Genomic DNA, 72,089 nt, shown 5'->3' with positions numbered 1-72,089 from the left:
ATCAGCAGCAATACAATGACAACAGGGGACTTTAATACCCCACTTAGATCAATCGATAGATCATCCAGACAGAAAATCAGTAAGGAAACATTGGCCTTCAGACACATTAGACCAGATGGATTTAATAGATATATACAGAACATTCCAACCAAAAGCAGAATAATACACAGTCTTCTCAAGTACAAGTGGAACATTCTCCAGGATAGATAATGTGAGGCCACAAAAAAGTTTCAATAGATTTAATAATATTGAAATTATATCAAGCATCTTTTCAGACTACAATGGTATGAAACTGGAAAGCAATCACAGAAAAAAAAAACCCACAGGAAAAATTACAAACATGTGGAGATTAAACAACATGCTACTGAGAAACCAATGGGTCAACCAAGAAATCAAAGAAGAACTCCTGAAATGAATTAAAAGGCAAAAACAACACACCAAATCTATAGGATGCAGCAAAATCAGTTCTAAGAGAGAAGTTTATAGTGATACAGGCTTATCTTCCAAACTGGAAGAATTAATATTGTTTAAATTATCCCAAGCAATCCGTAGATTTAATGCAATCTCTTTCAAAATTCAAAAGGCATTTTCAAGGCACCTGGGTGGCTCAGTCAGTTAAGCATCCCATCTTAGCTCAGGTCATGATCTCGTAGTTTGTGAGTTCGAGCCCCGCGACCAGCTCTGTGCTGATAGCTCAGAGCCTGGAGCCTGCTTCAGATTCTGTGTCTGCCTCTCTCTCTCAGCCCCTCCCACGTTTATGCTCAGTCTCTCTCAAAAATAAAAAAATAAAAAAACAAAACCATTAAAAATTCAAATGACATTTTTCACAGAAATAGGACAACTTTAAAATTTATATGGAACCACAAAATATCCTAAACAGCCAAAACAATCTTGAGAAAGAACAAGACTAGCGACATCATGCTTCTGGACCTTCAAACTATATTACAAAGCTATAGTAATCAAAATAGTATTGTACTGGTATAAAAACAGCCATATAGCTCAATGGAACAAAATAGCCCAGAAATCAACCCATGTGTATATTACCAATTAATTTAAAACAAAGGAGGCTAGACTATACAAGGTGGAAACGACAGTCTCTTCAATAAATGGTGTTGGGAAAACTGGACAGCTTCATGCAAAAGAATGAAATTGGACTAATATCTTACATAACACACAAAAATTAACTCAAAATGGATTAGAGATGAAAATATAAGACCAGAAACCATAAAACTCCTAGAAGAAAATAGCAGCTGTAACCACCTCCATATAAGTTTTAGCAATAAATTTTGGATTTGATTCTAAAAGCAATGACAAGAAAAGCAAAAATAAACATATGGAACCATATAAACTAAAAAGCTTCTGCACAAGCGAAGGAAATAATCAGCAAAATAGAAAGGCAAGCTACTGAATGAGATGAGATATTTGCAAATCATAGAATTAATAAGGGGTTAATATCCAAAATGTATAATGAACTCATACAATAATAAAAAAAAAACCCTAAACAATCTAATCAAAAATGGGCAGAGGCTCTGAGCAGACATTTTTTCAAGAAAAGCATACAGATGACCAACAAGTACATGAAAAAAATGTCAGCATCACTGATCATCAGGGAAATGCAAATCAAAACCACACTGTGACATCATTTCGTATCTATCATAATGACTATTATCAAAAAGACAAGAAATAACAAGTATCAGTGAGGATGTGGAAAAAATGAAACCGTCATGTACTTTACATGGTGGGAATGTAAACTGGTACAGCCACTATGAAAAACATTAAGTAGTTTCCCCAGAAAACTAAAAATAGAACTATCATTTGAGCCAATAATTCTACTGCTAGGTATTTATCTCTAGAAATGAAAACAGTAATTTGAAAAGATATATGCACCCCTATGTTTATTGCTGTTTTATTCACAGTAGCCAAGATATGGAAAGAACCAAAGTGTTCATCAATGAATGAATTGTGTTAGAAGATGGAATAGGGTCATAAAAGTATCCACCAAACTGAAGAGATACTTTCAGATTGAAAAACAAAGCCATGCCACACCATTTGCAGAGTTTAATGGTGCCAGTAACTCACTGGCAGAAGGTGTGAGTAGATGGACAATCTAGGTGCTATTCTCTACACAGTCTGGACCCAAATCCACAGTTTTTATAGGGTGAAGGGGCATAGTAATCAAAATAGTATTGTACTGGTATAAAAACAGCCACATAACTTAATGGAACGAAATAGCCCAGAAATCAACCCATGTGTATATGACCAATTAATTTACAACAAAGGAGGCTAGACGACACAATGTGGAAAGGACAGTCTCTTCAATAATGAGATCAAAGAATACTTATCTAAAGTGAACACCATCTTGGTGCCAGAGGATCTCTACTAGTTATTGAAAGTCACACCCTCTGTATGCCAGTCATCTCTACTAGTTTCTAAAGTGGCACCTTCTGTGTGTGAATCATCTCTACAAGTTATAAAGTGGTGCCACTCTAGGGAAGATCAGAACAAGCCTTCTCACAATCTGGTCAGGGCGTACATTAACTTCCAATGTCAGGGCCTGGAACATGGAGGGCCAAGGATGAAGTCAGTGCTGCCAGCACTCCTACAAATGAATAAAGAAAATGTGGTATATTGAATAAAGAAATGAGTAAAGAAAATGGAATATTGGTCAGCCATGAAAAGAAGAAAATATTGCCTTTTGCAATGACATAAATGGGTTTTGAGTATATTATGTTAAGGGAAATGAATCACAGGGAAAGACACCATACGATTTCACTTACATGTCGAATTTAAAAAACAAGACAAAACAAAAACAACTCATAGATGCAGACTGGTGGATGCCAGAGAGGAGGGGGGTTGAGGGTAAATGAAATGTGAGATGGCCAAAAAGTACAAACTTCCAGTCATAAAATAAATAAAAAAGCATCTAGATACAATGTACACATTAGTGACTATAGTCAGTAATATGGTATTACCTATTATGCAACTTTATATGGGGAAACTAGACTTCTCATAGTGATCATTTCACAGCATATACAAATAGTGAATCATTATATTTTATACCTGAAACTAATATAATATTATATGTCAATTATACCTCAATTAAAAAATAAAAAAACTTAAAGGGATACTTTTGACATCCAGGTATAAAAATAAATCATCTAAAAGAGAGAAAAATTCAATCTAGACTAATTTCAGATATTACCCAAGCAACAATCAATGCCAGAAGAAATGGAATAACTTCTAAAAATTTCTAGGAAAGACACTTTGATTCGGTAACCTACCAAAAAAAAAAAATTCTCCTTCTAGCTAGATAGAAATAGGTAAACACTGAAAACATACACTAATTCAGGGAAGACAGTAAGCACTAAAACAACCTAAATGATAGAAATTTATCTAGATTTATCAAGAAATAAATAATTATCATGTTCTTATATAACATGAATAAAACTGGGTGGTACGGTTTGGAATGATATTGGAAATCTTATTTTCTCCTGCTTTATATTATTTGAGTTTAAAATAAACTCAAATAAATTTGAACTTAAAATAAACATAGATCATATTAATAAAAAGCATTAAGTCTGCATTTTTCATGTACAAATAATGTGATTTCATCTAGGTAAAATTTTAAAACAGTCAAAATTGATTTATAATTATAGAAATAAGTCAACATTTGACTGGGTCTGAGAGTGAGAGTTACTTGCACAGGGGAAATTTTCGGTGATAGAAATATCTACTCCTTGATTGTGGGCATCTTTGACTGGGTCTACGAGTGAGAGTTACTTGCACAGGGGAACTTTTTGGTGATAGAAATATCTACTCCTTGACCGTGGTCATCTTACACAGGTGCATAAATTTACCAAAACTCACATGCGATTATATTGAAAACAGGTGCATCTTACCATAATTAAATTATATTTCAATAAAATTGACTGATATTGCAATGTGAGAAACTCATGAAAAATAATCTGGGGGCATGGTGGTTGTGGGCATAACCTAGTGGCTATGATTATTTTCCTAATAAATGTATCAAATGAACAACAGAATTTTGACACTACAATTTCGGTAAAACGTTAACCCAAAGCTCCAAAATTTAAACGACTGGTACTTGGTGAGATACACCAAGATCCCCGTGAGAAATCTTTCCTTAAAGTCATTAGAAAGCTTTCCTTAAAGTCCTTTTCCATTTCCAGTCATTTGTATGCATGTCTTGATCTCTCCACGATGATCTCTCCAAAATTTTTAAGTTTTTAATTTCAACTCAAGTATAGTTAACACACAATGTCATATCAGTTTCAGGTGTAAAACATAGCGATTCAGCAATTCTATACATCATTACTCAGTGCTCATCATAAGTGTATTCTTAATCCCCTTCACCTATTTCACCCATCCCCCCACTTCCTTCCCTCTGATATACTTCACTGTAAATGAGCACACTCAGTTATCTTTTTTTTCAGTAAATACATTTTTTACTCGAAGAATACTGCAGGATATGGTTTTTTTTTGAATTTTTAAAATTTATTTTCTAGTCATCTCTGTACTTAACATGGGGCTCAAACCCATGACCCCAAGATCAAGAGTCACATGCTCTTCTCACTGAGCCAGCCATGTGCCCCCAGAATACATGGTTCTAAAAGATATATATAAAACATTTTACCCAAGAAAATAGAATACACATTTTCCTCAAGTACACACAGAAGAATCCACTGGTTGAATAACATAAAAAGAGACCTAGCAAATATTATAAATTTAAAAAGACTGAAATCATACCAAGCATCTTATCCAACCACAAGGGTACAAAACTAAAGATCAACAATAAAACAAAACTGGAAAATATACAATGCAAATATTAAATATTTAATATGTAAATATTAAACAACACACTACTGCACAAGCAATGGACGACATAAGAAATCAAATGGCTAATCAAAATATGCCTTGAAATAAAGAAAAAGAAAACACAACATTCAAAAACCTATGGGATGTAGCAAAAGCAGATGTTAAGAGTGAAATCTATGCTATAAAATGCCTGTATTATGAAAAAAAGTTAAAATAAACAACTTAACATTAAAATTACACCATAACGACCAATAAAAAGAAGAAACTTAGCTGAAATTTAGTAGAGGGAGAAAATAATGAAGAAAAATCAGAAATACATAAAACAGAGACCAGAATAAACAATAACATAACATTGAAAGTAATGACCAGCTTTAAAAAAACAAAATTGGCAATGCTTTAACCACATTAACCAAGAAAAAAAAAGAGAAAATTCAAAAACAAAAATGAAAAATGGAAAAGAAAACAAAACACCAGATAACCACACAAATACATAGTGTGATAACAGATTACTATAAGTGATTATATACTAACAAATCAGATAACTTAGAAAAAACCCCAGATAATTCCTAAAAATGCACAAGTCACCACAGTTGAATCATGGATCGTGAATCCAATAAAAAGGAAATGTTCTTAGAATAATAACAAGAATGAAAGTTGAACTAGGAATGAAGGAAATTAGTAAAACATTTTGTGGATATTTGTTTCTGCACATTGTGATTTTATAATTTGCAGAAACAAATATCCAAAATCATTTACTAATTTCCTTATTAGACTCTGCCTCAGTATGTTGTGATAGAGCAGAACTTGGTAGCTACAATTCAGTCTACAATTCAACTTTATTTTTTCAATTTTGAAATACAATTTCAATGAAATATAAATTTGTCATTATTATATTTAAGAGTTTATTATATATTATATATTTAATACCTGCTCAGAACTCTAATCCTAAATCTAAACTATTTTAATACTCCATAAGTTTTTATGATCCATATGACTTTTACATTCATAAATATTTGTTTTACTTCATAATCAGTGTTTATAGCTACTGTTTAGATAAATAAGAGAGAGATTAGGTAGACTTTATTTTTTTCCTTGAGTTCTCCAAAATTCATATCCTTTCTAATTCTGGGAGACCGTTGTCAGAGTAGGATTGAATGTGAAACTAATGAAGCTCTGGCCTTAGGCACCCTAACATTTGGGAGCTTCTATGAGTGCAAGAAGTTGCCATCGGGTCACACCAAGTTTTCCCCTTTGAGATATTCCAGGCAGCAGTATATTGGTGGAGTCCTGGTAGAGTCTGGTGTACTTTCTGAGTTGAGGAGACAGAGCTGAGAGTGCTAGGAAACCAAAGGGGCAAGAGCTCACAGGGCAGGGTAGGTATCAAAGAAGGAAAAGCTACACACACACACACACACACACACACACAATCTCAGGAGATCTTCGCAGAGTCCACCTTCAATATTCAGCAGAGTACTGATCAGCACATGTCTGTAAGGAAACTATACAGCTGGTAAAAGAGCCATCCTAAACTATTAGGGGGGGAATCAATAATGCTTAAAGAAGGCCAGGAATAATTCCTTTCCCCAACAGTGAGACCTGAAAACCTTATTACCATGGAGCATTAGAAATGTTTCATCAGAAGTGTTTTGTCCGAGTAGTGGAGAATAATTAGCCCTAGACTAAATATTTCTCTGCTCTAGCCCAACAAATCATAAAAGGATCAAACTGTTTCCAAGAACCATGACTGTATCCCAGAACAAAGTTCAAGATGATTTATAAAAATATAAATATATCTAGAATGCAACAAGTTAAAATTCATAATGCTTGGCATCCAATCAAAGATTATGAGGCATGCAAAAAGGCAGAAAAACATGACTCATAATGAGGGAAAAATCAATTAATAAATGGACCCAGAAGTAACACAGATGTAAGGATTAGTAGAAAAAGACATTAGAACAGTTATTATAACTGTAATCCATATGTTCAAAAATTTAAGTAGAAACATGCAAAATACTTGAAAAAATGCCTTCAAACTTCTGCTGATAAAATCTACCATGGCTGAGATGGAAACTACTACAATGAATGAGATTAACATCAGATAGACTTTGCGGAATGTTAGTAGATTTGAACATACTGTAATAGAAAGTTCCCATAATGAAACATAGAGAAAAGGAATATTAAAACATGAAAAGAGAATGAATTAATTAGCTGTGGAACAAGTTCAAGTAGCCTTGTATGCTTATAATCAAAGTGTCTGAAAGAGAGGAGGTATAATGCTGAAAAAAAATTGAGATAATGACTGGAGGTTTTCCAAACTTCGTTAAATTGTAGACCCACTGACACAAGAAGCTCAACAAACCCCAAGCACAACAAACATGAAGAAAACTGCCATGAGTCATAATACAATAAAATGTTCAAAACCAGTGACAAGGAGAAATCTTAAGCACAGGTAGAGAACAAAGACACATTATGTATAGATGAACAAAAATAAGGATGACCAAAGATGTTTAACTGGAAACAATGCAGGATAGAAGAAAGAGAAACAATACCTAAAAGCACCAATTAAAAAAAACAGTCAATTGCTAGTCTCTTCAACAGATGGTGTTGGGAAAACTAGACAGCAACATGCAGTAGAATGAGCTTGGACCACTATTTTACACCACACACAAAAATAAATTCAAAATGGATGAAAGACCTAAATGTGAGACAGGGAACCATCAAAATCCTAGAGAACACAGGCAGCAATCTCTTTGACCTTGGCCATAGCAACTTATTATTAGACATGTTGCCGAAGGCAAGGGAAACAGAAGCAAAAATAAACTACTGGGACTTCAACAAAATAAAAAGCTCCTGCACAGCAAAGGAAACAATCAACAAAACTAAAGGCAACCTATGGAATCAGAGAAGAAACTTGCCAACGATATATCTGATAAAGGGTTAATATCCAAAATATATAAAGAACTTACCAAACTCGACACCCAAAAAACAAATAACCAAATTTTAAAAATGGGCAGAACACATAAAAAGACATTTTTTTCCCAAAGAGTACAGGCAGGTAGCTAACAAGCACATGAAAAGATGCTCAACATCACTCATCATCAGGGAAATGCAAATCAAACTACAATGATATATCAACTCACAACTGTCAGAATGGCTAAAATTAACCACATCAGAAACAACAGGTGTCAGCGAAGATGTGGAGAAAGGAGAACCCTCCTGCACTGTTTGTGCAAATGCAAACTGGTGCAGCCACTCTGGATAACATTATGAAGGTTCCTCAGAAAGTGTGGTGTATACACACACACACACACACACACACACACACACACACACAGCGACAGACACACACACTGGAATATTACTCAGCCATGACAAAGAATACAACTGGGGCACCTGAATGGCTCAACTGGTGAAGTATCCAACTCGATTTTGGCTCAGGTCATGATCTCACAGGTTCATGAGATCCAGCCCTGCATTGGGCTCTGTGCTGATAGCCTGGAGCCTGCCTTCGGATTCTCAGCCTCCCTCTAACTCTCTGACCGTCCCCCAATCATGCGTGCACTCTCTCTCTCCCTCCCTCTCTCTCTCTCTGTCTCTCTCTCTCAAAATAAACTAATAAACATTAAAAAAAACAGTGAAATCTAGTCATTTACAATGATATGGATAGAGCTAGAGAGTATTATGCTAAGTGAAATAAGTCAGTAAAAGAAAGACAAATACCATATGATTTCACTCATATGTGTGATTTAAGAAACAAAACAAACAAGCCAAGGGGGAAAAAAGGGAGAAAAGCAAACTAAGAAACATACTCTTAACTATAGACAACCAAATGATGGTTATCAGAGGGGAGGTGAGTGGGGGGATGGGTCAAATAGGTTATGGAGACTAAGGAGTGCACTGTGATCAGCACTGGGTATCGTTATGTAGGTGCTGCATCACTGAATTGTACACCTGAAACTATTATTTCACTGTATGTTAGTTAACTGGAATTAATATAATTGTTAATAAAAGCTCTTTAAAAATTAAAAAAATAAAAATAAAAAAGTCAATCTAAAATGTCTTATCAAATTGAACTCATTAAATTATTATTGTTTATCAAATAAATGGTATATCTCCTCTTAATTAAGTAAAATGAACTAAACCTTAGATATGCAGAACATTTTGCATTAAGATGTAGAACATTTTGCATACTTGCCACTTATACTTTTCTGTGGGGCTTGCGAAAAGGAATTTTAGTACAGACAATTTATAGATTCAGGCAGGCATTGGGACATATCCTTATGTGGTGGAATCCCTAGCTACAGGGTTGAATTTAAGAAGCAAAATTTCTTGGGGCACCTGGGTGATGCAGTTGGTTAAACATCCAACTCTTGACTTCAGTTCAGTTCATGATCTCACAGTTCATGAGTTCAAGTCCCACGTCCGGCTCTGCGCTAATTAATGGTCTGAGTCTGCTTAAGATTCTCTCCTTCTTTCTGCTCCTCCCCCTACCTGTGCTTGCTCTCTCTAAATAAATAACTACAACTTTAAAAAACAAAAAAGCAGAATTTCTTTTGGGAACACTCTCAATCACAAGGCAGGGCTTCAAAAACATCAAGGTGTTTGGCAGATTATTTAAAAACCAAAAGCTGAGCAAAGAAGACAAAACAGACCTTTCCCCATTTTAAAAATTCATATAAAAGTTTTGGCTCAAAGTAAGGTAAATGTGATATACAATAAGTAAAGCAAAAAGGCACCGATAAAGTAGTAAATGACAATCACAGATTTGGGCTCATTTGGACACAGTATCCGGCACTGTGCTTAACATATAATAAAAGTCCAATAAATGTTTGTTGAATGAATAAATGAGTGACTGAACAAACCATGGAAAACAAATTTGTCTGAATATTCTCTCCCAGTAATAGCATTTCTTTATCTTGTTTTTTTTTCAGCTAAAATCCTTGTCATGTTATGTCTTGCATATCTTTTAAAATGTCAATCTCCCATCCAGATGTATATTGAACATAACATTAATACATATTAAATGAACAAATGAAGGAAGGTAGGAAGAAATGAAGGAATAAAAGATGACAAAACATTTGATATGCGAGTGTTTACAACAAATTATCTATTCAACATTACTGATAAAGACTAACTTTTTATCATTTCAACAGCATTTTCTTCTAATTGGAGATGCGTTCTAGGATTTAGACAAGACTGAATTTGTGCATTTTGGACTCAATATAATAGAGCTTTACAGTAAGTCTTCATAATCTAGAGAAAAATGTAATTTTTTATGGTTTCCAAACTTTTCCTGCATATCATTTTTAAACTAAACCATTTTACAAGTAAACAACTTAGTTGCCGATAAAAAGAAGCAGTTTTTCTGGAGTCATTTGGATTTAAATAATTTGTCAAAAAAAACTGCCAATCTCTTAATTTAAATTGTTTTTTTTTTTTAAAGTTTGGCAGTTGTTACTTTTGCTCCAGGATTAAAGTACAAGTCTGACCCCAAAGGTCCTGTTCTTTCCTGCCACAATCTTACATGTGGGCCCATCCATGTGGGGATGGAAGGGCCTTCCATCCACATATGCCACTGGGCATTAAAACAGCAATTCAACTCATGCCCCAAGAACAACTTTTAGCTTGAGCTTTACAGTAAAGTTTTTTCAAGAGAAGACTAGTCACTCGAAAATAGTTTTATCTATTCCCATTGGATATGCCTTACAAATCTTGTGAAGGGTTCTGCTAAGTCCTAAGTGAGAGAAAAGAGTAATAGAAAAAAGAAACATAACATCGCATGGTGACAGATGGTTGCGGTAGGTACACTTCTGGTGAGCACAGAATAACATATAGAGATGCTGAATCACTAGGTTGTGCATCTGAAATTAGTGTAACGTCGTGTGTCAACTATAGTCGGATTAAAAAAAATTAAAATGGATTTTAAAAAAGGAAAAAAGCAACAGTGGATATAAACACAATGGATACGTTTTGTTTTTAATCTTTGTCCCTGTCTCTGTTTGAATTGAACTTATCTCTGTTTTAAATTGGACAGTTTCCGGTGCCTGGGTGGCTCAGTTGATTAAGCGCCCAACTCTTGGTTTTGGCTCAGGTCATGATCTGACCGTTCCTGAGAGTGAGCCCCACATCCAGCTCTGCGCTGGTAGTGCAGGACCAACTTGAGATTCTTTCTTTCCTTCTCTCTCTGACCCTCCTGTGCACACTCTCTCTCTCAAAATAAATAAATAAGCTTTTTTTTAAAAAAAAAGAATTTAAATTGGACAGTTTAATGTCTTTAAAAATCAAATTTTATTTCCCTAAATCCCAACATGATATTCGCTTGCTTTCTAAGTTTTTTTCTTTAAAACTGTGGGACATTAATTGATGTAAAATGTATGATTTAAATATTTTGACTTCTGTATTCAAATAGCATTTACTCCGTATTTTGAGAGCTTTTACTAAAGTCCGTTTTTTTTCTGTTAACTCTAAGTGGTCATAGAATTTTACAACGGTAGGTTTGATAAGACAATTTCACTTTCTATGTTTTTTTAAGATTTAAAAAGAATGTTCACTTATTGATTTTGAGAGAGAGCAAGCAAGAAGGGGAAGAGCAGAGAGACAGAGAGAGGGAGAGAGAGAATCCCAAGCAGGCTCTGCACTGGCAGGACAGAGCCCGATGCGGGGCTGATCTCACCAAGTGTGAGACCATGACCTGAATGGAAATCAAGAGTCAAGAATGCTTAACTAACTAAGCTGGCCAGGTGCCTCTCACTTCCTCTACTTAAAAAAAAACCCAAAAAACAAAAATCGCCAATACACATTGGTGCCATGAGAGAGAACAATGAACAATGCATTTTTATTTTAACTATTCATAAATATTGCTTTTAAGGAAAATAATGCATTTTAAAATATTACATAAGAGTTAACTTCTATTACTATTCCATTTCTTTACTCACTGCTTAAAGCCTGTTTCAAAGTACTAAAATCTTAGTGAAATTTTTAAACATTCTTATTACTTAATTTTACTAGTCAATTACTGAATGTATTGCTTTTTTAAAGAATAATCCAACATAAGATTTTCTAAGTTTCCAATTTGAAAACCAAAAAAAAAATTCTAAATTCATATGTGTAGTAGACCTTTCACACAGTGTAAAAATAGATTTTGCTCTTTAATCTTGACGTTTCATAATTGTCTTGTGGCTTCTAATGTGGAGGCATAACATAGAGAAATAAAACCTATGTGTCAAACGTATGAAGAATTGCTAGAAGTTATTTTGTTAAAGGCCAGTATAAATTTCTAGGACCTGTTAATAAAATAGGTACAGCTGTTATGTGAAATCACACATTGCTTTAAGTTTTATATTACTCAGAAATTCTTTAGCTACATTATTACCATTTCAAATGAATTCTCATTTAAAAGAGGTACAGGCAAAGCTTTACTTTTTCTGTACATTAAAGATGGTCTTGATTCTATCTTGAGGTATATTTATGATAAAAATTTGAATGACTTTTCTCATTTCATCTATGTTTCAAAAAAAAAAAAAGCTTAATGAATCTCCTCAGACATTTCAGAGAAACTTATCAGCATCTATTTCCTAGATAGGGTCTAGTACCAATCTTGGTCATCTTCATAACTGTTACTATCCACCTTGTTCAAATCACTTGTGCACAGATTCACACTATTAGGTTTAGAAGGACCAAAGCAAATGAACACATTTTAGGTCACGTAGTTAACTTGTATCTGTGTATCTCCAGGCTTCTGAGCGCTCAGCTCTTTTGGGGTCATTATTACTTTGTATGGAGGCGTATTTCTTGGCCAGAAGTTACTAAACCACATATTGTCATCTTTAATGAACCTGTTGTTAGTCATTCACCACCCCTTTTTCACTTGCCATTTATGTTACCAGAACAAGTATGCTTTGTAAGACTCATCCAAATTTTATTTTTGGAAGTGTTTTAAAAAGGAAAATTCTTGGCTGAAGAGTCACTGGAGTAAGGATATATTTTAATCTTTATATGTGGGGAACATCTATATTGGACTCTGTAAGCTTTTTAGATGATATCACTGAAATTTCAATATTAACACATTTTGCAACTAATCTAGCATTCTGAATGTATATATGGCTTAAAATAGATGTTTGCAAGAAAAATAGAGGTGAGATACATAAATGTTGGCTAGCTAAAATACAGATAGGAAAGTTTTCATAAGGAAACAGCTTGCATGAAAATCTTAAGGTTTGATTATTCACTGTCTTATCTCATCTTTCATTGTTGTAAATGTTAGTATTTTCTATCTGTAGTATTTTTCACCAACACTGGGTTTCACATAAGAAGATTATTTTCGAAGACTCTCATATTGCTAATTGGGTTATAGCCAACTCTAATGAATATCAATTCCAAGTTATGAGCACCGTGTGGTGGTGAAGAAGGCTGTGGTGTCCAAATACTTGGTTTTTCTTGGGCCCAATCACATGCTAACTTTATGATGTAGAGCAACTTGCTTAGTTTCTCTGTACCTCCATGGCTTCATCTCCATTTTTTTCAAGTTTTTATTTAAATTCCAGTTAGTTAACATGCAGTACAATATTAGTTTCAGGTGTAGAATTTAATGATTCATCACTTACATATTACAACAAGTGCTCATTTCAACAGATGCCCTCCTTAATACCTAGCACCCATTTAGCTCATCCCCCTGCCCACCTTGCGGCCAGCAACACTGTTGGTTCTCCATTGTTAAGAGTTTGTTTTATGGTTTGCCTCATCCCCTCCCCTCTGGCTCTTTTTCTTCCCCCTATATCCATCTGTCCTGTTTCTCAAATTCCACATATAAGTGACATCATATGGTAGGTCTTTCTCTGACTTATTTCACTTGGCACAATTCCCTCTAGCTCCATCCATGTTGCTGCAAATGGCAAGATTTCATTCTTTTTGATGGCTGATATATATATATATATATATATATATATATATATATATATACACATACATATATCCATCCGTTCATCAATCGATGGACATTTGTATTCTTTCCATTTTCCATAATTTGGCTATTGTGGATAATGCTGCTATACACATTGGGGTGCATGTATCCCTTTGAATCAGTCTTTTGTATCCTTGGGTAAATACCTAGCAACTGGTGGATCATTGGGTAGTTCTATTTTTAACTTCTTGAGGAAACTCCATACTGTTCTCCAGAGTGGCTGCACCACCAACCAACAATGCAATTCCCACCAACAATGTAAGAGGGTTCCCCATTCTCTGCACCCTCATGAACATCTATTGTTTCTTGTGTGGTTAATTTTAGCCATTATGAGAGGTGTGAGGTGATATCTCATTGTAGTTTTGGTTTGCATTTCCCTGATGACACGTGATGTTGAGCATTTTTCATGTATCTGTTAGCCATCTGCATGTCTTTAGAAAAATGTCTATTCATGTCTTCTGTCCATTTTTAACTGGATTATTTGCTTTTGGGGTGTTGAGTTTGATAAGTTCCTTATATATTTTTGATACTAACCCTTTATTACATATTTCATTTTCAAATATCTTCTTCCATTCCAAAGGTTTAGTCTTGTTGATTGTTTCCTTTGCTGTGCAGAAGCTTTTTATCTTGATGAGGTCCCAATAGTTCATTTTTTGTTTTTGTTTTTCTTGCCTCAGTAGATGTATCTAGTAAGAAGTTGCTATGGCCGATGTCAAAGAGGTTACTGTCTGTGCACGGCTTCATTTCCAAACTGTAATAATAGCACCCTAAAACATAGGCCATTTTGAGGTTAAATGAGACAATGCTCTGATTTGCAAGAGTAAACATCCATATATCACTATTATTACTGACAGTCTTGCAAATAATTTCAGTAGTCTCTGCTTCTACTCTTCTCTACCTGCAATCTATTCTTCCCACAGCATATGTTTAAAAATTAAAACAAATAATGTCACCACTGTTCATGAACTCTTCAGGAGCTTCCTGTACATTTGGAATAAATTCCGACCCCCTTACCAAGACTTAAAAGGTCATGGTGATCTGTCTCCAAACTGTTTTTCTGGCCCCGTCTCTTAATGCTTAGTGTTCTGGCCACATCCTTCTTGCTACTCTAGCACACCAAAGCTTTCTTGACACAGCACTGTGCATCAGCCCTTCTCTTTTCTTAAAGCACAGCATGTGTGCATGGCTATTTTCCTTTAGGCCTCAGCTCTGATGTTAGCAAAATCTTCCTTAACCATCGTATTGCTGTGGGGTCTTTTCTCCACAGAATTCAACAATAGCTAAAATTACCTTATTTATCCATTTACCATTTGTTCTCTTTTTCTCTCAGTATACTAAAAGGCACATAGGTATAGGGACGTTTCCCATCTTATTTTCTATTATGTCCAATGCCACAACTGTCTTGATAAATATTTGCTTAATGACTATATAATTATAGCTTGGTTCAAAGGTGATCCAAATTATTATAATTTGGCCAAAACTCCCATCAGGATAAAAATCTGTATGGCAAGAGGAGATGGTTTCTAGGCTAGAGTGTTTTATTTTATTTAAATTTTATACTTCCTATCTATCAGGGCTATGCAAACCATGGGAGGTTTGTGACCGTTTTTTTAAACCACATTTGATCATGTTAAGTCTCAAGAACCAAGTTTCAAGTTGAGAATTATGTGAATATATGTAAAGGCTACAAGATGACAGAATTTTTATGAAGAATAGCCTAGATACCATCCAAAAGAAAAAAAAAAAACCTGACTTCTGACAAGTTCCCCTAAACAAAACTTTCCACCCTTCTATATTCCTCTCATCCAGAACCCATACTCTGACTCATTGTACTCAAGAGACTTAGCAGACTTGTGGCTCCTTGCTCTGTTTTTTTTTTTTTTTTTCTGATCTTGAACAGCACCTTTATCAGTTGTGATATTAACATGAAACAGATGACACATTCGAAATCGGAAAATGCGAGGAAAGATTAGTAGGGGAATTAATTTCCTGAAGAGATGGGGCAGGAGGACTGGTACAACTATTTGGAGACTTCCCAACCCCTAGATCTTACAGTGACCAAAATTCAGAGTTACGTGTCTGAGGACGGTCAGACCACAGCTGGCTTTTGGGAAATTTGGCCAACTGGTTGCACACTAGCAAGCGGGGAGCCACACAGTAACCAGCCCTTCTCACTTCTCCCAACCTGCACACATCTGCTGGTGCCTCCCAACGGCCCACAGAGGCCATTCATACATGTTATCTCTCCCCGCCCTCCTCCAACAGGGAGGATGCAGACAAGGGAGAGTATGTTTGAAGTTACAAAAAGAAGACAGGCAGCACCTCTCTCCTTCTGTCCTATTGTTTGTGACCCACCTGTAACAAATCTGAAAGGATTAAACCCAAATCTGCCACTTTGCTATGGAAGTCCTTTCTGAGAACTCCGTGTGCTCTGAATATCCACATTCTACTCCTCAGACTGTCAGTGTTTCCTCCTCACAGTTTTGTCCTTTCTACTGGAACATACGCTAACCTCAACCTGGAGAGAATGGAGTGGCAAAAAGTGCAGTACACCTTAAAGGGCTTCCACATTTTCTCTTCCAAACTCTTCAGGGAAGTGACCTACTTCTCTCGCTCCTCTTCTGTTATCATCTCCTCTCCACGTTGCCATACCAACATCTTCCCACTAAATCTTCAAATATCCACTACAATCATTTTAAGTTCAGCCTACTTCTAAACAAATCACCTTATCTTTCGCAATTTTCCATCCTTTTTTCTCTGCCTCCTAAGGCATTGTAATCTGTAGAGTTCGCCCCTTGGCAATCTTTCTACGTGCTGTTTTAATTTTGTCCTAATTCTGGATAGTATTAGGTCTTCTTATTATTCCTCTCTATTCAATCCCTAATTTATTTAATGCCATGGCTTGAGATATTTTTATTTATTATTTTTCACACTGGCAATGCCTCTGATTCCATTTTTATCCAACTAAATATGTATTTCCTCCCACTTGATCCACATTCAAGCCTGTTACTTATCTTGGTTTATACTTTATCCTTCTAATATTGTGGGAGAAAAAAACAATCTCACTGTTTATTCTACCAAATCAATTGGTAGCCAAGTCCTTTTACATTGCCTTCTGTACTATCTCTACTATCAATTTACATCACCACCACCCTACAAGATTTAAGCCTTAATAAGTTTTGGCTAGAGTGTTGAAGCCCTCTCATGTGTTTCCATCCCTTCAGATCCTTCCTCAACCAAACTACCCTTCTCACCACTGGCCAAAACCATCTTATAAAATCACAGAACTTATAAGGTAATTTCCCTGAGGAGAAATTTTCAGTGGAGCTTCCATTGCATTCTGAATAACTAACTCCTACACTAATGCATGTAAGAAACTTCCCAGAGAGCCTATAATAACCTAGTTAATGTTTTATTTTTTTATTTGGCATTAAATATTCCAAAAAATAAAACTTAATATGTCAGTTAAAATGCAAATATTATAAAAATTTTACTAAGTCACTGAGAAAAAAAAATTTCTTTTGAAATTATTTAGCATGATATTTTAGTTGTTTTCATGATTCATTTTCTGATTTTTCATTAGATGTGGACAAGGGATGAAAGTACTGAAATTTGCACGACTTTATGACATTTTCCAATTAAAATATTTTCACTATCATTGATAATTAGTTTTGTCTTATTCTTTTATTCCACATCTATTGAATTTCATGGCAAGATGCAGCCTTCCTTCCACTAAACTAAGGATTTTAACTGTAGAATTAGGTCTTACTTTTTTTGTACTATGGATGATATTCTTTAAAAGTGTAATAGGGAATGACTATAATTTTGATATTAATTATATATAATAAAAGTATCTTTATAAGAGCTCTACAGAAAAGAATCTAGGTACTTAATGCAAAATTAATTGTACTTTTAGAAAAAAATTTTTAAATTTTTCAAAATGAAACATTAGAAACATTATATTAGAAACATATAGCAACAATAAAATGTAGTGGGAGATTATATGAAAAGACATTTGAAACAATGCATGTTAAGGGGAAGGGACTAGACATTGCATCCAGGGTAGCCCAGGGAGTCACTAGTCAGAAGCAGGCACAACAGTTTCTGAAAGGAACTCTAGGAGATTGGCCCCCACAGGGTCAGGAAGCCAAGGAGAAGCAAACACATATTCTGTAGATGTTGGCAGTGAAAACACCACCCCCTTCTATGGGTGACTTTACCCCCCTACAGCATCTGGGGCATACAAATTTATTGGCTCTCTTCATTCTTACAGTCTCTCCTCCAAGTACACTCAGAGCCTGCCAACTGAAAGACAAGGAGACTGGCTTCAGCAGCACTAGCCTGGCTGTTGCAGGACTATCCTGGGGTACAAGAAGAGCTTTTCCCAGAACACCTGAGGTTGCTGCTCAAAGCAATGTCTCAGAAACCATCCAAGAGCCCCTCTACCCCTCTGACAGATGTCACGCTGAAACCATTCATGGTAACTGTGCAGACTGAACACAGCAATGGCCAGCCCCATGTCGACCACCAAGATCACCCTGTTAGTGTTGGGGCCTGCCAACTCATCAACTTGCTGTATGCATTCTTCCTGCTTCTCTCAGCAGAACAAGAGCCAGGCAAGCTGCCTGAAGAAGCAGGTGGAGAACTATGAGCTGAAGACCCTGTGACAGAGGGTCAGCCAGTCCAACAGCTAGGTGCACAAGCTTCAGGAGAAGCTGCAGTTTCTTAAGCGAGTACCCTACCTAGGCAGCCTACTGCTGCCAGCTGGGAGCCCCCCAAGATCAACCTAGTGGTGGAGCCACTGTCCTGGGTGCTGGGTATCTGGCTGTCAGATCCACCAGGACTTACCTGATGCTACAACCCTTCTAGTAACTAGAATAGGTGAACATCTTGCATATGGGCAAGCCCATGTAGAACTTCTGGTTTAATATTTTCCACCCTGACACATAAACCATGCATAAAGAATGTGGCTTCATCCACCAGAAGCCCAAAACCAACAAGGTGTCCTTAGCACCCAGAAGTCAGGTATTGTGGAGGTGGAGGGCAATGTGAACCAGTGGGAACTGTGCATGATGTCCCATTCCAGCACCAGTCCATCCTTGCCAACGACCCCCCCCCCCCCGCCATGGGGCAGATTACCTGAAAATTCAGGTTGTACTCTGAAGGTAAATTGAATAGGCAACCACTACCCAGCCCATGACTCAGCATCTTCATATTACCAACAAGAAGGTTCCCTCCTTATGCAAAGTAAGACTTTGACCTGGGTGGGGCCTGGCCACCTATGTGTCATGACACTTCAGCTTCTCAGTAGATGCTCCACAGCAGGTGTGGGTGTGGGTTCAATAGTGTTGCCACTTGTACCTTTAATGCCATAGAAAAAAACAAAGGCCTAAAAAAAATTAAAAAAGAAAAAAGGAAGAAGGGACTCCACACAGATAAACGATTTAAATGATTTTTATTAGCAAAATGAAATTTACAATGGATAAAACTAATTACTTACATGCTTATTGCTACAAATATTATTTGAGGTTTCTATGATTTAATACTGCTATACAGGTGAAGCAAGAATTGAAGCAAGAATTTGGCTAATAGCCATGTTCATTAGTATTTCTGAGTAATACAATCCTTGAAAAATTAAACCTTTTCACTTTCACATAATTGTTCTTAGAATTATTTTATGAATCAAAATATACACTAATTCAATACAGGATCATGATATTAAATTATATTTTATAGCAACTGTAAGAGCAGAATAACACTAACATACCTTGAACTAGTTACACTGTCATCAAGACATAATGTAAATCATCTTCAAAAATAAAGAGTCTGTTTAATGTCAAGATAACATAAAAATGAGGTGATTATTAATCTAAAATAGGCATTCAGACATGAATGTCTAAAAGTATCTGGTGAGGACTAAAATATCTGATGGAATGATTGCTAGGAAACATATTTTGACCTTCTTATTATTATGTTATCTGATCATTTCAGCCTACCTGCTAGAGCATGCTCCATTAGCTAATTAGACTAGCTGAAATAAAAGACTAACTATGATCTTGATTAAAACGTTCAAAAAGGTTTTTAATATAAAAAATACAAAATTAAAAATTTAGCCATGTTCAGCCAGCTGAAAATAACTGAGTGTCAACTGGCCAAAACCTATTGCCAAGTATACATTTTTGCAGTTTTTAGAGTATTAATAGTAGGTTTTAGTGTGTTATTAACTTCCAAGCTCAACAATAAGCACTCATCAGTATTCTCCTAACCTTTTCGGAATGAACTGCGTAGGACTTACTGTGAACTTCAGTGTTAATGTGACCATCTAGTAACAGTGGCCAAATTTTAACAACATGGTCTCTCCCTTATACAGTATATCATTGACAATAATGCTTTAAGTTTTTAGAACATTTTTAGATCCTTTATTTTCTTTTTCCAATAAATGAATTTGTGAGATAGGGAGATCAGATATTTTTATCCTAAGTAAAGGAAGAAAATAATTTATAAGAAAGTTAACGGACTTACTAAAATGTATACAAATATACAGAACAAAAAAACAGAACCTAGGCTCCTGGACATCCTATGTTTTTTGCAATGATCAACAAAACCTGAATGTCTCCAAAACATTTTATCATCATTGTTATTTCCAGAAACTGACCCACTGATAGGCTCAAGACAACCCACACTTCTATTTCTGTTACCATGGCAATTTCCTAATTAATACTAGGTAGCTCATCTTTCCATTCTTTCTTTTTTTCAACAGAAACCACTCAGACTGTATCATCTCCCTCTTACTTCCCCAAAGGAGGAAAAGAATGATCATCAATGGCAAGAGGCAATTGTGGAAGCAAGTTGAAGCCAGCTTCATGCTCAGGAGAGATCACCATGCCTCCTCATCATAGTCCTTTCTTTCAAAAAGGTATCTTGCAAAGATATCCAAACAGCATAGCCCTGACCTCTTTCTCTAACAGTCCATCCATAATATTTCAGCAATATCACTTTTCCCACAAGGGATGCTAGCTAGATCCTTCTGTTACTCTGGAATGGAGGTCACAGCAACTCTTATATATTCATCTAGAGCCTAGGAAATCCTAGATTGCTCAGAAAAGGTTGTATTATCCCACATAAGTAAGATGATGGCTGAAAATATTGATTAGAGATTTAGGGCCAAATAATGTTTGATTGCCTCCTTACTTTCTCTGTTAATATGTCTTAAAGAATATCACTATGGCAAATGTTAAAAAACAGGTTGTTCATAGGCCCAACCAAAAAGGATACGTGACACAGGCCTACCCCAAGAAGTAGGAAAAAGCTCAAATAAACAATTTGATCTTATACCTAAGGAACTACAAAAAGAAGAACAAACAAAACCTAAGGTGAGTAGAAGGAAGGAAATAATAAATATCAGAGCGGAAATACATGACATGGAGCTTTAAAAAAAAATAGAAAAAAACAATGAAACCAAAGCTTGTTCTTTTTCTTTTTCTAATTTTAGAGAGAAAGTAAGCATGAGCAGGAGAAAGGGGCAGAGGGAGAGGGAGGGAGGGTGGGAGGGAGAGAAGGAGAGAGAGAGAGAGAGAGAGAGAGAGAGAATATCTCAAGCAGGCTCCATGCTCAGCATGAAGCTTGACACAGGGCTGAATCCCATAATCCTAGGATCGTGACTTGAGCTGAAATCAAGAGTTGGATGCTCGACCAACTGAGCCACCCAGGTGCCCCAAGAGCTTGTTCTTTGAAAATATAAAATTGATAAATCCTTAGCGAGACCATCAAGGAAAAAGAAAGAAAGAAAGAGAGAAAGAAAGAAAGAAAGAAAGAAAGAAAGAAAGAAAGAAAGAACTAAAATAAATAAAATCAGAAATGAAAGAGAAGTAACAACTGGCACCACAGAAATACAAAGAATTATGAGAATACTACAAAAAAAGTTATATGTCAACAAATTAGACAATATAGAAAAAATAGATAAATTCCTAAAAACAGATAACTCCTAAAACTAAACTAGGAAGAAATAGAAAATCTGAACAGACTGATTACTAAGAATGAAACTAAATCAGTAATCAAAACTACCAAAAATAAAAGTCCAGGATCTGACAAATTTACAGGTGAATTCTATCAAACATGTAAAGATAAACTAATACCTATTCTACTCAAAGTATTCAAAAAAAAAAAAAAAAAACAAGAGAAAGGAAAACTGCCAAATACATTCTTTAAGGCCAGCCTTACCCCAATACCCAAACCAGACAAAGACACCACAGAAAAAAAGAAAATTACTGGTCAATATCCTTGATGAATACAGATATAAAAATACTAAACAAAATATTAGCAACTCACATTCAATAATACATTAAGGGGATCATTTATCATGATCAAGTAAGATTTATTCTAGGGATGCAAAGATGGTTCAACATTTGCAAATCATCAATATGATACATCACAACAACAAAACAAAGGATAAAAATCATATGATCATCTCAATGAATGCAGAAAAAGCATTTAAGAAGATTCAACATCCATTCACATAAAAACTCTCAACAAAGTGGATTTAGAGGGAACATACCTCAACATAATAAAGGCCACTTCTGGGGGAGCTGGGTGGCTCAGTAGGTTGAGCGTCTGACTTCGGCTCAGGTCATGATCTCACAGCTTGTGAGTTCGAGCCCCACGTCGGGCTCTGTGCTGACAGCTCAGAGCCTGGAGCCTGCTTCTGCATCTGTGTCTCCCTCTCTCTCTGCCCCTAACCCACTCACATTCTGTCTCTGTCTCTCTCAAAAATAAATAAACATTAAAAAAAATTTTATAAATAAATAAAGGCCACTTCTGAAACATCCAAAGCTGACATCATATTCAATGTTGAAAAACTGAAAACTTTCCCTCCTAGATCAGGAACAAGACAAGAATGTCCATTCTTGGGAAAAGATATTTGCAAATGACATATCAGACAAAGGGCTAGTATCCAAAATTTATAAAGAGCTCACCAAACTCCATACCCGAAAAACAAATAACCCAGTGAAGAAATGGGCAGAAAACATGAATAGACATTTCTCTAAAGAAGACATCCGGATGGCCAACAGGCACATGAAAAGATGCTCAACATCGCTCCTCACCAGGGAAATACAAATCATAACCACACTCAGATATCACCTCATGCCAGTCAGAGTGGCCAAAATGAACAAATCAGGAGACTATAGATGCTGGAGAGGATGTGGAGAAACGGGAACCCTCTTGCACTGTTGGTGGGAATGCAAATTGGTGCAGTCACTCTGAAAAACAGTGTGGAGATTCCTCAGAAAATTAAAAATAGACCTACCCTATGACCCAGCAATGGCACTGCTAGGAATTTACCCAAGGGATACAGGAGTACTGATGCATAGGGGCACTTGTACCCCAATGTTTATAGCAGCACTCTCAACAATAGCCAAATTGTGGAAAGAGCCTAAATGTCCATCAACGGATGAATGGATAAAGAAATTGTGGTTTATATACACAATGGAGTACTACGTTGCAATGAGAAGGAATGAAATATGGCCCTTTGTAGCAATGTGGATAGAACTGGAGAGTGTTATGCTAAGTGAAATAAGCCATACAGAGAAAGACAGATACCATATGTTTTCACTCTTATGTGGATCCTGAGAAACTTAACAGAAACCCATGGGGGAGGGGAAGGAAAAAAAAGAGGTTAGAGTGGGAGAGAGCCAAAGCATAAGAGACTCTTTAAAACTGAGAACAAACTGAGGGTTGATGGGGGGGTGGGAGGGAGGAGAGGGCGGGTGATGGGTATTGAGGAGGGCACCTTTTGGGATGAGCACTGGATGTTGTATGGAAACCAATTTGACAATAAACTTCATATATTGAAAAAAAAAAAGAAAGAATGTCCATTCCTGTCACTTGTATTCAACATAGTACTGGATGTCCCTGCCATAGGAATCAGGCAAGAATAATAAAGAAAAGGCATCCATATTAGTAAGGAAAACAATGAACTACCACTATTTTCAGATGACATGATAGTGTACATAGAAAACCTTGAAGACTCCACCAAAAACTATTAGAATAAATGAATTCAGTTAAATTGTAGTATATAAAATTAATACAATAGTAGCATTTCTATACACTAATAACAAAGTAGCAGAAAGAGAAATTAAGAAAACGATTCCATTTACTATTGTACCAGAAAAAATAAAATACCTTGGAATAAGCTTACTCAAAGAGATGAAAGACCTACACTATGCAAACTAGAAAACACTGGTGAAAGAAAGTGAAGATGGCACAAATGGAAAGAAATTCCACGTTCATTGATTGGAAGAATTAATATTGTTAAAATGTCCATACTACCCAAAGCAATCTACAGATTTAATGCAATCTCTATAAAAAGACCAATAGTATTTTTCAGAGCTAGAACAAATACTACAACGGAACAATGAAAGACTCCAGACAGCCAAAGCAATTTTGAGAAAGAGAAAGAAAGATGGAGATATCACAATGCCAGATTTCAAGATATATTACAATGCTGTTGTAATCAACAAAGTATGGTACATAAATCAGTGAAACAGAAAAGAGAGCCCAGAAATAAACCCACACTTATAGGGTCAATTAATCTATGATAATGGAGGCAAGAATATACAATGAGGATAAGCAGTCTCTTCAAGAAATGGTACTGGGAAAACTGAACTGCTATGTTCAAAAGAATGAAACTGGTCCACTTTCTTATACCATATACAAAGCTAAATTCAAAATGGGTTAAAGACCCAAATGTGAGACCTGAAACCATAAAAATCCGAGAAGAGAATACAGGCAGTAATTTCCTTGATATCAGCCATTGAAACATTTTTAAAATATGTCTCCTGGGTAAGGAAAATAAAAGCAAAAGGAAATTATTGGGACTACATCACAAAAAAAACAAAACAAAACAAAACAACAAAAAAACTTTTGCACAAGGGAAACTGTCAAGAAAACAAAAGGCAACCTACTGCATGGGAGAAGATATTTGCAAATGATATATCTGACAAGGGGTTAATATCCAAAATATATAAAGAAGTTACAATTCAACACGAAAAAATAAACAATCTGATTTTAAAAATGGACAAAGAACCTCAATAGACATTTTTCTAAAGATGTATAAATGGCCAACAGACACATGCAAAGATGCCCAACATTATTAATCATCAGGAAAATGCAGATCAAAGCCATGATGAGATATCACCTCACACTTGCTAGAATGGCTAAAATCAAAAAGAGAGGAAATAAGAGTTCGTGAGAATGTGGAGTAAAAGGACCCCTCACACACTGTTGGTAGGAATTTAAATCGGTACAGGTACTGTGGAAAATAGTATAGAGGTTCCCTAAAAAAAGTCAAAATACAAATACCATATGATCCATCAATTCTACTACTGGATATTTGCTGAAAGAAAACAGAAACACTAATTTGAAAAGATATATGCATAGTTAGGTACATAATTATTTTTTGCATATTTATTGAATAATTATTTACAATAGCCAAGATATGGAAGCAACCTAAGTGTCCACTGATAGACAAATAGATAAGGAAGATGTGATACACACACACACACACACACACACACACACACACACACACACACCAGAATATTATGCAGCCATAAAAAAGGATGAGATTGTGCCATTTGAGACAACATGGATGGACCTAGAGAGTATTATGCTATGTGAAATAATTCAGACTGAGAAAGAAAAATACCATATGATTTCAATCATATATGGGATCTAAAAACAAAACAAATGGATAAACAAACAAAAGCAGAACCAAACCTGTAAATACAGAGAACAAACTGGTTGTTGTCAGGGGGGATTGGGGTGGGGGGTGGTCAAAATGGGTGACGGGAAGTAGGAGATACAGGCCTCCAGTTATGGAATGAATAAGTCATGAGAATAAAAAGGTACAGCATGGGGAATATAGTCAATGATATTATAATAGTGTGGTATAGTGATCGATGGTAGGTACACTTGTGGCAAGCAAAAAATAAAAAATAAAGGATACAGAATAATTTCAGGGAACCCATTATTAGGAAGAATATCCAGGAACCGGTAAGTAGTAAAACATCAATCTGTCACTCCCTTTGTCTTTCTTTATCCTGCTGGAACCTCACATTCTCTTTTGCTCTTTCTCTAAGTATATGTACTTCATTGTTTTCTGAAAATCCACTTCTCCACTCACCTTACTGCACATGGCTAATTATGATTTTCATAAAATGGTAACATTAATTATTGGGCTGTAATGGTATCTGGCTTAGATTTTCCAGGTAAGTCACCCAGTTTTCATGTCTCAGTTTCACTTACTAATAGAAAATCTGACTAATACAACTTGTGTTGAGCTTGCCTCACAGCCCCACTCCCTTCAGCCATATCCGGAGTTGTGTGCCTATGTGATATATCAGACTTACTCTTCTGGGCTTAAGAAGAGCTGGTTGCCTCTTATGAGAACTTAACCCAGTATCTCGAGTATATTAGATTTTGAAATAAGCAAAGATGTGTAAAGGGCTAGAATACTGTTACTAAGGGTCTAGAAAAAAATAAGTCCAATAAAATATTTTCAGGTGTAAATTGGTACTATTTCCTTGAAGAAAAAGCACATCATTAGCATTAAAAATAATCACATATATTGACTCAGTAATTCACTTCTAATAATTTTCATTAAGGAAAAAGGCAGAGGTGAGCAGTGATATTTATATATGATGCTAATATTATAAATACTGAATGATATTTATAATAATTAAAAGCTGGAAAGAACCTAAAAATGCAAGGACAGAGAAACTGTTAAAAATATTCCAATACATGGAATACTATGCGACTAAAACAATAATATAAAGGAGTATTTCATGACAGATGAAATGCTAAAAATATATTTAAGATAAATAGAGGACAGATTTGTACATATGCTGGAGTAAATAAATGAATAAATGTATTCTCAGAAGAATGCCAGATACAGAGTAAGCACCTAATAAGTATTAGATCGTATCCCAGTTGGGTTTGAAAATGTATGTGAATGAAGATATATGCACACATGGATATATATGTAGAGTTAGGGAAATTTTGTATACCTCCAAAATCACCAATACCTTCAATTAGCCAATGCAATATGAAAAATCCTCAATTCTGATGTAGCTCTGCCTTGCTTGGTTTACTAATCCTCTCAACCCTTTTGCCCAGACTTTTCCTTAGCTTAACCAGGTTGGTAGTACAAGAAGACTGACAGTGATATTATAAACTCTGAGAAATGCAATTCCAAAAATTGTAATGAAGACGTGGAAAGTAAAAGAAACAAATCTGGTAACTGGAATACAGAATTTCTCTATGTAATTCTTAAGTATACTTAACAGAATATCATTAACGACAATGGAAAGGGAATAATATCTCCAGTGAATTTAAAGAATGTAGGATAGATTATTTGGCACACATATGAATCTTCAAATTACTTTTCTTATTTTATCATAAAATTTCATGAAGTTTTTCTATCCTGAGTTTTAACATATGTGTGACTGTTTTAATATTAAGAACAGAGTGCTTCCTTTTTCAAAAAAAATCTGTATGTAATATTAACATTTAGGAAAGATGAGCAGTGCTATGTTTGTGCTTTAGGCTTACATAATGCCTGGGACACCATCATGTGTCTTCAATGGTAATAGTGCATTTCCTTGAAAAGCACAGAATTCCACGATTTCATATTCTATAAAAGATGTTAAAGCCAAGCTTGTCCCAGACTTTCACAGTGCAAAGTGTAATTCTACTGGCAGTTATAGGGGAAGTTGACATCACAAAACTATATACGTCGCCAAGTTTATTACATGAAAGAAAGAAATACAAACTTACTCTATGTCATTTAGGAATAGGCAATACAAAGGGGGCCTAGGTGGCTCAGTCGACTTTGGCCTAGGTCATGATCTTGCCGTTCCTGAGTTTGACCCCTGTGTCAGGCTCTGTGCTGACAGCTCAGAGCCTGAAGCCTGTTTCAGATTCTCTGTCTCCCTCTCTCTCTCTCTTTGCCCCTCCCCCGCTCATGCTCTGTCTCTCTTTCTCTCTCAAAAATAAATAAATGTTAAATTTTTTTTTAAAGAATAGGGAAAACAAGAAAAAGCTAAATGTCATTAATGAAATTTCGACTTGAAGATTGCACAGCATGTAAATATGAGATGCAGCAAATTATGAGCTCAAGAATGGGGAAGTACAATATAAAAAACTGCCAGTAAACACTAATGTCACCTAAAATACAGAGAGATCTTCAGCCATATTTTAAAACTTGATTTAAATTTTCAGATTTATTCTTTGTGTAATGTGTGTGTGTGTGTGTGTGTGTGTGTGAACATAGTCCTCACTTTTTGTGGTAGTGCAAGACCATAAAAAAGATCATGCATGCTGAAACCATGCAAAGTGATCTTTATAATCAGTGGGCAAAGTTGCAATTGTTCTGCGATATCTAACTTACTCTGGACAACCTTTTCGAATATGTTTGTCCAGCAAGCAGCTTTCAAAGATAGACACAATCTACTGGAAGAGATTTATTTACTATCCAATATGATAGAAATAAGTTCTCCCACTGGAGCAGTTGTACTTACATGGTGTCATATGGAAGGCCCCTCTCTCAGATCAGGCTTCCTAAACTCAACGTTCTGTAAAACACTCCACTGCGCGCACAGGCATCACTTGGGCCTCATCTCGTTGCCCTGTGGAAACCGGGGCTTAGAGAAGCAACACCATAGTGTTATCTGGCTGCTACTATTGTTGTAAGTGATACATTGTCTTTGTCACCTACCCAGGAATCTCCTGTCTTCTGCTGGTATTTATTAAATCGTGGCAAGCTAAATTTTCAATGGAGGTCATGAATAGGTCGACAATTCTATCACTTTCATTATTCAAAATTATTAAAATTTAGAAAGCAATTACTAAGAAAGAGCTTTATATATAAAAAAGGAGGAGAAATTTTTCATATTATTTTCAGATAACAGAATCACCTAATTGTAGCAGCAACAAATATTGTGATTTTAATTATAATTCAAAATATTATTATTTTAACTAGTAATTAAAAAAAAACAGAATAGCCTTTTCCCCTCCCCAAATCAGTTGAAAATGAACAGTAATCAGAATCAGACCCAGCCAGATACTAAAACTTAATAAAAGCTAAAATAAAATAAACTCACTGCGCTATATAGACCACTTTGCATTTGAATTAGAAGGCATTCCTAAACTTATTATTATAATTTCAAATTCTTACATAAATCGGGACTTTTAAAAAATGTTAACTTATTTTTGTATTCTTATTTGTAGTTAATGATATTGATAATAGTTTATTTTAAGGTATCTTAAAATCACAAAATGCACAAAAATAGAATTAGAAATCAAGCATGATTCTACCATACAAAGAAATATTTATCTTTTTTTTACTCATTACAAAATCAATACAGTTGGACTATACAAAAATGTCAAAAGACAAACTTAACCAATAAACAAATTAAACAAAATCCCTCACAAACATCTCTTAGAGATAACTATTATTAACACTCCCCTAAACTTATTTCCACACATTTTTCTATGCATATATAGTAATGGCAATATTCTGCTTAGTAACTTGAAGTTTTCACTTAAACACACATCATAAACATCTATCAATGCTAATGGATATTTATCTGTAATACCATTTTTAACAGGATGAAAGGTGTTGCATTTTATTAATGTACTATAATTTAATACCTACTTATATATATTAATGGGTTTTCCCCCCTCAATATCTTAATACAATAAATAAAGCTACAGTAACTCTTTTCAGAACCAGCAGGTATACCGCCTGAGTTTTATCATCTAGACTCCTGACTTTAAAACTTGTTTCAAGGACTAATCATTTTGTTTCTGCAATACATTTTGCTTGTTTTACATCCAGCTGATGGATCCTGTTCGGGGTCTTAAATGCACCTGAGCAGCCACTGCCCCCTCAAAATTCACCCTGCAACAAAAGAAGGAAGCGAGACTGACTCCAGTCCAACGACAGACTACATTCTCCAAAGAAACCCCTGATCAATAACATCTTAACAATGGTGGGAATCTGGATGGCATGGATGAATGTCCTGTGGCCTGATTTCATCTGCTCTTGGCCTAAAGAGGGGCTAAGAATGAGAAAAGTGGCCTCTGACATCTGAGAACTGCTCTGTACTGCCAACTAGGCCTTGGTTTTTTCCTGTTGAACATAAACGATTCTATAGAACATCAACATCATAAAAGGCCACATATGACTATATGACCATGATGGTTCAAGACCAAAACAAGAACACTAATTATGCCTAAATATAATCATGCCTAAATATAGATGAAAACCTGAACATTGTCCAAATGACAAAAATGACCCAAACAGCCCCCTATCCTGCCAAATGAGTGACTCCTTTAACAATTCTAGTCCTGGCCTCATTCCAGCTTTCCCTCCATCTAGATAAGATTTGCATAACCCATCATGGCACTACCCTACTTCCTGACTACATCCAATCTGGAGCCAAGCTCTGCTTCCTTAAATCTTCTTGAAAACCACCAATATCAGGACAGTCAGCCCAATCCCTGTAAATCTTTTTAATAGTTTCCCACTGAGATGCCTCATTGTTCCCCATGATGTGGGCTCTTCCTCCTTACAATGAATCATAAACCCAAATTATTCAACCACAGGCATGGCTGGAGAGCAATGACACTTTTAAAACACTTAGAAGAATTTCTGGCACAAGGTAAGTGCTTAAAAAAATGTGAGCTGTTATCATTATTGGAAGCAGCTTATTGTAAGGAAATATCAACGGATTTAGAAATCAGACCTCACACTGCACTATCTTGGCCAAATCCCAGATTTCTCTAAACCTATTTCTTCACCTGTAATGTGAATTATAGTAACATTTTCCTGCAGAAGGTTGACTATTATTAGATGAAGACCTCATATAATATTAATTTCCTTCCTATATCTTCCCATTTATTCTACAAAATTCATACTCTATTTCTAAGACAATAAGTGAATTCTCAATGGGACAATCCAATCATTTTTAGTTCTCTCTTAGATACCCACAATAAGCAGAAACAAAGGCATAAATAAACCTTTTAAATAGGGGGATCACTTATGCACAACCAGTTTTTTTTTTTAATATTTTTCTTCAAACAGGCTGTGCAAATGCGGTAACAGAGGATAAAGGAATGAAAGAGTGAAGGTATAGCTTTGCTCCTTGGCCAAGACAGAAGAGACCAAGACCAAATGGAAACATTACTTACAGACTAGATGGCAATTTACCTACAGCCATTCCTACACATATTTAAAACATGGTTTAAGCTTAAAAATTCAACTTATACATAAGTTTAATAACAACTTATTGGGTAAAAAAAGCTACACATGAAGATAAACACTCTTTATTAAGCCAATGTACTAACCAAGGACATTCGGCATGAAAAGATAGCAGTATAACCTTTTCCCTGCCTTTTAAGCAGAGGTCTACTATAGGAAAAAACAGAAAAGAAAAGAAAAAGAGAAGAGAAGAGAAGAGAAGAGAAGAGAAGAGAAGAGAAGAGAAGAAAAGAAAAAAGAAAAGAAAAGAAAAGAAAAAGGCTTTTTTTTTCCTCTACCAAGAATTGAATAGGAGAGTAAGAGGGGATGGAAAAAGACAAGGACAATAGGCCAAATTTAAATCAAATATAAAAATAGAAAAGTACATACTGAAAACTAAAATCAGTGACTGTATTCCATGAACAATTTAATTCTCCTGCTTTGGATATATTTAGGTTAATTGAAGCATGTTGCTCTAAGAGACGGATGGTCTTCTCTAACGGGAAGAAACACTAAGATTAAAGGGTTAACATGTAAAAAAAATAAGAGGGAAGAAAATTGTGTCCAGTGGAAATCAACTTTCAGTACATTAGAAAACATTTAGTCAGTTCGCTTAATTTTGACTTTTGTTTTTCCTTTTGGTACTTAGAAGAATACTTATTGGAACTTTAACCTCATAATTTAAATTATGTAAATTTCTGATGAAAGCAAGAGAGTAAAATATCAATTTATGGATTTACTAACATTATGGATTTACTAACATGATGGATTAATCAGGAAATCACTTTGGAAATAGTAAATAGTAAATAAATAAATATAACTCAGGAGCAATTTTATTGGAATTTATTGATATAATTTCACTCATCTGCATTTCTGATTTCTGGAAAACATTTTGGTACTTATATTTTAATATACTTAAATATATATTTCATTTGTATGTAAATACAATCGTACATTCCAACATTAAGCATCTCATACAACGTATTCAGATCAATTTAAATTTCATCATTTATTCACATAATTTTTAAGTGTAGATTTTGTGTTTTCTCTTATATATGCCCATAATTGTTAAATTATTCTCTTTCTTAAAAGTGATTATTGAATTTATGGCTGCTTACTGCTCTAATTTACTGATTTTCCTACACATAATGAAAAGAATGCAAATATCCTATTGGATTTACCACATGTAGATGGATTTGAATCAAAAAGAATTGGTAAAACTTAGGTATTCATTGTAACTCTAATTGTAGTTTGGGAGGGCTGTAAATAGTTAAATCTTTAGAAAGCTCACTAAGGAGTGAGTACATGGGAAAAGGATAATTAAGCTTTAATGTGTGTGTTAATGAATCTCAGTAGGCAGACCAGGTGTGCAAAAAGTCAAGTTTTAGATTTCGTGTAATGACATTATTTCTGACTCTGACTCCATTCCTTCAATCTAATGGAAAATAAAAATAACTTCAGTTTTTCTGTGTTTCTCCTTCTTTCTGCTGGAATTGATCAGGAAATTGATTAGGAATTTAGGGCTGACCTGCAGCTCGACTAGACTTGACAGGCTTCTTCCTGACTCTATGCCCCTTTCTCTCCTTTTTACTAGAGCGTTTACCTTAGAAAATTTATAATTTAAACTTTTTTCTCTGCCCCTTGGAGATTTAAACCTTTTAAAAAGCTTCCTGCCAGTTTTACACTCCAGGAACGTCCTCTCAAGGACCTGAGCGCCATCCTTTCATCTTTTTTAAGTCGAGGATGATAACACCCCTATCTGCCACTCTGTGACAGAGTTAAGGGCTTACCTTCAGTGAGAGCCAATTAGCAAGCACAGATGATCTAATCGTAGAGAAAAGCATCTACAAACTTGGAATAACTCAGCGTGCTCAACACATCCCACTGATCACCTCCCCACTAGTGTTCTCCAGTATGTTTCCACTAGCTCATCCCAGCACTTAAAAACCTCCCCACTCTATTCTTATAGACGATCAGACACCAAAACTTTCCATTCATTCTTGAAAATTGTCCCATTACATTTGCTCACGAGCTCACCTACACATGGCTAAATCATTTTAATATTCTTCTCACTGGAATGCCCCTGGATCAGTTCTGCATTCAACAGACACCAATCTGGTCAACTTACACAAAAGTGGCATTTGTTAAAAGGGTCAATGAAAATATCACTGGGAGAGCCCCAAACGGTGGTTGGGGTTAAATAGACAAAAGGTACACCATAATGTTGCAAGAATTACCAATATTCTTGCCTCTATTAGGCACAGACACTACTACCCCCTTGCTTTGCCAACTGCACTGACCTGCCATATTGTTACCTCGGCTTTCTCTGGAAGTAGGAAGTAGCTCCTTCTGCTGCTGTTGCTGCTGCTGCTGCTGCTGCTAATACTACTGACTGCCTCCCCTGTCAGACTGAATCCAGTGTGGACCTGAATTCCTCAGGGTACCCTTATAGAATATATGCACATTCTTCGGCTGCAGACGACCCTGGGACAATGAGTATTTGGCATTCAATCGTGAGAAATGAGCTCTGCCATATAAGCTGGAAAATCCCAAAATTAGGAGAAGTGTTTTAGATGCTAAACTCTAAGCGACAGAAACACACATAAGCTCCCTTTCTTATCAATCTTACATAAAAATCTAATATTACTGACTCCATTATCTTGCTATGACCTTGCTTCCAAAAATCCACTGGTTGTAGCAATATGGATGAACCCAGAGGATATTATGCTATATGAAATCAGCTACACACAGAAGGACACATACTACATGACATCATTTATGTGAGGAATCTAAAATAGTCAAACCCATAAAGGCAAAGAGTAGGATAGCAGCTGCCAGAGGCAGGATAGGAAACGAGAAATGTTAGTCAAAGGGCACAAAGTTTCAGTTATACAAGATGAGTAAATCCAAGCGATTTATTGTACAGCATAGAGACTACAGATAACAATAATATATTTTATACTTAAAATTTTGCTAAGAGGGTAGACCGTTTTTATGACGTACAAAAAAGAAATAATAATAATAATAAATAAAGAGGATGAGAGGAAGTTTTTGAAGGTGATGGATATGTTTACAGCATAGATGTAGTGTCATGGGTATATACTTATCTGCAAAATCAAGTTCTCTACAAAAATACATACAGCTTTTTATATGCCAACCTTACTTCAATTGAAGTATTTTTTTTAAAAAAAACCTGGTTCTCAGTAACCAGGTGAGACTAATATCCTAAATGGATCCCCTAAGATCCACACTGTAACCACTCAACCTCCCCTGCCCTATCACTCAGTGTATATCCTCACCTTCTATTGTTCCTAGGACACAAATTCTAAGCCAACCCTAGGCACCCTCTGCCTAGAATGCCCTTTCCTTAATTTACCTATACAAATCAGGGGTGGTAAACACTTTTCACCTCTAATTGTATCTGTGATGAAACACGGGGTCTTCCTGCAACACTATACTGAGAATGATTAATACTGCTTCCAAGTTCAGGAGGAAAATGACTGATAGCTAAAGGAGAAGGAAGTCACCCGTTCATACAAGATCTCTGTCCATCCTGGCCCAAATATCCTCAACTTTCAAAAGTCCGGACAAGTACAACCTCTTCTATTAAGCCCGGTTCATCTATTATAGCTCACTATGACCAATCTAATTTAAAACCTTAGCACTAATTTTTTTTACATTCATTTTGATACTTCTCTCTTTTCACAGTCTCATGAGCATATCATATCTGCATGTATCTTGCTCCCTAGATAGTAAGCTCCTGAAGGTTAGGATTTTTTCTTTCCTTCTTTTTTTGCACATCAGTACGTTAATCTATACTGGCTTCAGTAGATAGTCAAAAAGTTTGTTTGTCGAAGGAGAAAACGTCACTGTAAACCTATCTCAGGTTTTGTCTTCTTCTTTAAGATGTTGGGATCTCATATTCTCCACAGTGACTCCTATGATATTTATGTTCCTGATGTACCCAAGGCTGGCTTCTCAAGTTCCTAACACATCCCTGGCAATGATGCCAGTAGATAAATTGGCTCAGTAGCTCAAGTAAATTCCCTAAGGCTCCCTGAAGCCCAAGCAGCTGCCACAAATGTGTTGTACTTGATTCCCTCGGCAAGCTCATTATGCTCACCTCGGTCACCTGTTCTCACACTGCTTTAGCAAATGCACCTGTTGTGACAAATGTCCTCTCTCTTCAGTGAGACAGTGATTCAGCAAATATCTTAATCAGGCATTTCCTTTTCTAAAGCTTTGAATGCACTTGTTCTTTTCATTATTCCTGTGTGCTGAGGAAAATAATGTCTCAGATCCTAGAGAAGGGAAAATGCTTTATTAAAGAGTCTAGTGTGAGAAAACTACGGTAACATTTTCTGAGTGTAAAGGTTTTGAATTTTGAGTATGCAAGTGTACTAGTGTGTGTATGTATATAACCATTTTCCATGAAACATTATTAATTTTGGAGAAAGTCAAAATTACCTTCATTACTAGCTTTAACTTGTAATAAGTAAACTGAAAAAAATCTGTATTCAAGGAGGAAGCTGTTCAACTGTCTTGCAATTTCTCCAAAGAGCAAATGTATCTTAAGCATCTTCTAACATCCTCATTCATTTCTTCACTAAATTTCAAGCTTACTGGATATTTTCAATATCACAAAACTTCCAAATGCCTAATCTAGCAATTATTCAAATTCTACCTTTCCAATATTATCACCACCCAGCCAAATGCACACCCTGAAACCCTGTCACAGTCCATCCTTCAGTAACTTCAACACTCCCAGCTCTTTACAGAATCCCCAAATTAGTTCTTGTTTCTGCATTCTGCAATAAGTCCCTAAACTCGCTTTTTGGCCAATTTTCTGCTACATCATCATTAACCAGCTCATATACCCTCCTTTTCAGTTAAGCTTGCCTCAGATTCTCAAGGCCAATTAAAAGTGGTCCACTAACTTTCCACGGAACTGTTTTCTATTACAACTGACTAGTTTCTGAGAGTCTCCATGCCTGGAGATTGTGAGCTACAAGAAGGCAGATCCTACCCCATTCTTTATGTCCTTGATGCCTGGCATAATATATGATACATACGATGACTTGAATAAATATAGGAAGAACAACTGTATGTTCACAACCACTTTTGATAGGTTTTGTTTGTTTGTTCTAAAAACAATAAACCTAGGATAGAGATTTGCATTTTCAGCATTATGGTATTTTTTTTTTCAATAACACTACCATATAAAAAAATTCAGAATGCTGCATAAAATATAAAAAGCATCATTTAAACCCATTACTAGACTGACAAGAGCATCAGAAATCCATAATAACAGTGAAGACAAAGGAGATAACTAGTGATTTTGTTTATGTCTGTAGGGAGTTTGTAGGGAGTTGTTTATGTCAGAGGTAAGGAGGGGTGAGCCTTGGGGTGTTAACTCCACCCAAGTCAGTGAGTCCAACAAGAGACTGCTATGTAATGTGGAAAACTTAAAGCAGTACACGTTCAGCGTGACAGTGAACTTGAAATAAATAAACTTGGCAGGGAAGAACAGCAAGGGATCTTCCCCTTCTATCCTTCATGACTGAGTCTAGGAACAAATATTTTCTCTTCCCATAATTTGACCCTCCTCAAATATATGCTTCCAAATCACAGTACTTGGATTGTTCAAAAATTCTCGAAGGGAAATCCTAATTATAAAGTAACTGTTGGTAAACAGCATTCATAGGTACCTGGCAGAAGCAACTGCAAATACTTTTTGGATTAACTGAGTTCTCAGGAAATCATCAGTAAGAAAGTTTCTAGGAACATAAATCATAACACAAAATCACAATCCACCAATAATGTGCCATAATCTCCAAAGAAACAACGGTAAGAAACAAACCATACAAAGTTTTTAGATATGAAATTATTTGCTATGGAATATACAATAAAAACATTAACAGGTTTTTAAAAACAGAGAAACTGAAAACTATGATCAAGAAAAAATTTTTAAGAACAAATATAACTTCGAATAATGAAATAATTTCAATAATTGAAATTTTATAATGAGTTAAAAAGCAGGTTAGACATAGCTAAAAAAAATACAGTTAGAGAAATTAAATATTGACTTGTAAAAATCATTCATAATGCAGGGACACTTGGGTGGCTCAGTAGGTTGAGCTTATGACTCTTGATTTTGGCTCAGGTCATGATCCCAGGGTCATGAGATTGAGCCCCATGTCAGATTCTGCACTGAGCATGGAGCGTGCTTAAGATTCTCCCTCTCTCCCTCTTCCCCTTTCCCCCACTCATGCTCTTTCTCTAAAATAAGAAAATTTCTGTAAACAAAATATTAACCACATTGCAGCCATGAAATGCAGAGATAAAAATGTAAGGCTGTTTTATTTTTATAATAGTTTCTTTCTTTCTTTCTTTCTTTCTTTCTTTCTTTCTTTCTTTCTTTCTTTCTTTTCTTTCTTTCTTTCTTGAGAGAAGGAGAGCATAAATGGGGGAAGGACAGAGAAAGAGGGAGTGAGAGAATCCCAAGCAGGCTCTGGGCTGTCATCAGAGAGCCCAACACAGGGCTCGATCTCCCGAACTGTGAGATCACAAGCTGAGCCAAAATCAAGAGTCTGATGCTAAACCAACTAAACTACTCACATACTCCATAAAGGGTGTTTTCAAAGGTTATCTAAAAACATTAAAATACTATATTTCATTTTCATGAGTAGAAAAAAAATAACAAAATAATGATAATGGGGGTAAATGTATCCCCAAATGCTGTGTAGATTCAGTGACATTCCAGTAAAAATACAGAGAGATTTTGGATGTTGAGTAAGCAGAGTCTAATGTGTTTTTGTTCAAGAAAACATCCAAGAAGGACCAAAACATACCTGGGAAATAATAAGGAAGGAGACTTACCACACTAGATATTAAGACCTGTTAAACACTTGTATGTTTAAATGGTAACATAATTAAGATAGTGTCAATAAGCACAAAAACAGGGAAACAGAGCAATGAAACAGAATGAAGAATTCAAATTATAGTGAAAATGCATAAGATGTAGTTCCATGCATTTAACACGGTGAATATCTCAAATATGATGTTGAGCGTATATCACAACATGAAAGAAATATCCTTGTTCTCTTCATATAAAATTCAAAATGATATAAAAATAATTGATACGTATTTTAGGAATACATTTGCATGTGACAAAACAGTAAGGAAATATAAAAGAATATGAGAAGCAAAATCCGGAGAATGTTACTCCTGAGGAAATCAAGAAAGACTGAAATAAGAAGTCAATTCTATGAAGTTGGTCATATTCTCTTGCTTATATTGTATAGTGGGATTAGAAATGTTTGTGTTGTGTACTTTTTATTCCTCCATTCACATGTGTTAGAAATATTGCTTTCTCTCCTTATAACCAATATTGAGATTTGATTTTGAATAGCTGGGATTCATTAATTAATTCAACAAACACTTCCTGAGAACATTCTGCATTCAAAGCACTGTTTCTGGTGCTGGGATACAGCAGTAAACAAACCAGATTTTCATCTGGTTTTTAAACCTGACATTCTAGTTTTAGAAATAAAACGGTGAACAGAATTCTTTTCTTTTACTAATGAAGAAACTGAGAAGTGGAAAGTCCAAATGACTTTTTAAAGTTCCAACAGGAGGATAAATCCAGATTGAAGCACCAACTGGCCCGACAGCCAGTACAGTGTTCTTTTCGTTACAAATTCAGCTATCTTTATGCAAGAGAAATGTTACCTGATAGAGAGATACAGAGAAGAATCAAAGCTGGAGAGATGGAGGAGAGATACACTCTCCTAAATGGTAGATGTAAACAAAAGCAAAAAGAGTACACTAAGGGTATGTACCTGCAAGCATTTATCTGTTGGAAGACAGTATGCACTCTTTCATTACTGAATAGTCCTCATAAAAGGTCATCTTCTGACAAACACGATCATCAACATCTCATTTTCATTTTAAATGGTGACAGACCCTAAAATATGCCTTTCAGTACCTTTAATTAAATGGTAGTAATGCAACATCAATGATTAATCAATAGTAAGTCAACAATAGCAAATTGCTTAAATGGATGAATGTATAATTTTTTTTTAGTAGTGAACTAGTGCCAATAGCAATACTCTCTTATTTTCTTTAATGCTGTCAGAGCTAAGTGAAAATTGATCAAAGCAAGGAAATCTTTGTTAATTTGGAAAGGACCAGATCTGGGCAACACCCTGTATTAAAGACAGGACGCGGATTATGTGTTTATGCATCTTTAAAATAAAATGTGTAAAACATAAATAAGTACTTACAATTCTGTAGAGACCACACATATGGGTGAACGTGAAGAAAACCTCCTATGTCATAAGGTTTCACTCCACCTTTTTTTTTCTGGGAATGTCAATGCTACTTACAACAATACAGTAACTCATTAATTAAAGGATTTAATGCAATATTCCCAAGGTTAGTTTGATTAGTTATTCCAGAGAGCAATCAATTAAGAACTACTGACTATTTTCCCTTGAGAAGAATAATCATTCGATAATTGCAGATTTTTTGAATTAGCAAGAACACAAAGTTATAATAACAGTTATAAAAGACTATATCATATAATATATATTTTTCAGAATAGGGATGGGAGACAAGGAAACAGGAGAGAATTGAAGGCAGTGTCAGGGAGAACATAACCAAAATCACATTCCAAATAGTTAATCCATATGGCTTTCTCTGAGAATGTCTTGAACTTCGATTTTTACAGAACTATGAAAGTATATCATGCAAGCTAAAAATTATGTATATTATTAAGAGAATTTAAAAGAATTGATTCAAAAGTTCTTAAGGCACCTGGGTGGCTCAGTCAGTTAAGCGTCCAACTTCGGCTCAGGTCATGATCTCACAGTCTGTGAGTTCGAGCCCTGCTTTGGGCTCTGTGCTGATAGCTCAGAGCCTGGAGCCTGTTTCAGATTCTGTGTCTCCCTCTCTCTCTGACCCTCCCCCGTTCATGCTCTCTCTCTCTCTCTCTGTCTCAAAAATAAATAAACGTTAAAAAAAATTTTTTTTTAAGTTCTTGAATCTGTCACAGTTTCAAATTATTCAGCCACTCAGGAAAAAGGCTTCTCATTAAAAAAAAAAAAAAACTATTATTTTCTTTTTTGTTGTAAATGAAATGGTGTTTGGTTTGTCAAATCATCTCTTTTTCAGAGACAAACTCATTCTCATAAAGATTCATAGAGAGAAATAATGTGGTGTGATGTGACCCAGAATTCAAAATTACTGAATGAAGAAAGTACAGGATATGGTTTTAGCTTATTTAATATCTCTAATAAATAAACCTATCAGTCCTAGAATAGACTAAGGAATATGGCATTTTAAAGAGCATACCGTGTTAATGGCATCATCACTTATGCTCTGAATCAAAATGACAGGATTACCAACAAACTATACAAGTACTTTTTGGTCTGGAAATACAACTCATAGGCTCATAGCTTGACTAGTCGGGAGTGGTTATAATACTTATTTGTACTTTATTTAACTCTGTGTCATCTGTATTGCTAGCTAGAGACACAAGTATTTCAATCACTTAATATCATCACATCATATCCTTGAGGGATTTGAGGTTTTCATATGCTAGTTGAATCTATTTACTCAATGATACTTAGTTCTATCTGATTAAAATCTCAATATATTCCTATATATCAGAGATTCATTTTTTCTATAATATCCTACATGTTTTATAGAAAGATGAATGAGACATTGACACTGGCCCTGTGATTCTGTCATCCCATTCAGTGAGACAGACAAGAACATGTAAATAATGATGACACCTGTGTAAAGTGTTTTACTCTAAGTACTTTGAGAAATATTACATTATTCCGCTGTACATTACCCCACACCCATGGTTACTCCTTTTCCCTTACTAATTTCTTCCAGAGAGATTTATTAGCCAAAAACTGATTATTAAGCTAAAAACCAATTAATTAGACCAACTGCAGACAAGGATTGCTTTGCTACAATGAAATGTAAGCAGACATGTGCTGGAGCTGCCTGTTTCCTTTTCTCCTTCCTCCTACCTGGAATGTGAGTGTGATGCCTGGTTTGGGGCCATTTTAGTGGCAACCATAGGACAAAGCCCCATATTAAAAATGGCAGAACATATGTTGATTTCCCATGTCAATGCTTAATGACCACCTTGAATCTCTGGTTGTGTGATGTACAAAAAACTTTTAACTATTTCAGCCACTGTCGTAGTCTGTTCTACTGCACTGAATTCAATCCTAAGTGATGCAACAGAGAAGGGTAAGTAAGCTAGTGCTGCTCATGACATTAGGGGAAGGTTTCTTACCTGAAAACCTTGGCAAGACCTTGAAAGACGTGTAAGAGCTCAGAAACACAGAAGGAAAGGAAATTTGAACCAAGTGGGGGGAACAGCAGTCTGTATTCAAAGCACAGAGTGACTGCAGGGATCCAGTTTAGGCACATAATGACAAAAAGGGGCTGGAGTTTGATACTCAAGGGGAGTCTGGACTTTACTACCGTGTAGTACTGCTGTCATCATCACTTCTCAACCATTTGCTTTAAGGTTCTGGATTAACATTTGCCAATGTACAAAAGTCAAGCAAGATTTAGAAAGTGAAGTAAGCTAGAAGCCATTATTCTTAGCAGATCATCTAGAGATCAGTAGCTTACCAAATTTTTACATAAGCTCACACTGGATGACTACAACAGCCAATAATGATTTTTGTGGCTTCCTACAAAAAGAGAGGCTTCTCCAGCGTCGCCACTCATTTGGAGAAGTCACTCATAACTATTTCTGCTGTGGTTTTCCAGAGCTTTAACCCCCTTCCCATTTTTCCACATTAACGTGAGGCTTACTCTTATAACGAGCACTTTATCGGTCTCATGTGAGAGCAAATGCACACTGGTATAACTGGTAAACAGTGAGAAGCAAATTTTTCTTCTTCTTTTTTCTTTTTCTTTGTAAAATTTATTTATTTATTTTGAGAAAGAGAGAAAGCATGGCAGGGGCAGAGAGAAAGGAAAAGAGAGAATCCCAAGCAGGCTCTGCACTGTCAATGCAGAGCCTGACACGGGGCTTGAACCCACAAACCCTGAGATAACAACATGAGCCGAGGTCCAGAGTCAGATGCTTAACCAACTGAGCCACCCAGGTGCCCCTAATGGAAGGTTTTTAATCAAGTAATAGCATAATCAGATTTGCATCTAGAGAGACACTGTCATGGGAATGTGAAATAAAGAGGGGAGTAAGAAGAGATAAAAGTAAACTAAAAGAATCACTAAATATATGCTTAGAGAACGTACAAGAAAATGGACTACATTTCTATTTGGAGTGGTTACAATCTACTACATTGTCTCTACATTATTTCTTGAAATTCATATTTTTCTAGACATTTGCCACTGAGAACATGGTGATAGTTTCCCAGCAAATTTTAAAGCTGAATTACCTCTCCAAAGCCTCCTGAGAGAATGCTGCTACTCAAGGATCACTACTCTACTCTGCTACGAACCCCTAGGATCCTCTAAGATCACTATGTGCCCTGACTTCTGCGCCACTGAAAAGGCTCCCACACATCAGAAGAAAAGAAAAGAAAAGAAAACAACTCTTCAACTCAATCACTAATACTTGAGGAATAACATCTGTCACCCGATAGTGATGAAACATAAGATTGCCCCTAGGAGATTCAGCACTCTGACTTTGAGCTGTATTTTTAAGTTATGACTAGCAAGTGATTTTTTTTTTTGTACCAGGCTTTGTTGAATACAAAAAGATAGACTTCCAGGCGTGTGAGTTTCTGAAATAGACGTAAATAGAAACCCCATGAAACCCATCAGAATGAAATTGAAAACTTTACATTTGTGATAATTTTGGCCTCAGAGTGCCTTCCATTCATTCATGTAGTTATTTTTTGCAAAAAAAATGACTGGCACCAACTATATACCGAGGCTACAATTAGACACTAAGGATACAGAGGTAAATAATCTTCACCATTTATGTGTCAGACAATAAGACAAGTAAAATACAATACAGACAATGTTCTGCTAGGCCTCTAACAGTCTCTACCACCAACACTTCTGCTTTAAAATCTACATTTCTAAATGTTTGCCAGCTAACATCAACAGTATAAATCGAGCACCACCTCAGGTACACAGAGTCCTGGTGATCCACCATAACTGACATAAAGATGCTGCATAAAACACCCCATTTGACCTTGGAGTCAAGCGGACCTGACCCATGTTGTTTCATACCTGATCCTCCAAGGGCTCTATCTTTTCTAGTTAAAAAATACTTCTATTTACTTCCCTCATACAGCACATAAAAGTGCATCTGTCCTCAGATGCACTCCTGCCCAAATTACATGCCATTAGAGGCCTCTCCTGTGCTATTACACTGCCACTGCCACTCAGTTAGCTACTGACCCTCCTGTAAGCAAATGGTGCATAGTGCACAGGCCTCCCTTCCCTGATCCCAACGCCCTTAAATACACACCATTAGCAGGGAAGTTTCCTCCGCTAGGTCCATGTCTCTTGTTTTTCTATCTGTATAAATGTTGAATGTTCACTCCGTGGACACAACTGGTGCCCTGCTCAGAGGGTACTCTGTGAGATTCCCAAGATTCCCAGTTTCCTCTCACTTTTGCTCAATACACTTCCTCAGACCCTTCAGCTCAGTGTCTAATAGTCTTCTTCAGCTTTTCTACCCAGTGTCTGTGGCCGAGGAGAACCCTCTTTCTCAATTCTTCACAGGACCCCAAACATTGTCACTGACAACATTTACAAATATTAACTCCTGTAAAGAGCTAGCAAACCCATTTCTAGAAAGAAAATCCACCCAGAACTTCACCAGGTCTCCAGTCTTTAGAAATTAAAAATCACTGAATATGTTATCCAATCGAATCCCCATCATAGTTCTTAACACACTGGCATTTAAAACTACATTAGAATTATGTTTTAAATTAGTTTTTAGTCTCTAGGGAAGATGGCGGCGTAGGAGGACGCTGGGCTCACCGCGCGTCCTGCTGATCACTTAGATTCCACCTACACCTGCCTAAATAACCCAGAAAACCGCCAGAAGACTAGCAGAATGGACTCTTCGGAGCCAAGCGCAGATGAGAGGCCCACGGAAGAGGGTAGGAAGGGTGGCGAGGCAGTGCGCGCTCCACGGACTGGCGGGAGGGAGCCGGGGCGGAGGGGCAGCCCGCCGGCCAAACAGAGCCCCCGAGTCCGGCCTGCAAAAACGGAGGGGCCAGATGGAGTGTGTTCTGACAGCAAGCAGGACTTAACATCTGGAAGGTTAAAAGCTAACAGCTCTGCTTGGAGACCTGGAGGACTGGAGGACAAAGGGAGGGAGAGCTGCTGAGCCCCCAGACGACAGAGCTCAGTTTGGTGGGGAACAAACAAAACGCTCACCAGCGCCATCTCCCTTGCCCATCTCCCAGCCAAAATCCCAAAGGGAACCGGTTCCTGTCAGGGAACTTGCTTGCACCGCACAAACACCCAACGCTGTGCTTCTGTGGATCCATTCCCCCGGCCGTGGTCTGACTCCCAGTGCCGCAGGGCCCCTCCAGAAGCAGATCACCGAAGCAGATCACTGAAGGAAAAGGGAGCTGAGCCTGCCCCTCCCGCCCCGTGCACCTTGCCGATCCACCCCAGCTAATACGCCAGATTTCCAGCACCACAAGCCTGGCAGTGTGCAAGTAGCCCAGATGGCCACGCCACCCCACAGTGAATCCCGCCCCTAGGAGAGGGGAAGAGAAGGGACACACCAGTCTGACTGTGGCCCCAGCGGTGGGCTGGGGGCAGACATCAGGTCTGACTGCGGCCCCAGCCACCAACGCAAGTTAATCAAGACAGCAGAGGGGAAGTGCCCCGCAGTCCTGCACCACTCCAGGGACTATCCAAAATGACAAAATGGAAGAATTCCCCTCAAAAAAACGTCCAGGAAATAATGACAGCTAACGAACTGATCAAAAACAATTTAAACAATATAACAGAAAGTGAATTTAGAATAATAGTCATAAAATTAATCGCTGGGCTTGAAAACAGTATAGAGGACAGCAGAGAATCTACTGCTACAGAGATCAAGGGACTAAGGAATAGTCAGCAGGAGCTAAAAAATGCTATCAATGAGCTGCAAAAGAAAATGGAGACAACCACGGCTCAGATTGAAGAGGCAGAGGAGAGAATAGGTGAACTAGAAGATAAAATTATGGAAAAAGAGGAAGCTGAGAAAAAGAGAGATAAAAAAATCCAGGAGGATGAGGGGAAAATTAGAGAACTAAGTGATGCACTAAAGAGAAATAATCTACGCATAACTGGTATTCCAGAGGAGGAACAGAGAGGGAAAGGTGCTGAAGGTGTACTTGAGGAAATAATACCTGAGAACATCCCTGATCTGGGGAAGGAAAAAGGCATTGAAATCCAAGAGGCACAGAGAACTCCCTTCAGATGTAACTTGAATCGATCTTCTGCACGACATATCATAGTGAAACTGGCAAAATACAAGGATAAAGAGAAAAATCTGAAAGCAGCTAGGGATAAACATGCTCTAACATATAAAGGGAGACTGATAAGACTCGTGACGGATCTCTCTACTGAAACTTGGCAGGCCAGAAAGGAATGGCAGGAAATCTTCAATGTGATGAACAGAAAAAACATGCAGCCAAGAATCCTTTATCCAGCAAGTCTGTCATTTAGAATAGAAGGAGAGATAAAGGTCTTCCCAAACAAACAAAAACTGAAGGAATTCGTCACCACTAAACCAGCCCTACAAGAGATCCTAAGGGGGACCCTGTGAGACAAAGTACCAGAGACATCGCTACAAGCATGAAACCTACAGACATCACAATGACTCTAAACCCATTGTTTTCTATAATAACACTGAATGTAAATGGACTAAATGCGCCAACCAAAAGACATAGGGTATCAGAATGGATAAAAAAAAACAAGACCCATCTATTTGCTGTCTAAAAGAGACTCATTTTAGACCTGAGACACTTTCAGATTGAAAGTGAGGGGATGGAGAACTATTTATCATGCCACCGGAAGTCAAAAGAAAGCTGGAGTAGCCATACTTATACCAGACAAACTAGACTTTAAATTAAAGGCTGTAACAAGAGATGAAGAAGGACATTATATAATAGTTACAGGGTCTATCCATCAGGAAGAGCTAACAATTATAAATGTCTATGCGCCGAATACCGGAGCCCCCAAATATATAAAACAACTACTCACAAACATAAGCAACCTTATTGAGAAGAATGTGGTAATTGCAGGGGACTTGAACACCCCACTCACAGCAATGGATAGATCATCTAGACACACGGTCAATAAAGAAACAAGGGCCCTGAATGATACTTTGGATCAGATGGACTCGACTGATATATTTAGAACTCTGCATCCCAAAGCAACAGAATATACTTTCTTCTCGAGTGCACATGGAACATTCTCCAAGATAGATCATATACTGGGTCACAAAACAGCCCTTCATAAGTTTACAAGAATTGAAATTATACCATGCATACTTTCAGACCACAATGCTATGAAGCTTGAAATCAACCACAGGAAAAAGTCTGGAAAACCTCCAAAAGCATGGAGGTTAAAGAACACCCTACTAAAGAATGAATGGGTCAACCAGGCAATTAGAGGAGAAATTTAAAAATATATGGAAACAAATGAAGATGAAAATACAACAATCCAAACGCTTTGGGACGCAGCGAAGGCAGTCCTGAGAGGAAAATACATTGCAATCCAGGCCTATCTCAAGAAACAAGAAAAATCCTAAATACAAAATCTAACAGTTTTTAGTCTCTAGCTCACAATATTTGAGGCCATGTTTAATTCACTTACTGTTGCTCCTACATTTTGCTCACTGACCTGAACAAACTGGAGGTTGAAAAATATTTGCTGAATCAAAGAATTCAGATACCTAGCAGATACCTAGATGGGTCAACTAATTAGGTACCTTTTAGGGTCTAGAGATCTCATTCCATCAGCCTTCTATTCAACTTCTTCATACATCAAAATCCAAAGCCCTCTATTTGTATGAATCCTGACTCTGCCCCTTACAGCTATGTGAGTTTGGGAACTTAAAACTTAGCAACAGTTTGCTCACTTGCAGAGTGATAGCACCAATTCAAAGGGTTGTTGTAAGGTTTAAATTAGACAATACATGTTAGACATTACATGTAAAATGGTTATTATAGACTTTGGCATCTATACATATTTCATATTATTGTAATTAATGTGCTATATTTGCCAACTTAATTTGAGTATAAATGGCCCCGTTTGTTTAGAGAATACTTCTAAAGGGAGATTTTCTCACATCTCTGTACTCCTTAACCAACAAAGGTTGACATATCTAATGCTAATATGAAATAATCTTATGATGGGTTCTTTAGAAATTAAAAAGCCTATTCCACTTCCTCTCCCTTTTCCAGAAAGTATTTGTTACCAGGAGCTAAAGGAAGCAGAGAAAATCAAAGCATGACAAGTAAGTAAAAGGTAGAAAATATTCTATGTAAGATTGAGGCTTTATCTTTGTAGGACTTGGCACTCTATTGTGTGTTTAGTTGAAGATTATTTCAAAGACTGTCTAATGAATACAAAGTTAATTCATTTTTCCTGTGATGAGAAATATAAATTAACTCATGAAATATAACCTGAATCATTTCCTCGTTTCATTTCAAGGACATTTTAGACACCTTTGTAATTGAATCTTTTATTATAATTTCGTATTGGTAAAGTACAAAGGATTGTCTATGTTGTATATGTCAATATGTGACTATTCAGGCACAAAGATAAAACTGATAATAATCAATGATAACATATCTTAACAGATAACACCAGTGTATCTTTAATATGGTAAACTTTAACCATATTATACAATTAACTCTTCATATCACAACTTTAGTGAGATCCCGGGGAAATAATATTATCCTCCATACTAAACAATATTGATGTTTAACTGATTATCAGTGTTCATCAGAACACTCTTAGAAAAAAAATTTTTACATCTGTAAATAACAGTGCATATTTTATTATTTTTCACATAGAAATAAATTTAAGAGGAGGTAATCACACTGGTAAATTTACTGTGTTCTATTAAGTTTGGTAATTAAACTCAAGTTGGTCATTCTAGTGGCAGGATATAAAACTGGGTAAGCCTCACAAACAAGCACAGAAATGCTGGAATATTTACTTATTTTTTGTGATAAGAACACTTAACCTAAGATCTATCCTCTTACCAAAATTTTAACTATACAATACACTAGTGTTGACCAAAATAATAATAGTGATAAGTAAAGAGGGTTGGAGGAAACTATTGGAAAGAAACATACGTTCATGGAATGAATTATGGTGATGGTTTCACAGGTATACATTTCTCTCCAAACTCATCAAGGTGTGTGCATTAAGTATATACAGCTGTTTGTATGTCAATCATACCTCAATAAAGTGATTAAAAAAAATAAATGCTAGAATATTTACGTCTTAAAGCTTCTTATTAGGGGCCCTCATTCCAGAATTTCATTAAGCTCTTAAGGAATATTGTTGTACTTGGAACTAACAGAAGAGATTTTTTATTTTCTAGGGTCTTCTAAAAAATTATATAGTTATAAATAATAATATGGTTTCTATAATGTAGATTGCCCACATGAAAGTACTGAGCTCAAAACATTTAGCCACATGCAACTACTTAATTAAAAAAATAAACAGCAGCTTACTATTTGAGTATGAGAATGATTCATTCCTCAAGAAAAGGTAATTTTTACTCTTTAGAGATTTCCAAACTTTCCTTTTCACTTTTAAAGCACTATATCCTTCTAGACAACTTTCAAATGAAGTATTAAGGGGAAAAAATGACTAATGAAATTAAGATATCCCAATTACCTTGTAACTTTTCCTTTTAATCACTTAAATGCAAATCAAATGGTTTTTAGAAATAGTAGTGACACTCCACCAAAATGTAATTGGCTATAAGCACTGATTAAATTTATCTTTTTGTGCCTCATATTTAATTATTTTACTTTGACACCTTCTCCTCGCTGGGATTACTCAGTGGGGTCATAGTTATCTATATTTTGCATTTAGATCTGTCATTTAAAAACATAGCTCCTGCTTTAATTTATATAGCCAATGAGAACACTTGAGTCCTGGTATTCTAGAATACATATTTTTTTGGAATCAAAACAAAAATACATGGATTGAAGAAATCACTGGGTCAGAATTAAGGAAGTATTTTTGTTTGTCACATTTCTCCCCCGGAGTTATTATTTGCTTTAGTCTACTCACACATCATGAAACTATAGTTATGGCGAATGTGAAAGCTCCAGGGAGAGATGTGAGTGTAGGCAGTGGGAAGAGGGAGACAAACATTAAGATGTACAATGAGGGGCACCTGGATGGCTCAGTCAGTTAAGTGTCTGACTTTGGCTCAGGTCATGATCTCACGGTCTGTGGGTTCGAGCCCTGTGTCAGACTCTGTACTGACAGCACAGAGCCTGGAGCCTGCTTCGGATTCTGTGTCTCCCTCTCTTTCTGCCCCTCTCCACTCACGCTCTGTCTCCCTCTCTCTCAAAAATACATAAACATTAAAAAAAATTTTTTTAATAAAAAGATGTACAATGAAACCTGGAAAACTTGGGGATAAAGAGTAAAAACGTTTTCTTCCATATCAGACATGTTGAGTTCTGTGACAAAGAAGAAATCATGGTGGATCTAAATGTTCACTTTTCAACCAAGAATTTGGTTGTCAAGACCTTACCAATTTAACCTTCTGGGAAGAAATGTAATGTCACTCAGACTTGAGGCAGAGGAAGTGTAAGGTAATGTGAAAGTAAATAGGTTGACATACTGTCCTGAAAAGTTGTACTTTTCTCTAGGCTTGCTAAAGGTCAGAGACAGAGAACATGTGTTTCTTTCTTTTCCCAAACACATAGCAAACCTAAGAAACTGTGTACCAAAGATACAGTTCAGTTTAAAAATACAAACGGTTTCAATTAGAATTAGTGTAAATTGAAAATACTTTAAATAGTCTGTAATAGGAAATTGCTACTTCTGCTGGAAGTCAATGCAGTCATAAAAATTCATAATCAGGAAAAACACAGATATAAATATTCATAAAATAATATTAAGTAAATATGCTTAATAAAAAGGCTATATTTAAGTAATTAAGATTGATAAGATCTAGATAGAAATAAAAATAAAACAGTTCATATGTTAGTAGAATTAGCAGGAATTCCCCCCTAAGCTTCTTTTATATATATTTTTACTGTTCACACAAACTTTTACACAACAAAATAAAATAAGGAGAGTACAGGGAAAGCATCTCATTTTTTATCAATTATAATAGTAAAAGAGAGCTAGAAAATTATGAGCATATAAACTGAGCATATTCTAAATATACATAGAGGCCAGAAATTTCACTTCTAGACATATACCCAATATAAATGTGTATAAAGGTTCGTCAAAAGATGTTCTCAACTATTCTTGGTAGCACCATTCATAACTTCAAATCAGAAACTATTCAAATACCCATCAATGGTAGAATGGATAGATAAACTGGATATTTCCCCAGCTGAATGTTATACAGCAGTGAGAATGAACCTTCTACAATCATGTGCCATAATATAGACGAATCTCAGAAATGCTATTTTGGAAAGAGAAGAATGTACTGTCTTGTGTCTGGCTTTGCTCACCCAATATTATGTTTGAGAGATTCCATCTGTATAACGTAATTGAAAGTCCACAATAAATCCTTTCAGACCAAATGTACATTTCAGGACATGGAAAAAATCTGCTAGAGAGAACTAAGAATTTCAATGGGCTATTAGGAGCCAACATGTACATCAAAGTTGAAATTTGCACAATGACATAAATTCATTTTACCTAAAAAGTCTTTAATTTCCTTTGTTACAAAACCTATGTGCATACACATGCAAGTATGCATACTGTATGCGTATACATTAGACACGTATACATGTATGTATGTATATAATATGTATATAAAGATATATACAGATCTTGCCCATTTTACAATAGAGGTATGTCCCAACAAACCCATTGTAAGTTAAAAATATTATAAGTTGAGGGGTGTCGGGGTGGCTCAGTGGGTTAAGCGTCGGACTTCAGCTCAGGTCATGATCTCACAGTTTGTTAGTTCAAGCCCCACATTGGGCTCTGTGCTGACAAGCTCAGAGCCCGGAGCCCACTTTAGATTCTGTGTCTCCCTCTCTCTCTGTCCCACCCTGCTCATGTTCTGTCTCTCTCTCCTTCAAAAATAAATAAACATTAAACATTTTTAAAAATATGTAAGTTGAAAATGCATTTATTACACCTAATCTACCTTAAATGTGCTCTGAACCCTTACATTAGCCTACAGTTGGGCAAAATCGTTTAAAACAAATCCTATTTTATAATAAACTATTGACTATCTCATGTAATTTGTTGCATACTGTACTGATGGTGAAAAACAGAATGGCAGTAAACCCTCATGATCACATGGCTAGCTGGAAGCTGCGGCTGCTGCCCAGCACCCCAAGAGAGTATTCTCTGGCATATCACTAGCCCAGGAAAAGATAAAAATTCCAAGTATTGTTTCTAGAGAATGAGTATCAGCTCCACACCACCAAGTTGAAAAGTCATTAAGTCAAACCATCCTAAGTTGGTCTAGGGACCATCTGTCGTCTAAAACATCTCTGTGGCAAAAGCAGCTGTGTGGCCACCAATGTACTGTCGTCCCTTTCCAGACTAAGACCTACTGCTGAGAAGTGGCCACTCAGCCATGTACTACATTTACTAGTCCCTTAACCTTTCTCTTCTCGGGTGAGATAAAATGACTCCTTCTAGCCAATGGAACGTGAGCATAAAGGATACCCTGGTTAAGAACAAGTGTACGTTTGTCACACTGCCCCCTTCCTGCCATTTGCCAACAGGATCCAGAAAAGCCAGAATAAAATTCCAAGGTACTAGATGATGGATAAGTCATAAGATGGACAAAGCACAAAGTCTCTGAATGTAGCACGTCTCTGAACGCAGAAGGTTGCCCATCTACCAGAATCATTTGCATTGAATGAACTGTTACATGAGCCAAAAGCAACCTTCTGTGAAGTCTGAAATTTTCAGGTTTGTCTAATAGCAAACTAGTTTAGTATAGAGTTTTTGTTTTTGGTTTTGGTTTTGTTTTGTTTTGTTTTGTTTTTTAATGCCGGCTTGATCCAGTTTTGAGACTGTGACTAGAGGCTGGTCTGTTTTCCTTTTTGAAGAGCTGGTAAGATCACACTCCAACCATTTCTCTTATCGGGCTCTCACACATCAGGCTACTAAGCTCCTGCCTTCATCAGCCTGAAGCCAGGTACAAGACAGCTAGGAACAGTCCTTATTTCCCTAAAGCCCATGAAATTATCCAAAATTAGCCAATCTACAAGGAGACCAGGAAACAGATAATTCCACTCTTGTTGTACATAAGGTGTCCTCTAGAGTTCCAGCTTGCTGTTATCCTGTCCCCAGGTGCAACTCTCTGTGTGACCCTGCCTAGCAGCCTTCTCTTATTCGGAGCTGTAAGTAACAGAGCATTCTGCTTTCATCTATCCAAGTATTGTGTCCCACCACTAAAAGAATCTTAAATCCTATAAAACACGAATTCAGGGCTATCTTAATTAAAGTACACCCCGAGCTTCTTTCCGTAAAATGTAGTCATTTAGCATTCAAAGATTTAATACTTGCGGGTTTTTTTTTCTCAAAGAATACCAAAGATTCATTATGCGTAGTAGTTTGTACATTTGCCGAGACACAAATTTGAATAACTTCAAGGATGGTTGAGTACACATGCTATTTAACTAGCAATTGGGTTTATCGAGTTGCCCAGCATCTGCATTTCAATGTGGCTTTGTTCTTACTTCATAATTATCTTCGCAGAAAATATAGTAAAGTGCCAAAATCTGTACTTCTTTGTGAAAAACAATCATTGAGTGAAAGATAAACTTCAATGAAATCTGAGAGGGTTAACAGGGCACAAGAAACAAATGTGTCTGCACAGAAACGTGATTCAAGAATAAGTTGAGAGACTGTATAAATGCATTAATTCTCTTGAATTTCATGTTTTTCAAAGATATCAACCATATCTCTGCAAAATGACAAAAACTAATCATATAAATGCATATGTATTGCATATAAATCTATGTAGTTCATTTTTTTCTTATCTTTCTTGGTTTTGTCTTTGTCAATCTACTCCATTTTTTCCTTCCATAGTACTAATATGAGAAGTGTGAATTATTTAAGGATGCAAGATGGTTATGAGCAATTAGCAGCTTGAATTTAGAAAGAAAACAACAATCTTAGTATCTCTTCATCCTACTTACCTCCTCCTTCTCCATTTGTGCAAAAAAGAATATATCTGGGACTATTTAACTCGAAATTGTGCAACTTGGTATTGAGTGAATATGATTAGGAAATGTGCATTGCTTTCTGTTTCCTAGAGGTTTTGGAGATTTAAAAAGGAACGAAGAATAAAATATACATGCTACCATAAACACATTTATTGTATAAAAAAATATCCATTTATATAACACATCAATTTAGGTAAATCATCTATTTAAAAATTTTCTAAACAATGACTAAGCTGAACTATTCAATTGTAGATTTAAATAACCAGCTAAGAGGAACAAGGTAGCATAGTGGTTAAGGTCACAGACTCTGGAGTCAAATTGTCTGGGTTTAAATTCCAGTTCCTGTCTCTACTGCTGTGTGATTTTGGATGGATCACTTCACCTGCTCGTACTTCGGTCTGATCTTCAATAAAACAGATATAATAAAAGAAACTACATTATAGTGCTGTGAAGATTAAATGAATAAAGATGTGTAAAGTACTTAGAAGTGTGCCCAGTACTGATGAAATGCTGCATATCACTATTACCTGGTGTGATACAAATAGTGGAAGTGAGGAGGTCCTATACCTGGAGTTAACTCTCTACATAATCTTAAAGAAGGTATTTACTTCTCTGGGTCTCCTAGTCTACATCTCCAAATGAGATCTGGGCTGTATAGTTTCTAAGGTCTTTCCTGGCCTAAGTTTTTGGAAATCAAATAATATTTTATAAAAATCATTTGACTATCACCTCAGTTTTTACTCTCCTAATCGCATTCTCATGAATACCTTAAAGGGCTGCGTGAAGAACCTTAGGTATTGTGGCTAGTTGGTTGAATGTGAGTTCTGAATGAGCCAACTTCTGAGATCTTTCCAGTTTCAAATTATATTTCTTTTGCTATAAACATAAAACAATAGGGAAATGGTGAGTTTGAGAAATTCCAATCCATAAGAGATACTGTATCACACTTAATGGATCATCAGAGGAACCAAGGCAGAATAAGTTAGCACTGATGCAGGCCACATTGTGACTGACTCTTTCATGTCAATCAATTTAACTTTTTAACCAGTATATTTATGACATGTCCTTTACAATATCCAAAATCAGAAGTGCCTTTGTAAGGCTAGCTCACTACTTTAGTACTATCTGCTATATATAATAAATTTCAGCCTAACACCTGAGTTTTTGCACTTACATTACTGTACCATATTAAAGTAAATTTGTATTAAGGAAAAAAAAAAGGAAGATCATTTAGCAGCAGTTTCAAATAAAAGGTGAGCTTTGTATAAGGTTTTCAATAGTAGCAATAATCAAAAGTACTTTTCTCTTTCAATATTACCTTCATCCAACAGTGTGGCCATGGCCAAAAGATGTCTATGGAAATTAACTTGAGGTATAATACAATTTGGAAAATAATTATTAGTCAGTTACCAACTTTTAAATGTGATTTTTTTAAAATCTTCACTCGCTGAAGTCTATAACTGCTGTCATTTTGCCACAGATTGCACCACATTTAATCAGTTTTAAACTAAGACACAGATGGCCCTTGTTCCATAAAATCCCTGGTTTCTTTCTCCTTCACTGACCACATAGTCAATATGCATGAATCACAAAGCTGAGACTTAACATTTTCTTCAATTAGCCCAAAGCAGTAATAAATCAAAGATTCATTTCTGGAGAAGGCAGACCTCACAGACACAATGCTGTGAAGATCAGAAAGACATCTGTTTCATGAAAGAATGTTGCTAATGGTGATCAGTTACGCATTAATGCACAATTTCCACTCATCATTCATGGGTCAAAATCTTAGGTTTACTCCTATTTTTTGTTACTGAAGTATAGGCTGCTTTAATTAGATGGATACGAAATAATCAAGATTTATTCAGATCAGATATAATCAATGCATACTTTTTCTACTTCAGCTTCCTGATAGATCTCAAGCAGTGGACAGCAAACAAGACCCAACTTCAGCACATGCTGACCATACTACAAACATAGACAATGTTTTTCCTTTCTAGTGGGAAAGTATTTTTTTGAGAGACATACTGGCCTTATTTAGAATATATTTCAATTGGCTTTCTGGGAGATAGAAACTATGGCAGAGCTTAAAAAATTTGTGAAATTAAGGATTGTTATTGAGGTTTCCTTGAAGGAAAATAAAGACAAAAATGAGTGAAATTTGAAGCTGGGAGGGGAAAGAGTAGGAAAAGGGTAGGAGAAGAGTCAAAACAGCAAGAGATGGGGGGTGAAGCAAAGCAGAAAACACTCTCCTATGCATGATGGCACTAAACATGGCTGATAGTCCAAAACCAGGTAGGACATCATAACCTCTCCGTGACACTCCAGTCAGATTCATAGAGTGGATGTTTACTATATGTGTAAATAAAACATTACAGGCATACTACCGGGTATGCATGAACTTATCATGGTTGAGAGGTACAGACATCTATCATGGATAAGCATAACAGAAATTTTCTTGAAGAAAGTACCATCCAGAGATCTGAAATATGAAAAGAAAATATCACATGGAGAAGAGATGAAGAGTGTTGAAGGCAAAGATAATGGTTTATGCAAAAGTTCAGGTGAACAAGAGAATATTCCATATTCAAGGACCTAAAATGACTTCTGATGTACTAGATTAGAGAATAGGAGATATAGTATGTTGAGAAATAAAACAGAGGAATATATGAATCAGACATTAAAAGGCCCTCCAGTTTATCCTAAAGAGTTTAGACTTGGTCCTGAGGAAAATAGAGTACATTAAACGAGTTTAAGAGAGTAATAATACCACAGTATCAGACCCAGTAAAACAGATCCTTGTCCATGGCTTCCTCTGGCTGTGCCTCTACTCACACAGCAAGGAGTACAAAAGGTCAAGGACACGAACCCACCTGGCACCCATGCCCATCCTTCTAGAGCATGTTCTGTGTATACATTCACATAGAATTCCATGCCTAGATAATTCCAAGCTGCTTCTTTGGCCTGTGTGACCTCTGTCCCAAGTCTGTCCCATAAGGGCAGATCACATCCATGGGCTTACCTCCACCTGAGGAAAGGCCCCTGAGCAGCTGTTAAGGGGAGGCGGTGGACAGTGATCAAATACATAGGTTGGAATGTCTCTATATAAATGCATGTAATGCAATTAGATGTCTATGCCCTGGTAGTAATGGAGGGAGCATGAAGGTAGAGAAGGGGAAGGAATATTGACTTCCATTTGCCCTCCTGTCTGAGCACCAGAGATTTTGGGACTGGGCCGGATGCTCATATTTGTGCTTTACAAGATCACTTTGTCTATTCTGCAGAAAATGGAATGGCTGCACAAAGAAATGGTAAAAGCATAGTACTTAATGATCTGTTGAATATTCCTGGAAAGAGTTGATACACTATAGCCCAGGTAGTAATAGTGGAAATGGAGATAATTTGGCAGAGCTTGGTGTTTGATTGCTGTGGGGGCTGAGTTGAGAAAGAAGTCAAAGCTAGTACCCAGATTTTCAGTTCTCACAATTGGGTTGACGGTAGTAGCTTTAACTAAAAAAACCAGAGGAAGAACGATTTATACACAGATGATGTTGACTTCAGTTTGGGCGTAATGAATTTAAAGTGTTTGTGGGAATGAAGATGGAGAAACCCAATAAGGCACTGGATTTTGTGATATAAAGAGCTATCTGCTAGAGAAATACACGTGGGACTTATTAGCAAATGATAATAACTGAAGACCTTGGAGTAGACGAAATCATCTGAAAAGTGGTAGAGGAGAAGAGAGTGTGGACAGATCAGTGAGTCAAACCAACATTTCAGGGATAAGAAGAGAATTCCACTATAAAATGTGTCCACAGACATAGTTAGTGTGTTGCAAAGAAGGTTAATGAAAGAGAGTAAATAAAATGAATAACATAAGTTAATTCATAAAATGAATCCATAAAATTAAATTCAGATTATGCTTGAATAGCTAACACCACCTACTAATCCTGAGAGTGTTGCCTGCAGAGATTTTCAGCAATTTTTAAAAAGTATTTAATGCATGAAATACATGAGCCAGTTTAAGTGACCCACTTCCCACCAATGATATTCTTTAAATGGTTGTTTTAAAAATCATAAAAATGTACCATATTTAGTAATTATAATTGAAACTATTGATTATACTGTTATGTACTATTTACATTTAATTGTACTAAATCAATTTATTTACTCTTCATTGACTACTATATGCCAGACACCATACTAAGAACATTTCACTCATAATCTCATTTAATCCCCATGTAAAATGAATAAAGCAGCTACTATTATCCCCTTTTTACAAATAAACAAACTAGATTTTAGGGAAATTAAATAACTTGGTCATGAGCACAGACTTCCTAAGTGACAGAGCTGGATTTTGAACTTAGTCTGATTTGTATCAAATGTCTTAACATTATAAATTTATGTTGGTATCAGGAAAGAAAAAGATAAAGATACTCTTAGCAGTTAATTGAAATTTAAGTCACCTTTCTTGACTCACTATAATTTATAATAATAATTAACAATAAATAATAATAATAAGTAATAAATAATTTTAGGACATCCGCACTTTCCTATGTGCTCCCCATTGGGAAAAAAAAACTGAATCAACTTTGAATTAGCTATTTGTTTTTGCTATATAATAAGTGACTAGACTGTAATCATTTTTTTGGTAATTTTTTTTCACATTTATTTATTTTTGAGAGAGAGAGAGAGAGAGAGAGAGCGTGAGCGGGGGAGAGGCAGAGAGAGAAGGAGACACAGAATCTGAAGCAAGCTCCAGGCTCTGGGCAAGCTGTCAGCACAGAACCCTACGCAGGGCTTGAACCCATGAACCGCAAGATCACGACCTGAGCCAAAGTCAGATGCTCAACCAACTGAGCCACCCAGGCGCCCAAGAATATAATCCGTTTTAATTGAAGCATTTAAATATTAACTTAACCTGGTATAATATCCAAACAATTCTTGGCACTTGAACTATTCAAGTAATATAGAAAAAATCGCATTAACCAAAAAGAATTGAGAAAAACACAATTTGAAAATGTGAAAATTCCTAACTAGAGAATATTTAAAACTCAGTTTATTAATTAAATCATATCTAACACAAAATTATGACTAATTCTAAAGAAAATCATAGGGCGATAAGTTCTACGTAATGTAACACAAAGTAAAATAAATATGTAAATCAAAAGAATTTCAACTGACCCATTGATTCTTACCATGCAAAGTGACACTGCTAAGGACTCGAAACATATTATCATGGTTAAACAATCCTAAATTTTTATGTGCACTAAAAATTTGTTTAACACAACATTTTTTCTTTGAGTATAAAAGTAAATTTTAGCACCATTCCTACTCAAATCATTATAAATTCCTAATTCTTTAGGAAAAACTAATGAGATATGACATTATTCTTTAGGAAAAACTAATGAGATATAACATTATTCTTAATTACTATAATAACCCATAAGCACCTCCATATGCTATATTATATATAAAGGTGAAATATCCAAATAGGTTTTATTTAGTCATGTAATGAGGTACGTAATGTCATAAAATTGGGTCTATAATGTTAAGGACTATAAGGCAGATGGACAATAGCAATAAATAAACACTTACTTCCAGGAGTAGATCAACAGAAAGTCGGGCAAGAAAATAAGATATGTAGCGAGGAGAAAGGGAAATATTTACTTATAGAAAATCAATTCAATAAATATGTTCTGTCTACTCATAAATACACATAAAACAAAATATCCATTATTTTTTAAAGACTGACATATATGCACATATATCAGAGAGAGGAAGAAAGAGATAGAAAAAAAAAGGAGAGACATTCTAGTGAGGCAGACAAACAGGTAAATCTATCATTTAAGTATTGATTTTAATAAACGTTTCAAGTTTTCTCTGACTATGGTCTCTTTTTGCATAGCCATTATCATCAATAATGAAATTTATTGAATCAGAGCTTCCCAAAACATGAATACTCTCTTCAAGTACATTAGGTCTTAGTGAATCAATTTTTGCACTGTGAGGGTTTCCAATTTGTGAATTACTCTTTTAATATATTGAGCTTCTCTCTGTACTTCCTGATCTATCATGTCTTTAGTGACTTAATTCATTTTATATACTCTAATATGTTAAGATTCACTAAAATGTGGTAAGGAGAGAAAAGAGTGGTAGGCTTAGTATTACCAAGTTCTCAACAAAGAAAAGCAATAGCTGTCCCTGGTTTTGGATGTCATAATCTTACACTAACCCTGTTAATCTAACCTATCCACACATTCAGCTTTTAGTAGGTTAATTGCTAACCTACCCTTCAGAAATTTCCCTTCAGTTAATCATTCATTCAAACATATTTGAGATCACCTCCTTTTTATGAGATCTACCTTCTATAAAACCTAGTTCTTCCCTAATAATGGAGAAAGGAAAAACAGCTTGAAAAAATATATATACACATATACACATTTTTTTTTTTAACATTCACTACACTACTGTGGAAAAAGTAGAAAAAAAAGTGATTGGCAACTATTCAGAGATATTCAAGAAAATCATTTCTGAGTTCTCCACTGATACTCTAATTTCTTTAAATGGTTCTTAATCCACCAAATACTACCATGGTAGGTACACTACTTCAAAGGCATCATTTCATATAACAAATTTACATAGATTTTGAAATGTTATAATTCATACAACATTGATTTAAAGGCATGTGGATCTGTTTTATACTTTTTGAACAATTCAATTATTATCTACTGCTTTGGCAAAATAGAGTTTAATTGTACAGGGTATATTCCCACTACTTTACTGCTTAAATAGAAAAATATATACTAAACTTAAGGCCTGGGGGGGGCAGTTATTTTCCAGATATCATCGTAGCTGTAAAAAAAATTAGTTTTTGTTTTATCTAGCAAAGATATCACACTGATATACCACATTACTCTCAGGTATCTAAAGAACAGAAGGGCCAAAAAATTCATAAAAATCACTGTTCTAATATATTGAATGTAATCCTTGCAGGACTGATATTTAGAGATGAATAAAAGAAGAATGTCATTTTCTAAAATGTCAATTGTGCAGTTTGTGCTGGCCTGAAACATCTCAAAATTGCAAAATACCCCCTCTACCAGACAATATGGGAAGCTTTACCTTCCTAGCAGAATGGAAGGAATGGATTTCTGAACACTAATCATTTTCATAACATTTCTCCATACTGTTGAGTGAATTTTCTGTATACACATTTTCCTTTTAAAGTCATTTATCATGTGATATATCAAGTTCAATATTTTAAACTCTTTTTATAGCTTTTAAAGTTTTATTTATCTCTGATATGAGAATGTATAAAGAACTGAATGAGTAAATTTTTTATAGTATTTAAATCTGGAAATGTATGTCAGATTATTTTCATAGGGAATTTTCCAGCTTCTAAACTCGTTATATATGTCTAACTTTTTAGGGGGAAAAAAAAACAACATAGGAAGAATTCCCCTGAAAGCTCTTTGATGCAAATGTGTGCATCATGTAAAACGATCTTCAGTTCACACTATCCCTCCTTTTTCAAGTTCTCTAACTTTTCACTAAAACAGAAATTTGAACACAAGAAAATGTACATTACTAATGGCACAGAAAAATACAGGTAGCAGTTTACCATATACCAGAACCTGGGAAGAGTTCACACAAAATACACTATTAGTGGGCTGGATTAAAAAATCCAGTTGGTGTCATATTACTATTCATACCCTGCCTCTTGTTCTAAATGTCTTATGTAGCCCATTACTGTCCCCTTAAATATCTAGCTATGTTGTTTATTTGCATGCAAGTTCTCTCCATGCTTCCTACCTATTCCAACTTGAAAAAAAGAGTATCTGTAGCTTTCCAGTAATTGTTGTTTACTGTTTTGTAAGTGAAGCTCAGTATAAGTGTTAGTTCTTGGACAAAAAAAAACAAAAGTAATAGTTTGGTTTCTAATCTAAAATGTTGTTTAATTTTGTGCTATAAAATTATGGTTTAAACTCCTATATCTGCTAAATTAAATGTTGAAAATTAAACTCCCATTTCATTTATAGATCAATTAGAATTATCTTTTACTGAGTAATTAATTGCGGTTCTGTGCCTATGGTACACAAGATATTGCCTCAAGCTTTAGCTAAATGTTCTCCTCAAAAAAAAAAAAAAACTATTAGTAATTTAATCATCTTGGCCAGCAAACAATTAAATTTCAATCATTCTACAGTTGTTTTAAGGATAGTTTCCCTTTTTCCATAAAGTATATGTGGACTACATAGACCGAAGAATATTTTTTAAGTTTGCAAAATATTCTTCTTAAAAGTATAGAAGAAAATAGGAGAAATGAAAGAAATATTCTTCAAAGGTTCCCTCTTGATCTTTGTAGCAAGAAAATAACCCAGCATTTCAAAAAGGATGAACTAAATTGGTATCTGCCATTTTAATACACTTCTGTATTAGCCTGACCCTATCTGTACACATTGATTGGACCATTTTGCTGTGTGTTCTTTACAAATGGCTCACAATAAATGACCCTGCTGTGCAACAGTCATTACAAGACAATTTAACTAGTGCTTACAGCTCTTCAGTTGTTGAAAGAGGGAGATTATCCAGAACTAATAAGGTGGCAATGACATTCAGTAGATCAAGATAAAAAGCAAAGAGAAAAAGAGAGAGAGAGAAAAGAAAAAGGAAGAAATGCAAAAGAACTAGCAAATTGTCTTCCTGTTCCTTGAGTTAAGATTGATTTAGGACCACAAAATAATTTCTCAGGTCATTGGTGTGGAAGATGCTACCATTGAATACAAATGCATTTCGTTGTATCCATATCTGAGATTTACATCACAACTAGTCAGGCAACCAAGAAGATAAACCATGTTAGTAGTAGTAACGAATAACTAAAAGCAAAAAAAAAAAAAAAAAAGAGAGAGAGAGTATGTGTATTTTTATTCATGATTAAAAACAAACCAGAATAGGGGTCCTTATATTGAATGAAGAACCAGAAGTTCTGAAAATTGCAATGTGTGCTTTATGGCAAAAATTCTGGGCCTAAGTAAATAATCCAAGATTCAATGCCTCTAGTCATTATAACATTGTCAGTGATAATATAATTACAGAGCTATGGTGTAATGGGTGTTACAAGCATTGACTTGTCCCACTGTTATTTCTACAAAAAGAGTCAGAATGACTCAGAACAGTTGAGAAGTACAAATGTTACTGGGCCAAAATCAATAATGTAAATTGAACTTTATATTAAGTTTGGGTTTTCAGAGAGGAGAACTTTCTGGTTACAAGAAAAAAAGTCTCTTTGTTATGTTTGTTCTACTTGTCATTATAATAAAAAGAGACTATGTGCTTCTCTGAAATAGACTTGCATAATCAATATACGTTTCAAAATATCCAAATATCGAAGAATTTTATTGAGGGTTCATTTGAGTTCATGGGGAGAACTGGACTCAATAAATATTAGAAGTAGGGGCAGAAATTGCATGCAGAGAACATTCTAAATATGCCTTTTTTTTCTTGCAAGCTGGTGAATGTGTGTAAGTGGGTTTATAATGGATAGAATGGACTCAAAATAAAAAAGAGCTAGGAAATAGTCCTCAAATGGCATAGCTGATGTCATGGAAGTGAGTTACAAGATACTAGTTTTAAATGTCGATTATACCATGGTGTTTAATGCAATATGGCCATATCTACTTATGAGAATCATATGCCACCAAACTACTACATAACGCAAAGCCCTTCCTCTGTCCTCAGAGTCACTGACTTCTGTCACAAACCCTGTCGCCATTTTCATACTGGATTATTTAGTTCACAGTTTCTAAATAAGATTTTCCGGTCCCTCCACATCTGGGAAACTTCCAATGCATGAAAACCAGAGACTCACTATGGCATTGAATCTCAAGGGGGTGGGATACATGCCCATTTTGGGGAGATGTCAAAGCTTCTGATAGCTGATTAATTAGAAAAGATTCTATAAGTGACTGTAATGTGCACCTCCAGGTGAGTAGAAACCTCATGCTTGAAAATGATGGGTGTGAGACACCCTGAAGTTGTTGCTACAGAGCTCTTTAAAAACAGAGACACAGGTGCATGTCTTCTCCATCTGAAGACAGAAACCTGCTAATCATCTTTGATAACTTCCCTTTCTTTTACATGCCATATTTAGTTTATCAAGTATTGCTAGCTCTACTTCTAAAACAAATTTGGAATCTGCCCACTTTTCTCCTAACACAGTAAGACAAGCCCTTGGCCCAGCATCTTTCACCTGAACCACTGTAATACATACCCTCCTAATCATTCTCCTCACTTCCACTGTTGCTCTTTTCTAGGTCATTTCCCATATGGCACCAGGGTAATCAATTTAAAACACTGACAAACTCATACCACTCTACAGAGAACCTTTGGTGACTTCACAAAACACCGGGGTAGGAGTTGGGGGCGGCAGGGAGAAAAAAATCCATTACCTTTAATACAGCCCTCAAGTCTCTATGCTAATTGCCCCTTTCCAGCCTTCTTTCAGTTTTTCACAATCTCACAGGCTCTTTCCTTGCTCTTCTGCATGAAACTCTCTTCCTTGATGTTTTTGCTTGCTAATATCATTCTTCCTTTAGATCTTACCTTAAAATAATCAAATCCCTAAGATGACTCCCAATATAAATTAGGAACTTTTATTGTTTTTTCTTTGTGTGTGTGTGTGTGTGGGTGGGTGACTGGGTGGTTGGGTGGCTGGGTGGAAATACAGATTTTTATTTCATAGTACTAATCAATAATTTTATATATACTTCCTATAGGGATTATTTATTGCTTTCATTTCCCTTTAGTAAATTCCCAGGAGCAGGGACAGTTTGTTGGTTCACCATTCTGTACTCAAAATGTAGTATAATGCCAAGTATATAATAGGTACTCAATAAATTGGTGAAATAATGAATGAATGCATGATGGTGTTTTTTAAGGTGTCAACATGGGTAATCTATAATCTGTATAAATTACAAAAAAAACCCCACAAATCAATGGCTGCTGTGAAGTTATTTTGCAGATGTAATTAAAGCCTAATCAATTGACTCTAAGTAAGAGAGCTTATCCTGGACAATCAGTTGAAAGCCCTAAAATTCAGGGCTGGGATTGTTCAAAGGGAAAAGAAATTCCCCATACTGGTCCTACTTCTGTGGTTTAATTCTGACAGATAGAGAAGGAATGAATGACTGGATACTATCTGTGCTAATTTACCACATGTGTAACCTTCGAGGAAAGTCATTTATTTATTCTATGTAAACTGTTGAAATGCAAATAGTGCCCAACTCGGAGAGTTGCTCATAGGATTACAAATATTAACAGTTACAAAACGTTTGGCACATTGTTTAGTATATAGTTTAATAAATATTGCTATTATCAGTATGGCCAAAAAATGTGCCTTGATTAAAACAGATTCACTGTTTTCTTAAAAAAATATATGCTCTATCTTTAAAAAACATTTTCTAGTTGGCTCTAGATTTTCCAACTTGATGAAAACAAAGTAACACAATAATTAAATAAAGAAAATTACAAATTACTGACACAGAGAGAGTAAATATTAAGAAATTAAGGCAAAGTATCTTCTCTTTGGTTCTCTTATCTGTATATATTTCTTGAGTCAGTAATTTTCTTTATGCAAATACCATGGTTACAGAGAAGGATGGCAGTAGACTAAGAGGACTTGCCTTGTCCTATGAATATAACTAGATAACAATCAAATCATCCTAAATACCTCAGAAATTGACCTGAAGATTGATAGAACAAGCTCCACAACTAAAGTGAGAGAGGAGACCACATCAAAGAAGGTAGGAAGAGCAGAGATGTGGGAGTAATGGATCATGGGTGCTACGGAGAGGAGGGAGCTGTGGTCATGGAAAAGGGCGAGAGAGAGGAGCACAGAGGGGAATGTACAAGGAGAATACTTTTCCAAACAACTGGCTTGGAAAACAAAATTGGCTGAATTTCATGAGTTCTTACAACCATTGGGCTTAAAGCCTGGCATCTTCAAGGTCAGCAGGCTTGGCTGGGATAGAGCCCAGAGGGCATGTCACTGCTCTTGGAGACAAGACAGGCATACAACCCAGGGTCACACAGTATGGAAACAGTGTTTTGAAGAGTGTCTGGGGCACACGGCAGGGAGACTATTTGCTGTTTTTGGAGCACAACCCTGAGAGGTAGCATTCACGGAGACACCTCTCCAGGAACAAAAGAGCTGGCCAGCGTCATTTTCTTTCCCTACCCCTCAGCATAAACTCAGCCACCTGTAAGAAGCAGCGCAATGCCAAGACTGGCTGCATAACTTACCTACACCAAGCACCATCCACCTGCACTCCAGTGGAACTGCTCTTCTCAGTCATGCCTGCTTCGGTCCCAGTGTGGCAGGCTGCTCCTCCAGAAGACCAGCACAAAACCCTGTCCATACCACATCTCCTGACCAGAGTTCTGCAGGGCCTCAGTTCCAATGGAGGTGGTGACAGGTTCACAAGCAGTTCAGTTCTCAGTTCACAAGCAGACCAGAGTACATCTGGTTAAAACTTGCCACACTGTGGCCAGGGGCAAAACACTGCCCACAGCAGGCAAGGAGAATCTCTGCAGATGACTGGCCTAAAGGATAAAGCAGCCAGAACACAACAGCAGGGCACACACAGCACATGCCAGAGATACTACCTGAAGTGCCAGGCCCTGAGCACTACATGACCTCTTCTTCATAAGGCTATTACCTACGAAGCAGGAGATATAACTGGCTTTTCTAACACAGAGAAGAAGGCAAAGACTTAGACAAATGTGAAGAACAGAGGAATTTATTCCAAATGAAACAAAAAGGCCATGGGCAGAGATCTAAGCAAAAGAGATGTAAGTAACATGCCTGATGGAGCATTTAAAGCAATGGTCATAAAGATACTCACTGGGCTGGTGAAAAGAATAGAAGATATCAGTGAGACTCTTACCATATATAACAAAGGGAACAAAAGAGTTAAAAAAGAATCAATCAGAGATGAAGATTACAATAAATGAGATTAGAAACAGGCTTGATGCAATGAACAGCAGGCTGGAATAAACAGAGGACCTAATTAATGACATAGAAGACAAGGTACTGGACAGTAATGAAGCTGAAAAAAGAAAAAAAGAGAAAAAAAGAACTATGGAAAATGAGAATAAACTTGGGGCACTCAGTGACTCCATCAAATGTATTAACATTCATATTATAAGAAGAAGAAAGAGAAAAGGGGCCGAAAATTTTAAGTGAAGAAATAATGCTGAAAATTTCCCCAATATGAGGAAGGAAAGAGACATCCAAATCCAGGAGGCACAGAGAACTCCCAGCAAAATCAACAAAAGCAGGCCAATATCAAGACATACCATAATTAAATATGCAAAATATAATGATAAAGGAAAAAATATCTTAAAAAACAGCAAGAAAAAAGAAGTCATTAACTTACAAAGGAAAACCCATAAGGCTAGCTGGAGATTTCCCAACAGAAACTTGGCAAGCCAAAAGGGAGTGTCATGATATATTCAGTGTTGAAAGGGAAAAAACACACAGTGAAGTGTAAGCTATCCAGCAAGGCTATCACTGAGAATAGAAGGAGAGATAAAGAGTTTCCCAAACAAAAAGCAATAACCTTTAATATTTGTGATCACTAAACCAACCCAACAAGAAATACTGAAGGGACTCTTTGAGTAGAAAGGAGAGATCAAAAGAGAAAGTATAAAGGAAGAAAGTACAAAAGTAGTAAAAGTGAATTATTTCGATAAAAATCAGTCAAGGAGCTCACACACACACAAAGTTACAAAATATAACAACATATACCTAAAACGTGGGGAGAAGAGTAGAAAAGAATTGGTTCAAACTTGAATGACCATCAACTTAATATAGACTGATGTCTGCAAAAGAGAGTATATACAAATCTAATGGAAACCATATATCAAAAACCACTAATAAACATACAAAGAATGAAGAAAAAGAAATCCAAAAGTATCACTAAAGAAAATCAACAAAACATAAAAGACAAGAAAAAATCAGAGAATATCTCCAGAAACAACAACAAATAATAAATGTCAATAAATACATATCTATCAAGAATTACTTTTTAAATTTTTCTAAATGTCTATTTATTTTGAGGGAGAGAGAGAGAGAGTGCAAACAGGGGAGGGGCAGAGAGAGAGGGAGACACAGAATCTGAAGCAGGCACCAGGCTCTGAGGTGTCAGCAAACAGCCCGACATGGGGCTTGAACTCATGAACCATGAGATCATGACCTGAGCCAAAGTTGGATGATTAACTGACTGAGCCACCCAGGTGCCCCTATCAATAATTACTTTGAAAGAAAATAGATTAAATACTCTAGTCAAAAGACATAATGTTTCAGAAAGGATTAAAAAAAAAGGAAAAAAAAATAAGACCCATCTATGCGCCTACGAGTGATTCATCTTAGACGTAAAGATATCTGCAGATTGAAAGTTAGGGGATGGAGAAACATTTATCACGTAAATGAATGTCAGAAGACAACTGCAGTAGCAATACTTACATCAGACAAACTAGACCTTAAAACAAAGACTGTAACAAGAGACAAAGAAGGGCAATATATAATAATAAAGGGAACAATCTAGTAAGAAAATATAACAACTGTTAAGTATTTATGCACCCAACATGAAAGCATGAAACTATATAAAACAATTAATAATGAAATAAAGGACAATGAGAGATTGCCTCACATCCCTCAGAATGGCTAAAAATAACTACACAGGAAACAACAGATGTTGGCAAGGATGCAGCAAAGGAGAACTCACTTACATTGTTGGTAGGAACACAAAGTGATGCAGCCAGTCTGGATAACAGTATGGAGGTTCCTCAAACTGTTAAAAATAGAAATACCCTATGATCCAGCAATTGGATTACTAGGTATTTACCCAAAAGATAGGAAAATACTGATTCAAAGGAACACGTGCACCCCAATGTTTACAGAACGATTATCAACAATAACCAACTTATGGAAAGAGCCCAAATGTCCATCAGCTCACAAATGGGTAAAGAAGAGGTAGCATTCCATAAAGAATGAAATCTTGCCATTTTTAACTACATGGATGGAGCTAGAGAGTATTATGTTAGATGAAAGAAGTCAGTCAGAGAAAGACAAATATGATTTCACTCATATGTAAAATTTAAGGAACAAAATAGATGAACATGGGGGGGGGAGAGAGGCAAACCATAAAACAGGGTCTTAACTATAAAGCACAAAGTGAGGGTTGCTGGAAGGGAGGGGACAGGAGCATGGGTTAAGAAGGTGATAGGTATTAAGGAGGGCATTTGTGATAAGCACTGGGTGTTATACGTAAGTGATGAATCTCTAAATTTTACTTCTGAAACTAACATTATACTATATATTAAATAACTGGAATTTAAATAAAAACTTGAAACAAACAAAAATAACAAACATAAAGGAAATGACTGATAATAATAAATAGGGGACCTAACATCCTATTAACATCAATGGACAGATCATCTAAATAGAAAATAAGCAAGGAAACAATGGCTTTTTAAATATTTTTTAACATTTATTTATCCTTGAGAGACAGAGAGAGACACAGCATGAACAGGGGAGGGACAGAGAGTAGAGGAGACACAGAATCCAAAGCAGGCTCCAGGCTCTGAGCTGACAGCACAGAGCCCGAAGCAGGGCTCGAACCCACCAACCGTGAGATCATGACCTGAGCCGAAGTCAGACGTTTAACCGGCTGAGCCACCCAGGCGCCCCAGAAACAATGGCTTTGAATGACACACTGAACCTAATGGACCTAACAAATATACTCAGAACATTCCATCCTAAAACAGCAGAATACACATTCTTTTCAAGTGCACATGGAATATTCTCCAGAATAGATCACATATTAGGTCACAAAATAGACCTCAACAAATAAAAAGATTGAAGTCATGCCATGTACTTTTTCTGACCACAATGTTAGAAGCCATCCACAAGAAAAAATATGGAAAAACTACAAACAAATGGAGGTTAAACAACATGCTACTAAACAATGAATGGCTCAACCAGGAAATCAGAGAAGAAATTTTTAAAAATATGCAAACAATTGAAAACAAAAACACAATGGTCTAAACCCTTAGGGATACAAAAAAAAAAAGCGGCCATAATAGGGAGGTATATGGCAACACAGGACTACCTCAAGAAGCAAGAAATATCTCCAATAAACAACCCAAACTTACACCTAAAGAAGCTAGAATAAGAACAACAAGCAAAGCCTAAAGCCAGCAGAAGGAAGAAAACAATAAAGATTAGAGAAGAAATAAACAAAATAGAAACTAAAAAAATAATTACACAGATCAATGAAACTAGGAGTTTGTTCCTTGAAAACATTAACAAAATTGATAAACCTCTAGCCAGATTTATCAAAAAGAAAAGAGAAAGAAAACAAATAAATAAAATTATAAATGAGAGAGGAGAAATAACAACCAAAACCACAGGAATACAAACAATTATAAGAGAATACTGTGGGAGCGACTGGGTGGCTCAGTTGGTTAATTGTCCAACTCTTGATTTCAGCTCAGGTTTATGAAATCAAGCCCTGCATCAGGATCTGTAGGAACAGTGCAGAGCCTGCTTGGGATTCTCTCTGTCCCTCTCTCTCTCTGCCCCTAGCCTGATCATGTGCTCGCTCTTCCTCTCTTTCTCTCTCAAGCTAAATTAAAAAAAAACTTAAAAAATTATTTAAAAAAGAGAATATTGTGAAACCCTATATACCAACAAAATGGACAACATGGAAGAAATGGACAAATTTCTAGAGATATATAAACTACCAAAACTGAAATAGAGAGAAATAGAAAAATTGTACAGACCAGCAAAGAAATTATATTAGTAATCAAAAATCTCCCAACAAACAAAAGTCTAGGACCATATGGCTTTAAAGGTGTATTATACCCAACATTTAAAGCAGTGTTAATAGCCATTCTTCTCAAACTATTCCAAAAAATAAAAAAGGAATAAAAACTTCCAAATTCATTCTATGAGGCCAGCATTACCTTAATACCAAAACCAGATAAAGGTTCTACTATAAAAGACAACTATAGGCCAATATCTCTGATGAACACAGATGCAAAAATTCTGAATAAGATATGAGCAAACCAAATCCAACAATATATTTAAAAAAGATCATTCACTATGATCAAGTAGGCTTTATTACTGGTTCAGTATTCACAAATCAATGTGATATACCACATTAATAAAAGAAAGGTAAGAACCATATAATTTCAATAGATGCTAAAAAAGAATTTGACAGAGTACAACATCCATTCGTGATAGAAAAAATCCCTCAACAAAGTAGCTTTAAAGAGAATATACCTCAACATAATAAAGACCATATACTAAAAACTCACAGCTAATAGCATCCTCAGTGGGGAAAAATTGAGAGCTTTTCCTCTATAGTCAGGAACAAGACAGGGATGCCCACTCTCGACACTTTTATTCAACACAGCACTAGAAGTCCTAGCAACAGCAATCATACAACAAAAAGAAATAAAAGGAATCCAAGCTGGCAAGGAAGAAGTCAAACTTTTCCTAAATGCAAATGACAAGACATTCTATATAGAAAACCCAGAAGACTCTACCAAAATAATGCTAGAACTGATACACAAAGTAAATTTGCAGGATTATACAAAATCAACATACAGAAATCTGTTGCATTCCTATACACCAATAATGAGGCAGTAGAAATTAAGGAATCAATCTCATTTACAAGTGTACCAAAAACAATATGATACCTAGAAATGAAGCTAACCTAAGAGGTAAAAGACCTGTACTCTGAAAAATATAGAACACTGATGAAAGAAATTGAAGATGACACAAGGAAATGGAAAGAAATGCCATGCACATTAATTGGAAGAACAAATATTGCTAAAATATCTATCTACCCAAAGCAATGTACACATTTAATGCAATCCCTATGAAAATAGCATCAGCACTTTTCACAGAGCTAGAATAATCAATTCTAAAATTTATATGCAAACACCAAAGACTGTGAGTAGCCAAAACAATGTTGAAAAATAAAAACAAAGCTGGAGGCATCACAATTCCAGGCTTCAAGTTATATTACAAAGTTGTTAGTAATCAAAACAGTATGGTACTGGCACAAAAAGAGACCCATAAATCAATGGAACACAGTACAAAGCCCAGAAATGAACCCACAATTATATGGTCAAGTAATCTTCAACAAAGCAGGAAAGAATATCCAATGGGAAAAAGACAGTGTTTTCAACAAACAGTGTTGGGAAAATTGGACAGACATATGCAAAACAACGAAATTGGGCCACTTCCTTACACCATATGCAAAAATAAATTCAAAATGGGTTAAAGACCTAAATGTGAGCCCTGAGACCATACAAACCCCAGATGGGAGCACAGGCAATAAGGTCTCTGACATTGGCTGTAGCAACTTCTTTCTAGAAATGTCTCCTGAGGCAAGGGAAATAAAATCAAAAACAAATTATTGGGACTACATCAAAATAAAAAGCTTTCCGAAGAGTGAAGGAAATAGTCAATAAAACTAAACAGCAACCTATGGAATGGGAGAAGATATTTACAAGTGACATATCTGATAAAGAGTTAGTGGCCAAAATA

The 72,089-nt window shown here is 35.9% G+C and overlaps 2 pseudogenes; one reads left to right on the top strand and one right to left on the bottom strand.

Moving 5' to 3' along the window:
• The first annotated feature begins 17,971 nt into the window (after positions 1–17,971).
• LOC106974512 (peroxynitrite isomerase THAP4-like) lies at positions 17,972–65,995 on the top strand (annotated as a pseudogene).
• LOC113601178 (uncharacterized) lies at positions 20,558–20,753 on the bottom strand (annotated as a pseudogene).
• Positions 65,996–72,089: the final 6,094 nt, after the last annotated feature.

This window comes from Acinonyx jubatus, chromosome A1 (assembly GCF_027475565.1).
Source record: "Acinonyx jubatus isolate Ajub_Pintada_27869175 chromosome A1, VMU_Ajub_asm_v1.0, whole genome shotgun sequence".
In the NCBI taxonomy this organism is placed as follows: Eukaryota; Metazoa; Chordata; class Mammalia; order Carnivora; family Felidae; genus Acinonyx; species Acinonyx jubatus.
This window is presented reverse-complemented; position numbering and strand designations above follow the sequence as displayed.